The 72089-nt window shown below is 41.1% G+C and overlaps 1 long non-coding RNA gene across 2 annotated transcripts; it reads left to right on the forward strand.

The window, feature by feature from the left end:
- Positions 1-2913: 2913 nt before the first annotated feature.
- Positions 2914-19583, forward strand: LOC308190294. Of its 2 annotated transcripts, XR_013947048.1 has the most exons (4): positions 2914-3287; positions 3848-3982; positions 4803-4942; positions 16452-19583. It is a non-coding gene; the product is annotated as an uncharacterized lncRNA (long non-coding RNA). The 2 variants fall into 2 exon arrangements; XR_013947049.1 differs by lacking the exons at positions 2914-3287; positions 4803-4942 and having other exon boundaries at positions 3357-3982.
- Positions 19584-72089: the final 52506 nt, after the last annotated feature.

The following is a 72089-nucleotide window of genomic DNA, read 5'->3' on the forward strand; positions in this document are numbered from 1 at the left end:
GTGTAGTCAGAAGCAATGAAGTCCTGTCTTTTGAGATAAGATCTTCGAATTGAAGCAGTTCTCACAGAGATGCCTTTGGCAGTTTGTTTTTCTGGATTATTTCTTAATGTGAAGGACTGTGAAAAGACTAAAATCTTGTATTGTATTGGAAGGATCAGACTCTTGGTGCTATGAGAGCATGCTGGTGACTGAGTATTCATCCTTTTTCTCTCATCTCCAATTTTCTTTTTGTGATCCTAGCTGGGAGACAATCTTCCAGATTCTCAGCTGGTGGAAATTTATCCTCTGCTGCCTAGAGGCAAAGTAGTAGTCTCAGTTTTGGATGGTATGCAGAAAAAAATAAGTAAATGTGTTGGGAATACCTGAGGTAGGGTTGATCTTAAATTAAGGTAGGGGCATGATCAGATGATGTCTTGAGGTCCCTTTTTAATCTGTTTTTCTGTGATTCAGGGATGCTGGAGTGCAGGCAGGGAACTTTGTCTGTGGCTAGTCATACAACTTATACATTGACTGGTTCCTCCGAGTGTCAGATTAGATTTAACAGTGAAATTTAATTAAGAAGTAACTGTTCAACTAAAGTAATAGAACGTTTCCATTACAATCCCCCCCTCTCTCTGTAGGGCTTTCACTTGGTTGATTTCTTTCTTATTTTTTTTTTCTTTATCTTTTTTTCGGGGGGCTTAGATGGGGAAGTCATCCTTTTTCCTGTCCCAGAACTTCAGCGAGTCATTAAAGTTCCTCAGTCTTGCTTCACTGAAGTGAAGGCTATTTAAAGTGTTTAATGATCTTCAACACCTCTTTGGTGGCAGGATGGCCTGCAGGTGACGTTCTACCACATCTGAGAGGGTCTGTGGAAGAGCCTGGATGGCCAGCTCTGGCTGGAGGCTGAACCAGTCTATTAAAAACTGTTTACAGTATCCCAGATGGTGCCTGGTCTGGATCTAGTGATCTAAGCAGTGTAAAATCTTCTGGTTTCACTTTTCCAGGATGTAATTAATTCATGTATCAGAAAGCGGGTGAAAGAATTGAAGTAGAAAATGAAATAAACTGCAGGTGTCACAGGAAACAGGACTTAGTAAGCCAACTAGTTAAAATCTTATCTTCCAATAAATGGAAATTAATAAATGCTCATTAATTCCAGAGCAGCCAAGGAAAGAAGGATTTGTGTGCTTTGCTCTGCCAGAAGGAATGAGACAAATGGAGTCCCTGGCCATATGAGCCTACAAAGAGACAAATGGCCTGTTCTGTAGAAGCATGGTCAGGAAGGGAACTGACCACAACAGTCGCGTAATTACAGATTAGACATTGCTTTCTGTCACCTCTAAATCAAATTCTCTACTTGTCTAGAACAGGTCTGGTTCATTTCTTTTCTTAAATAATGGCCATTCGTACCAGGAGCAGGATTCACCTTTCAAAATGTAGGCATTTAGTATTTTTTGAGATACTTTGTGCTATTCAGTATATCCATGCAGAGCTTGAAGACTGGACACTGGATTTAAGGGAGACCCCTGCCTGTCTGGAGAGGAGGCCTGGCAGGTCCCTTGAGGCACTGCAGTTGTAGTAATCTCTGTTTAAAGTGCTGAATCCCTCTGGTACTGGTATATTGGTCCTCCAGTGAGATGGCAGCTGTTTGTAGCAGAGTGGTCTAGATGATCAGAGTTACAGAAGAAGCCAGTACTGTATCCCATTATTATAAACACGTAGTCACAGAAAATTTTGAATTGTATTGGCAGCCCAATCCTATTGTCTGAACTCAAGCCATTTAGGGCAGCAAAGAAAGGAAAACAAAAAATGCTACGCATCATTGGAGAAGCAGCCCTGCCAAAGAACTGCATCCACAGGGATCATGGCAGAAAGAGAGACCCAAAGCAACATCTTCCACGTGGCAGTAGCTTGATTCAATGGGTAACGTTAAATGAAAGGGATGCATTTCATCGGTCTCCTGTTGATGTCAATCTCATGTATTGAGATGAAAAGTTGACCTTTCTAAACTGAAATGTTTTCCTCCAGGAAAGTTTAAATATTTTGACTTTATTCCAGTTTGAGAGGAAAACAAACATTGAAATATCAGTCTTCTTGTGCAAGAGCAATGTCATTGCCCCATGTGCTGTACAGTGCATTTATTACTTTGTTCATTGCATCTGATTTATTTTTTTTTTCCAGTGGAAAGTTTTAATTGGAAATGATTGAGGTTGGTTTTGAAGACTGGCACAAGGCTGAACATACTTCTCTGGGATTTTTTCTCTTCCCCTCCTCCTTTTCCAAGTAAAGTGATAAATTGAATCATGTATAGATTCCACAAGCACGTATCTAGACTTCATGTGCACATGAGCATGCATTTGTATGCAGTCATGCACATGCAGTGGCAAGAAGATAATGAAGACAAACAAAGCATCCTCTGTGCCAAACAGTGGTAGTAGGGAAAAGGGAATAGTGAATAACCTAATAACACCATGCCAGAAATGTGAGAGAAAAATATCTAAAAAGGGAAAAGGGAAAGCTGATTGCTGCATGTGCAACTCTCAGAGAGAAACAGATCGTTAGTTGAGAAGTAGGAGACTTGCTGGAGTACGGTAAATAACATAATAATCATCCAACATGACAACAATATTCATCTTCTTAATTTCAGCCATTTAAAGATACATTTCTAGGATATCTCAGATGCTTATCTTTGCATGGGATTGAAAGCCAATATAGTCTTCTTTCTTGAATGACTCTAGAGGGAACATAGAGGTTTACTTTAAACTAGACAACTCAATTTCACATGGCTAAAGTTAGGTGAAATTAATCCCTTTTTTTTCCTATCCATCCCCTGCTACTGCTCAGGCTCCAGTTGAAGACACTGTATACTCATTAACTCCAAGAGAGTTTCTAGTGAGCTAATAAAGGAAGGAATTTATGATTTCAGAAAAAGGATAAACATCAAGATCCTTGCTCCCAACAAATAGCCTTGGAAAAGAAAAAAAAAAACAAACCAAAACGAAACAAAAAAAACAGAAAGCAGGCTGTGGGGGGGATGCTACATAGACAGAAGTCTTGAAATAGAAAGTTGGTCCAACATTTCTGTGAGATGTCAGCAGTTTTTAACTGAGCTTTGCCTGGAGATATTCAACTGGTTGGAACTAATCCATTTCCAGAAGAGGTGAATCAGTGTCTAGCAATTCACTAAGACAGTTGCCCATGTGCTGTTTGCTGAAAATCTGCATTTCATTGCCTTCATGAGGGTAGAGTCCACCGGCACGCACAAGTGCATCCAAGGAGGCAGCCTCAAGGTCTCGTTTGAGCTGGTGAGTACAGGAACTGCGGCTGTCAAGCAGAACATCTCAGCCAGACCATAAACCTTTGTGGGTGTGAGATGAGACACTGGGAGTGGGTGAGGGGTGGGGAAGAAAAAGTGCTGTGCAAACTAGGGAAGAGTTTTGTCACTGAGTAAGTGTAAATTGGCCCTGGTTATGCTCCAGCTGCAATAAGAAAGATGGTCTCTGCCCATCCCAGGGGAGTGAATCCCAAATGAACTTTTTCAGGAATAGTGGTTTTAGTTATAGTCAGAGACTGCAGAGATTTGCCACCAACCTACTGAATGAGTTTGGCAGCAGTTTACTGAAGTCTTTGCCTGCAGAAAGGGATAATGCATTTATCTTCCTAGGACACAAAAGATAGCCAAGATATTAAGACCCTTGTTTAGGATTTGAATGACATTAAACCCCAAACCTAAGAAAACCCCTTTCTGTGAGACTTCCTGTAGGACAGCTATTACAGGTGAGATTCAGCTTGCATGTTAAGACAGCTGAAATTAGAGATGAGATTCAGACAGACATCTAAAAGTGAAGGTATTGGCCTTGCATAGGGTAATTTCTTCACATGGAATCAACCACAAGTGGAAACCTTTTGAAAAGACTCTGATCAGGTCTGAGACAGCCGCAGCATTCCCGAAAGTGGAAAAGAAGACATTATGTTGGTTAACAGCATTAAAGGCAACAAGGTGAGTAGTCTTTTTGGACTTCATTCACTGATGTAGTGCTACTCAAACACTTAGATTAGGCTACGTAACCTATGGTTACATGCCTGACATATGTCCAGTCGAAGTGAATGTTCTGGGCTACCTCTAGGGTCAGTGGAGAGAGGCAGGCATTTCCAGAAGGTGACTTGGTGAGGCACCATTCTTTGGAGAAACCTTTGAGGTAGTCTGCATCATCTGCAGAGAGGAAAAACTTATGTTTTAGACAACCAATGTTCAGTTCAATGAATCCCATGTGTCACTTCCCATGAAGTCTGTTTTGTTTTATAAACCACTTTTAATTTACTCTAATTTTAGCCCAGTTTCTTAAAGCTATGACTACGTATTAGAAAACCCTATTAAAAACAAACAAACAAGCAAAGCCCCACTATTCTGTAATGTTTGTGTTGAACATCCCAGCATAATGCCTATTTTGTCCTTTGTTACCCAGTGAGTTAATGTGGACATCATCCATCCTCCTCAAAGCTGAGGCTGTTATGTGATAGTGGACAATGAGGCCTTTATTTTCTCAAAACTCATCAGAGAGGGTTTCTAGTTCTGCAGACTCTGGGTAGATTATGGTTCCTAAATACCTAGCATGGCATTCTCTATAGCCTACCTGAGAGGAACACCTCTATTCATGTCATAAATGTGACTCATTATTTAAAGAGGAAACTCACTGGCAGGATTGATTAAGGCATGCATGCTATCCTGACACCAGTCTTAACCTACTCTTTATATAAATAAGTTTATCTCCTGTTGCTGTGTGATTTTAGAGGAATCTCCATGACTTCTAATTTTCTAGGGATGGGCCGCTTTGTGACGAGGGCACTGGTCTTCATTCAGAAAATGCTCTGCTTTCACTGCTGAATGTCATATTTGGATTGACTACTTGGGTACCCAAAGTAGTTGTGCCAACCATTTCTTTCGCCTTGCCTGAATAAGGTACGGGTACAACAGGCTGGGTAATATAGACTGGCCAGATCATTGATTCCTTGACCTTAGATTTCACAATATTTGTAACACATTTGTTTTATAGGGCTTTACAGACTTCTCTTGTAGTAAGCAGGATTTAAATCACTTAAATTTAATCATTTCTGACTGTCATCTAGTCTTAACCAGTTTTGTAGGTATTGTAACAGGGATTTGTTCACCACAGAGACCTACCCTACTCTGTGCTGAACTGCTCTCTAGAGAAGCTGATCTCTCGTCGCGGACTCTAGAGGGAGCCTGGATGACTGCTTTAGAGTAGATATGCAATTTCTAGATAGCTAAAATAAAGTGATACAAATCCTGGCATGTCTGTTTTCTATCTAGCAGTTGGTATTGCATTTCACTATCTCAGCAAAATGCAGCATTCAGTCTTGGAAGCTGTGCACTTCTAGTTGTATTTTATTTACTCTGGTGAGATGCTGCTATAAAACAGTAGGTACCATAAGCGAAATCCAATGATAATGGGGACCTTTATACACTGATGAAAGACTTCTACGGCCATTACTTTGCTGATGAATACAAGAAATTATGGAAGCCATAGTAAATATTGCTGTTTTGCAGTAGTAAGGAAATTTCCTTAGATCATTAATGAATGCAATAAAAATATGTATTAATCATATTTAGTTCTATCCTTCCACATTAGAATAATCAAGGTGATTATGGTTATTTTATAATATTATACTTAATTTTACTCCAGATCTGTTTTGCCCCTGTCCTTGTCTATCTGTTGGTCAGGGCTCTCAGTCGCTGTGTCAGTAACTTTTGAACCTGTTGCTCAATTTTAAATAAATTTAACAGAAGGATGAAAGTTCTGTAAATACCAAGTTACTGCAAGCTTTGCTGAAATACTTTGCTCTGTGGAGAGGAAAAATTCCAGAAAAGAGCCACCCCCAGGGAGAGGTTGCAGAGTGAAATCCTCACCAAAGAAACAGTAAGGATGGAACTGCAGGAAACAAAAGGTTGTATGTTCTGATGTCCACAGAATGGCTTTTCTTTTCATTCTCTTTTGTTTAAAGAAGAAATTGTTTGTCTACATCTGTCCCAGAGTTGAATAAAATTCATTTATTTTGTAGGATGAGTAAACTGTAATTATGCCATTGCATTATGGTCTGCTGAGTGTGAGTGGACAAATCCCAGTTTAGAAACATGTTATTAAAAACAAACAAACAAACAAAATTAAAGAACCCCCAAATCCCATTCCTGTAGTAAAATTTGCTTATACACATTTTTAGTATTTTTTGTTAGTGGTCACCAACTTTCGCAATGTTGATTTCAGCAACACAAGGTCACACAGAGGGAAGTTATGAGTAAATGTTTTTGGAAGACTCTTGAGAAAACTTAAATGTAGAAGGATTCCCTGACAAGGAGATTTTTATAAGAGGGAAGAGAAGGAATGGGAAGGGAAGGGAAAGGCAAAAGAAAGAGGTAAAAGGGGAAGAAACAGTTTTCTGGACTATATCCAAATTTCTTGACACTGATCTCTATTTACTTATTTATTTATTATTTTGCTTTCTTGAAGCTTACATAGGAAATAAAAACAGTAGGGGCTGGGAAGAAACTGTATGATATGACCAGGTTTGCTGTTGACACCCTGCTAGTAAATTCATTCAGACTAAAGAAAGCTCTAACAAAGCTGAGAACTATGTTACAACAGCACCTCACCGAGAACAATGTGTTTTTCTCAACACTGCAGTTATAGTAAGATTTATGGCCCCTACTCCAAGAGTTTAGCTTCTTAGCAAATGAGTCAGGCAAAAAAATGTCTTGCTCACAGATGGTGAGCAGAGTCATGGAGAAATTAAGTGACTTGATGGGGGCCATAAAAACAGACTGTTATAGAGCTGGGAAGTGATCCCAAACCCCTTAAATCCTTGCCTGATGACTTAGAATAAGGTTGTCAATGAATTTTAGCTCTATGCAAGTAGGGTGTTGAGTTTAAGTCAGTTATCTGGATTCCTTTTTTTTTTTTTTCTTTTTTTCTTTTTTTCTTTTTTCTTTTTTCCCTACATCAAAGAGCGAACAGCTCCAGATGTTTTGTTTCACCCAGCACAGTTGTCTGCCTTCAGGTGGGACTATCAGGCTTGGACTGATGCTTCTTTGGCTCCTATTTGCAGATTAAAAAGATTTGAGCAGTATGCCACACACAAAAAGGAAGCCATGTTTGCCTTAGAATGACTTCTTGCCACGGTACAATCTCTTTTTACATGTCATTCACTATATAAGCACTGTTGGACAGCCAAATCACTCATCCAAGCACTGTGGACAGCCTATTGCAGCTGAATTATTAGTGCCTTAATAGACATAATCTCAGTTTACTTAAAGTCCCTATATGCTAAGCATTCATACAATCATTTAAGTTGGAAAAGACCCAAAACATCATCAAGTCGAACCATCACATAACATGACAAATTCCACCACTAAACCATATCCCTAAGGACCACATCCACACATCTCTTGGATACCTTCATGGATGGCAGCTCTACCGCATTCCTGGGCAGCCTGTTCCAATGTCAAACCACTCTTGCCATGAAGAAATGCTTTCTGCAATAGTTTTTGAAGTCAGTATTGGCTGCCTTTGTTACCAGCAGAGATGAACTCACAATTACACTTCCCTCTAAGCCCTTCTGTTCCAACTTTTTGGCCAAGCCATCACACTTGTGCAGATTGTGTTGAACCAGGATGGAAAGCTGATACAGAATAAAAGTAATTACATTTTCTTGGGCTTATTTTAACACAAGAGGTTTTCTGAAGCAGTGTATATGTTGGTCTCAGAAATGCGGGTGGCATTACTTGCCACATGCAAGTGGCATGGTATGGAGTGTCAGGAATGAGCAGGCAGGTGAGCAGAAGGAGGGTGAGACCACCTCTTTGGCAGTGGTGTAATTTATGTTTCAACAGAATGGGAAGCCCAAGAAATACATCTTTGCTGGTAGAATCTAAGTGTTTTTCAACCTACAGAGAAAGTGCTTGTGTTGCACAAACAAGTACAAGTATTTGTGTAATGTTCAGTGGAAAATTTCAACCAAAGAACAAAGAATCTGCATTACACTGAAGAACTGATTTTTGTGTGTTTGCCTGGACTTCTCATCTTCCTCACCATGAACATCAAGTCACCAGGCAAAGAAAACCTTCCATTCCATGCCCTCTGAAAGACCAAAGCAGTGGGAGCTGCAGGACTTGGTAACACTTGTATAAAGTCATAATTATTCTCTAATTTGATTATTTATGTGTCAATTGTTTGAGGGCAGGGAGAAGCACAGGAGTCACCACTGCATGATTGGAAGGTAAATACAAGGTAAATACAAGGTTGAGGGAGAGGTTAACTTGGGGATTATTTTTTTCTCTGCTAAATGACTTTCTTTAGAATTTTTATAGGCTTTAGGCAAATGATTTATCTAATTTTGGCTGCAGACAAGGTGAGCATCTAGCCATGCAAGTTTCTTCAACAGCTACTAGATATATTAGACTGCATTTCATCCCCAGCATCTTATGCACTTACTTTAATATGGGGAAATTTGCCCTCTGAAAGTGCTGACATCCTTCTTCATTGCTGGAGGTTGTAATTCTGTTGGAACATATTTAACTTTTTGATGACTACTGGTAAGGAAATGCACTGAGTCTAACTGGAATGGGGTTATTTTTCTTTATACCAGCCTGTATGGTGCTGTGTTTTAGATTTGTGACCAAAACAATGCTGATAACACACTAAAATAGCTAAAATATTGCTAGTGTTTGCACATCATCAAGGCCTTGTTTGTTCTGAACTCTGACCCCTGCCAGTACATAGACTGGGAGTGTGCAAGAAGCTGGGAGGGGACACAACCAGGCAGATGACCCAAACTAACCAAAAAGTTATTCCATGCCATCTTGCTCAGCAACAAAACAGAGAGGAGGGAGGGTTAGAGAGGTTAGCCATCATTTTGCTTGCGAACTGGCTGGCCGTCAATCTACCCATGGGAGGTAATGAGTTACAACCTTTGCATTGCTTGTTTTATTTTGTTTTCTTTCTTTTTCCACTTGTTCATTTATTTAAAAAAATATTTAACTGGATCCCCAATTTTTCTTGCATTTACTCTTTTACTTTTCTCTCATCCCATTAGGGTGGAGGGAGGGGGCAAAGTGAGTGACCAGCTGTTGTGCTTAACTGGCTTCTGGGGTTAACCCACAACAGGGAGATAAACTGGTTGTCAACATCCAAGTTACTTCATAGGTAAAACAGGCATTTCAGAGAATGAAACAAAGCTGCTTTCTTAAGGACTTGTGTTTGAACATTCCTCCAAATCTTCCATGACACTTACATTAGGAAGGAGTTAGTCAGTGGTGGGTTAGTCCAAATTATTTCCATGCTGAATGGCTTGCCTGTACGAGCTGGTGAGGCAGTACCTACGAACTGATCATCTAGACGTTTCACTACTAAACATATGCATAATGAATGAATTCAACCCATACATCTTGCTGTGGGCACTGATTGATACATTTTTCTCTGCTCAGCTACTGATTGTCATGAACTGTGAAGAACCTCAGTATTTCTGAGACTCCCAGCCCCCTTTCAATTGAAATTGGCAGGAAATTTCCAACATTATTAAGGAAAGAACCTGCCAACAAATGAGAAACAAACTAAAAGACATAAACTTTATTTTTTTCCAGGAAATTAGTTTAATAATGAAGTCCATTATTTTAAAAGAAGGAGAAGAATGGAAGGGAAGGGAAGGGAAGGGAAGGGAAGGGAAGGGAAGGGAAGGGAAGGGAAGGGAAGGGAAGGGAAGGGAAGGGAAGGGAAGGGAAGGGAAGGGAAGGGAAGGGAAGGGAAGGGAAGGGAAGGGAAGGGAAGGGAAGGGAAGGGAAGGGAAGGGAAGGGAAGGGAAGGGAAGGGAAGGGAAGGGAAGGGAAGGGAAGGGAAGGGAAGGGAAGGGAAGGGAAGGGAAGAAGAAGAGCCTGGAGTGTATTCCAAACCAGTTTTATCTTATCTGGAGATTTACCTTAAACATAAATGAATGCTTACTGCCTGTATAAGGCAGATATAAAATTGTTTAGGTGATATAATTTAACATTTATAATTTAACATTTAACATTTATCAACAGATTATCCTTAGAACTGCTAAGGTCACTAAGCTGATATTTGTTTTTTATTTATTTTATTTTTTTTCCTGTAGTGTAGTATTGATGTGATGATGTTCATATCAAAATATGAACATATGAACATTTTTGGACTGAGCAAGCTTTCTGTAAGTCTCATTTTTTTGCAGATAGAAGGCTATACAAATATTTGAATTATGTGTTTGAAATTATCCCAGCACAACATTTCGCAAAATGAACAAAGGACCAAAGACTTTAGCTGAAATAAAAGTGATTTGGATTCAAGACCAGGAAAGGTTTCTAACAAAAAGATAATGAAATGACAAAACTGATCATCTGGAGAGGAGTACATAGCTTCTGTCCCTGGAGGCTTTTAGTAATAGAGAGATAGAAACAGTGGGAATGGTTTAACAGACTTGGCCTTCATTTAGTGATGACCATGAGATCTCTGAGGGTCCCTTCTAACCTAATTTTCTAGGAAATAGGATTTGATACCTTACGGGGGAAAAAAAAAGTCCTGTCTAACATAAGCTGATAATCTGAGCAAACAAAATGTGTTGTTGGATACATAGCTCCAGAGTCTCTTGACAGGCTTTTTGCATAACGATGTTAAGAAGAATAAAATAATAGTGATTTTCAGTCTTTTGGAAATGATGTAGAAGATCTTCTATGGATGCTTTAGAATTTTCTTTCCTTTAGATGGATCCTATTTTGTTATTATCAGAGATATTTTCTCAAGCTGAGACTTAAGGGGTCTTCACATAGCAGCAGACACCAAATTTCAGTCACCAGAACTGTGCTCCGGGAGTGAGAGTGTTGAGTCAGCTAGTCCAATCGGCCTCCCCTTGTGGACAAGAAAGAAACCTCAGAAAATGACATGTGTTTAAAAACTCAGCCGAGACTGTTAAAAAGAGATGAAAGCAGAGAGCAGTTTTAGCCACTAGAAAGGGCACTGCATACCAAAGAGCAGGCCTGGTTTAGACCTTCAAACATGATTCTCCTTTGAAGTTCAACTTTATGAAAAAGTCATTAGCAGAACTGTAGAGATGAGGAGATAGCATGTGACTTTATTGCAGCAACCCTTGTCCCTTTTCACCCCACTCCCATATCACCGTAGGGTAACCCTGGGGAAGCCAAACACTGAAAGCTGATAAAAAAAGAAACTGTTTTTCCATCCACCTTAGTTCATTGAGTTCGAAGGAAGGAGAGCACACAGACGTGTGTCTTGGTTTGGATTATAATGAACCTTCACCTGTGAGGACATTTCAAAATATATGGGCTTGCACTTCAGGTAAAATTAAATTTGCAGTGAAATCACCACTGGTTTAGCGAAAAGACATCAACTGTCCTGTTTCTGTGAATAAGCCACCCTTCTAGGCAGCTAAGGGGTTCTGTTTTCTGGGAGACATACCAGAGCTCCTCAAATCCAAGGACTGTTGCCCCTTCTCTGAAGTAAATGTTGTGGGAGGCTGCCTGAACCATTAGATACATGGTCACTTGAACTTCAAGTGGTCCTTTACCATACATCAACTGAATTGAGTTTGGTGGTGTCCATGCTCTTTCCATGTGCCAAATTAATAGCATCATAAAATCATAGAATCATGTAATCATAGAATGGCTTGGGTTTGAAGAGATCTTAAAGATCATCTTGTTCCAACCCTTCTACCATAGGCAGGGATGCCACCCACTAGATAAGGTTGCCCAAAGCCCCATCCAACCTCCAGGGACAGGGCATCCACAACTTCTCTGGGCAACCTCTTCCAGTGCCTCACTACCTTTACAGTGAAGAATTTCTTCCCAATATCTAATCTAAATCTATCCTTTTTTTAATTTTAAGACCATTCCCCCTTGTCCTAGTATTATCTACCCGAGTAAAGAGTCCTTCTCCATCTTTTTTACAAGCCCTCTTTAAGTATTGAAAAGCTGCAATGAGGTCACCCTAGAGCCTTCTCTTCTCCAGGCTGACCATCCCCAGCTCTCTCAGCCTTTCTGCTCCAGCCCTCTGAGCATCTTCTGGACTCCCACATCTTTCTTTTGCTGGGGGCTCCAGACCTGGACGCAGCAGTCCAGGTGGGGCCTCAAGAGGGCAGAGTAGGGGGGGACAGTCACCTCCATTGACCTGCTTCCCACTCCTGTTGGTGCAGCCCCGGATGCAGTTGCCCTTCTAGGCTGCAAGCATGCACTGCTGGCTCATGTTGAGCCTTTTGTCCACCAGAACCCTCAAGTCTCTCTCCTCAGGGATGCTCTCAATGAGTTCTTCTTCCAGTCTGTACTCTTCTGGGATTGCAATTCAATACAAGTTAGAGGAGAGCAGAGCAGAGCAGAGCACAGTAAAGTAGAGTAGAGTAGAGTAGAGTAGAGTAGAGTAGAGTAGAGTAGAGTAGAATACAATAGTTCAGTTGGAAATGACCTACAAAGATCTTCAAGTCCAACTGTCAAGTTAGAATAGCATGTACTAAAACTACTATTTTCATCCTCTGTCATCCAGGGGAGCTGAGAAAGCATGCCTAAATGGTTGCTACCACCAGTAGCATCAGCATGAAATTCACCTCAACTTGTGAGTCTGTGATAGTTTGTGGGTCTGTGAGACACATTTTGTGTCTGACATTAAATGGCAAATTCTATTGAGATGAGTTGAAGGACAGGGTTGTACAAGACGTTTCGGAGTATGACTTCTGATTGCATTCACTAAGAATCACTCCCACTGCTGTCCTGAGTATTACATAGCAAGCTTGTAGAATAATCAGTGCACTGCCATAGTGACCTGCAAGCTTTTCTTAAGCTTGTGCTTTCCACCAGTACTGGCAATTTTTTTTTGTCTTTTTTATTTTTTAATTTTATTATTATTATTTGTTTGATTTTTTTCCAGCTCCTTGCTGTCTTATTGTAACTTGTCTTAGCCGTAAAGCAAAGAACCATATATGCAGGTTGCAATTTCAGGCAATATTACAAATAGTTGTTTGACTGATATGATCATCAGCATGTGTTTCTGTCTGGCCAGCATCTGCAGTGTTGTGACTATTGCCCGGGCTGCCTTAGCTGCAAAGCTGTTACAATATTATGACAAGCAGTTTCCAAATCCCGGGGTACTTGTGAAATGCTAGGAAGTTTATGGCCCACAGCGTCGTCTTCCCTGCTGAGCAGGATGGAAAAGAAAGAGCTCACTTGCCTTATCAGAAATGAATGAATGGATGGTCTGTTATTAGCTACAGGTCCCAAAGGAAAGAAGCAGTTAACAGTCAGCAAACTCCTACCACGAATATGGTAATGGCTAATGCCCCAGGGATTTTTTTTTTTCTTCTCTTTAAATGGAGGTTAATCATGCAGAACTGAAATACTTTCCTCCGTGCTCCTACTCTGATTGTACAGACAAGGGTGAAAAAAACAAAGGTTCAGTGGAACTCCATTTAAGGCGATTGAGGCAATCTCCTTAAAAACTTTTTAAAATACAGTTCTTTTCTATTTTCTTTTCATTTGGAAAGAACTCTGTCTTGATCACCTGAGCCCTGAGGCAGGAGGCTTTGCAATATCTGTGGGACCCTACAGGAGGGATGAGCAGGTTGCACGGGGCTTAGCTCCAGGCCCCCTTTGGAGGAGGACAGCAACCATTGCAAGGGACCTTTGGGTCTCAAAATGTGCAGATTTACCAAGGTAGCTGGGAAAGACAATCACATCCTTCTTCCTTTACCTTTGGAATGAGGATGAACAGTTCTGTGTGTGAGCTAAAGGATGGGTGAGTGCAATACCTGCCAGTCAGGGGGGCAGAGGAGAGTTTGGAGGGTGGGATGGAGGTGATGAGGACTGAGGACACAAGGTCACCTTATCCCTGCTCTCCAATCCTTGCTCCATGATGGCTGTTAGCCCTGCTTTCTGCTTGACTTAAGAGCATTATCCTCCCTGCTTAAAGTCCCTACTGGATCAACACTTGCTTTGAACTTCTTTCTCAAAGATGCATCAGAGTGCCAAGCTCTTTGCCATTCACAAACACCAAGGAAAACTTCCCCAGCGTTATTATATTTTAATGGAAAATTCAGCCTGTTAGAGAAGCTGCTTTCAGTCCCTTTGGCCCGAAATGTAGAGGTCAACTGCTGGAGCTGAACTGTGATCTGTTAGTTGTAATAAGCAGTTTCTCTGCTGGCAGATACGCCTTGCACAATGTCAAGCACATTGTGGGCTCATAAAGCATGCACTCTGACCAACTGTGATCATAAAATCTTGGCACATTTGGGAAGGCTATGTATCATGTTTTATTTTTTTAATTAGCATCCATTGGCATCCCCCTTACCCCCTCATCCTTCGCTCCTCCCGGCCCTAACAAACCCCAAAACATCAGGATTGCAGCAACATAACCCTTCTATTGGAAAACTTCTCTAAAATGTACGCCAACACCCTTGAGGCAAAAAATCCAGAAAGTCAAAGAAGAAAATGTTTATCTCATCATTTTGGCATCACAGAAAGGGAAACTTCCTTTGTCGTGTTCGCTAGTGAGTAAAGACCATCTGGAGGGCTTGTGTTATTTCAAATCTAAACAACTCCTCCTCTGTTACACTAATTGCATTAATTGAAGGATAATTGTAAAAATAAGCTGTAGAAAGAAAGCATGGAGTGAAATTCACCTCAGAAGTGTTTTCCAGTCTTTCTAGTAGCAGTGAGGGCAGGCTGTGCAAGAACAAGGACTCTGGCTCAGCTGGAATTTGCTGGATGTCTTCTTCAATGGGCTGCTCTCTGTTCACACACCCATTCTGCGAAGCCTGAGCTTAGCAAGCTCCATCCAGACTTCACCAGATGCTCCCCTACTCATCCTGCTGCCCTATTGCCCTTTTGTTAGGGGACCCCTTTTGTCATGGACTACCAAGAAGACATGAATAATAAAGAAAATTTATTCCGATTGTCATTCCATGCAGTGTTTTTACCTTGTTAAAGGAAACAAGCAGTTATTTTTAGTTCAGTTACAATGATTCTAACACAGTCAAAATTACCTATTTTCTCCTAATTCTTGTTAATAATACAACTACAGTTATATTATTATACACCAACTTTCTACTATTTATCCCTTTCTTGTGCTTCTCTTTTCCATGTACCATTACAGCAAACGATCGGCTCGCCAAGGTGTTCACCTGAAGAGTGCAATGTTGTCTGTGTGTTTCTTCCCCCCTAGGCATAGTTCACTAAGGATTGGTTTTCATATATTTCAAGACGTTTACTGATAATACATTTTTCTGATTGTCTTAAAAATATTCATAGAATGATTCATTCCTTCGTTCTTCCATGTATATGGAATGGTTTCTTTTAGGCTGAAGGCACACAGATCTGCAAAAGTAAGCAAACTTTAAGTTAAAAAACACCTTAAAATAGATGATTTACTAATACAAACCCTAAACCACAGGGTAGTCAATGAACACCTGGCCAGTAGGTAATTTTCCCATTGTGGCTAGGACAAATTAGACAAGGGTCATCAGAATTTAAACCAAGTTGCAAACACAGCAAAAGTTTCTTAAATTATTTTGCAAATACAAGTGAAACAAAGACAAAAATACGCTAAAATCCAGAGAAATCCAGACAAAGCTTGAGAAGTCCAGAGTAATATACTCTCTTGTCTTTGACTGCAGCTAAATATTGCATATTCTGGAGTTTTCCTTCAAGAAGATCATTTTTTTTTTCCCAAGAATGAAATGATCTTTGAAAGGAGATCCAGTAGCAGAACCATCTGCTTAACTAGAGTCATTTGGAAATGCTCCACTGACTTCAATGAAGTTCTTTCTGCTAGTGCAAGCTGGCAGTCTGTGGAGGTTTTATCAACAGCTCCTATATTATAAAGACCTTTTTATTCTGGTTCTAATTCTAGTTTTCATAAACATAAAATTGGAGTCAGTAGACTGATCACAGTGCATGCGTACTCCAGAATAATGTCTCAGAAGAGACACCAGCTAGAAATTGCATGTAGCTACTGAATCAAGATGACAGGGTTTTGCTGAGTTTTTGTCAGCAGAGAATTGTAGCAGGCTCATTCGTATGAGACGGCAAGATACAGCTACTTTCCCATTGCTTTCAGTGAGAGCTAAACATGCTCAGTACCCTGCAAAATTAGACCATGCGAATCTTGCATTTATTTTCTCCTGGTAGGATTTGCTCAGCACATCGTGTTTCAGTCCTAGCACCATGCCTTGGCTATTCCAGGATAATCTAGGATTTGCTTCATCAACCGTTTTCATTCCTGCTCTGGTGACCAGACTGTGTGTGCTGTTCTTTCTATACTGGTAAGGTTGGAATTGAAATATTGGAGAATTACAGACAACTTGTTGCTGTATAAGCTTAAAGGAATTACTTTGCCTGTAAAAAGCAAGAATGACAATGAATTCAACCTAATGGGAATTTATTTTTTTAGGGCCAGATTACTCAGAGGAGAAGATGGAGAAAGAAATGAAGGAGAGATGGAAAAGGGACTGAAGGGGATCTTTGTGCAGATCCTGAGCTCATCTGAAAACACAGCAAAGACCTAAGTGCATCAATGAAATCTAAGCTTCCTGTGAAAGACAACTGGATCTCCTGGGCAGCTAGAAGAGAAAAGTAAACAGTCTGTGGAAAATTGGGACTCCAAATACTCCGGTGTACGGGGAACCTCACTGGTTTTAGTATTTCATTGAGTATTTGGCTCCCTGGAGGATCACAGCTGATGTCAACTCCATTGAGCAGATTTTTTTTTTTTTTCTGGGGAAGGCAGCAAGAAGTTTGGACAGGTAACTCAGGACAGGTAATCTCAAAGAGGCACATTTGTCAATGAGATTTGAGGATATTAAGCTGCAAGGAGAGAAAAATTTGATTTAAATTACTCAGCAAAAGGAAAAAAAGAGTCAAACTCTCCATAAGATTGGGCTTTGGAAACTGATATTTAAAGACAGGTGCAAAGAAACTTTTAGTTTTCTCTTCTGAATGTTGAGCAAATCCAGATCATTCAGTGACTCTCTGATCATGTAATTTTCTTTCTCCTTTGTACACAAGTTCCTTGAACTGCATGACGTGAAACTAAACATGACAATTCAGCTGAGATGTGAGGTAGTTCTTGCCAGCCCAAGGCAGTGTTGCCCTGTGTACCAGAAGAAAAATACCATGAACTCTCTTAAGGCTGAAGCTAGAACAGAAGCTAGAACAGAAGCCATCCAGTGATGTGAAAGTTTTCTTTCTGAAATAGTCAAACTGGCACTGAACTCATGATCCTGCACAATTCCTGGCATCTTCCAGAAGAAACACAAGAAACCTCTACTCTAGCCAAAGCCATTGAATACGTAAAAATATTTTGAATATCCATCTGCTGCAATAATAAGGCTTGTATACATCATGCAACATTGGTTTTGCCTTATATAGCTTGCTGCCAATGTGAATAAAGAAATATTCTCAACATTTGGTAGCAGCCAAGCTATTACAGGAACAAGGAACATGAATGGAACTGAAATGAGGTAATGTCACTTCTAATGATCCTGTGGTAGACAGATTGCAACACAAGACATTTCAAAAAGAGAAAACAGGAAAGATTAGATCCTGAGCTGAATATTTCTGCAGTAGGAAACCTTACTTTTTAAAGTAGTGCCTTACAAAGCAGGGTGGCTGGTCACATTTGAAAATGACTAGTAAATAAAGGCTGAATACAGTATTAAGAGACACTGTAGTTAGAGTGGTTCAAAACTTAATGTTTTGATTTCAAGGCAAAATAAGAAACTAAAACCAAAACAGATCTGGTTCAGATGAAACAAAGATTAATTTTTTTTATTTTTATTTTTGTCGTAAATGAAGACCCTGAAAATACTCTTTCACATTAATTAGAAATGTTTAGTTGGACTGAAATGAATGCAAAGTTCACTTCAGAGTTTGCCATGGTTAGATTGGATGTTTAACTTCTAGCTTGCTCAAGGGAAGGTATAATGAATCCCAAGTTTACTGGCACTGGACAAAGAAGTAAGGTGTGTTTTTCAAGCTCAGTGCAATCAAATTTTACTGCTGTAGATATTCATAACAGTAGGTGTGGTTGCAACCTGATTTAAAGAAGGGGGTGAATATATAACCATACTGTCCTGTCCTGATCACATAGCACTGGAAAGGGCACCTAGGATTCCTGTAGTTCCATCTCTGAAAATCTTTGCAGAAATATGGGTATATCCACCAGAGAGGCTGCTGCATTTAAGGTGTGTTGGACCTGGTCTACACATGGATCTTCATGCAACCAGTACCAACGGTCCCGCAGAACATAGGATGAACATCCAGCCAATGTTGCTGAGTATTCAGAAGCCATAAGCAAATGTACTTGTCTGGAATAAGCAAAGTGTGGCACAGAGAAGTAGAATGGAAGTGGATTAGACCCCTCTAAAAAGACCCTCTCTTGGCAAAATCTGACCTGGAGAAGCACTGCCAATTCCAGACACCTTAATAAGGAATGTGACATATTCATTGCTACAGTATTTTATTTTACATTTGGCTTTTCCCAGATGAACTACAGTTCAGTTCTCTTTCACAGCTAAAGTTTAACTATTCTTGCAGTAAAGCAGCTTTTAAAAAATCTTGTTGGAAGGGGTAGGGGGTGGTGGAAAGTAGTTTAAAAATTAATAGAGGTACTTTTTTTCTTAATTGAACTATAAATGCTATTTTAATGGGCATCCTGTAATGTGAAAACCTAGACAGGAATTCATCTAGAATACTGAGAACCAGCCACAGTATCACAAAATGGTCCATTCTCAGAATAAATATAAAATGCAACTCATATTTCCTGTGGGTGGTGGTTTCATAATTCACAGAACTACCAACAGTTTTGCCTTCCTCCAGTTTCTCAATACTTTGGACAACTTTTCAAATGTATTAGTGAGAAGAGAATCTTTCAAGCAAAACATTCCCAGTAGTAAGTTTTCCACTTGGCTCAGTTATTCCAGCATGACCCCATCCCTTCACATGATCTGGTGCTATAGTTTCTTTTGTTATTGTTTCTGTTTATTTTGTTTCTTTCTTTATTTTTTCCACTCACATATTCATAAAGCATAGCATAGATCAGGTAAATCACACCTAGAAGAGCTGGTTTCCCACCACTGACAATAAAAAGAGTATCAATGATCCATGATCACGATGCATGAATCTGGAGCTGAATCCCAGTGTTGCTTTCTAAAGTGAGGTGTGGTGAACCTTAGCTATTAATTTGGACAAAATGAATTCTGACATTTATTTAGTTTTTGCCTCACGGCTTCTCTGATCTAACATGAGCCATATAAGCTCTCTGTAGTATACAGCCACATCAGAGGTTCTTATCCCTCAAGACCACCTTTATGATGCATTCCAGGTTCTCTTGCAGAGAGATGCAACAAAGTCCTTTAATGCATCAGGTTTTTCTCCCTTTTTTGGGCATATTTCTAGTCCTGGACAATAGAGACAGGGTAAAGCAGATAAGGATGGGAATAATCAATAGAGAACTGGAAGCATGCTGTTCTCAAGTTTTTTGTATGTCTGGAAAAATTTAAATTCATAATAAAAGCTATATAAATTAGTGCTGAGACTGCACTAATATCACAAATTGGTTTTCTCAAGAGTCCTCTGTTACAGGCTGATGTGCAGGTAGCATAGGTGGGTAGATAAATGGATTTATGCGCACACTCTTTCAATTCTATCAGTAAAAACATGGTCAAAATGGGAACAGAGAAGACATTCTCAAAGCCAGTTACATGTCCAGCTCCACTAGAACAGAGGAGATAGCCTTGTTATTTCGATGACATCTTGAAAGCTTCAAATATCTCAGAAAATTCTGACCTGTGTCTTTCTCTTGACTGTGTCTGCACAGGTAGATAAGACTGATCAAAGACAGGGGCACAAAGAGATCCAGAGACGTGACAAGGATTTACATCTGGGTCTGCTGGGCTGGAGGCTGGGCTCTTCTGCACCCTCCTCTGCAGGGATCAAGAATGTACTTAAAGTCAGATAAATAACTCTCCATTTATGTTAGTAAAATAAGATGTGAAGCAGCTGGCAGAAATTGACCAAAATTTATTTTTCCTGATGATTAAATACAAGAATTACTTAACCAGATTCAGATAACGTGGCTGTTATTTCTGATGTATAGATCTCCATAAGTCTTATCCAAACAAAGTGCTGAGGCTATCTCTCTCCCAGATGTCATTCGAAAGCTCTCAAACCCCTGTTTTAGATGTAGGAAGTTATTCATTGGTTACTTTGTGACTCAATATCACCTAGGCTGGAACAAAACTGCACCAGTCACTCAAAATTGCCTTCTGACTTCCAACCTAAGTTTATGCTGGGTCAATCTTTAACCTCTCTTCCTGTGCCAATAATGACTTTCAGCATAAATGAATAACTTCTTTCCTGGTGGGAGTTCTCTCCTGTATTTGTATTCCCACTCAATGTTCACTTTGCTGGGCTAAGCACGATGTGTTAGCACACCCTTGTTTTGTTCTTGTGTCCTTGTCTCCAAGTAGCGCACTCAGTTTGCATACTATTTTTGCTCTGGGGTGGCTAATCAGTTATTTGGCTGGGTCACTGCACCCTGAGATTCAAACCATGCCCCTTGGTATGGAAACAATAGGGCATTCATTCATGTGCACTCAAAGATAATATATTCATAGCTTTAATCACCCCTGACAAAACAAACCACCCCTGCCCACAGCCATCCCAGGAGCTTTTCCATGCTGCTATTTTTGTACCTGTTCATCTTTCCTGAGTGTGGGTTGATAGGGCTGGGAAAGTAGGTAGGGCAGGAGGTTCATAGCTAGAACTGTCCAAGTAGCTCTTCACCCTGCTCTGGCTGCAGAAACTTCCCTAAAAGTCAGTGCAGGGAGAAAATGTTTCTAGAGAGGATTCATCCTGTCCCAATATAGGTGTTTAAGACAGATCAGGTGAATTGATTCATAAAGCGATGCTTCTTTCGGCACTGATGCTAAGGGGTGGCTACAAAGTTCAGACTTTGAAAGACCAGGTCTGGTGGGGCTTTGAGCAACCCAATGTGGGGAGGTGTCTGTGCCCATAGCAGGTGGGGTGGAACCAGATGATCTTTAAGGTAGGTCCCCTCCAACTCAAATGATTCTATGATTCTGTGATCCTATGATTCTATGTAAGGTATATGAACAGTGATTAGCTCAAGTGTAACTATCAGTTTAAAATAAATATATACATTTACTCAGAAAAATCATTTCTGAAATCTCATCAACAACAAGGAAAATAGCTGAAGATGAGGGACAGATCACATTTCACTGCTCTGTTAAATCCACTACATCTACAGTGTGATTCCTTTCAGTTACGTTCCTGGAGCAACCCTGCAGAACATCTACTCTGGTTTCCCTGGGCTGTGCTCCACCAACGCGTCCTGATCAGCCCATGGCATTGCAGAATAGGAGCAAGGCTATTCCATGTCAAAGAAAGAAAGGAAACGAGAGTCTCCTTTACTAAGACTGCATGCTGAAAGTGATCCCATGAAAAGATAACCCCTAATCCCTACAGCTGCCCAGAGCTAAAAGTCATTTCTTACTGTTCTAGCTCTATTCTCAGGGGATAAAAGCTATCCTTTTCAATTGAAGAGACATCTTAGACTAAGCAGATTTAGTCTGAAATGACTTCTCACACACAGGAAGGAATGTTTTTTCCTTCACAAGTTCAAGTATGCCAGGAAAGCTGGGAAAGAAATTGCATCACTCCTGATTGTGCTGTGCTTGTACAGAGAGAGCAGCAGAGACCTGGATTTTCCTAGGCTGTCCATGCAGGACATGGGACTGTTGCAGCCCAGGAGGCCTTATTAGGTAATGTATCACTTATAGACTCACACAACCACAAATGATCCTCTGCTACCCGCATAGTTTAGGAAAACTACAGGAAATATTTGCTCAACTGAATTGCTTTGTTCTGGTAGGATGTATGGATTCGTATTTATCTTGCCTAACTTTATATTATTTCAAACGAGAAATATACACTTCTTTTCCTCTGCCCTATTAGTCTCTGACTTTAGGATGAGATGGATACCTTAGTATCTGCTGGCTATATTCGTCCATCTCCATTGACTATGAAAGCAGCTTGCCCTAACTAGTTCAGATGAAAACATCTCATTTTCTCAAGTGAATCTTACCTGAGAATGAACAGAATGACTGAAGAGCGGGTGGGTGATTAGGAATCCTCTAAGTTACATTTATTTCATGGGGAAGACTGGGGGGAAAATAGGAAATTCCTTAAGAGGGGATAAAGGATATAATGGTTTTATAGCATCAGTAAAAGAAGAAGAGAACAAAGGCGGAACAGTTCGGAGGGACATGGGATATTTTTCCAGAAGTCTTGGCCAAAAAGAGATGGTTGAGAAAGACAGGACAGTTACCATTAGCTGCTTTTTGTACCTTGCTGTATCAGTATTTTTCATCTTGAATCCTTGATCTGGTTACGGTCAGAATTACACTTTTGTCTGGGTTTTCACTTATGTGGTTGTATATCAAGTAGTGTTGACATCAACTGTCTATCAGAACTGTACTGAGGCTGCACAGTCCTGCTGCACCAACCTTGTAAAAATTTGGCTCAAAGCCAACCAAATCCCCAACACCAAAGGCTACAAAGTTCACAGTTTCTGGTATTTGTATTTATTTCAGTGGTTTGAGTGAATCCTACAGGATAATCAGGGCAGTACTGTGAATGATCATGCCGACTACAGTGCATGCACACAAAGATCTGTTTACCTAAGTTGGATATCCAGGCATTACATATTTAATTTAAAGTTCATCACCTTGGTTTCCTTCATAATGAAAGAAGGGAAATAGGCATCTTCAGAAGCGGATTAACTTGATTTGTTTTAGATAACTCTCTTAAGACTGGACAAATTTTCTTTTAGATTTTTGAGCTTAAGAGAGATTAATCCTTCTTTAATCATTTAATCTAAATGAAACATTTAGGCTCCCCTGGCAGAAAAGAGGAGAAGATCAGGAAGGAGATTCATGTTATTTTAAGAGTGAGGGTTAAGGCAGGTGGGATAAAACTACTGAAGCAAATGTTTTCTTTTCCCACTGTTTTAGAAAGAGACCAGCTAACAAGGCAGGGTAAATGTTTATATGGCTAAGATTAGATGGAAGGATTGTTTCCCAGCTTGTCTGTACTCTCTGGCTAGGATGCCATACTATCTCTCTCAAAATGGTGCATGAAGGTGCCTGTCATTGAACTATTCCTGGTGTGCACGTGACAGCCCCTTAAAGCAATGTGAGATGAAAACACTGCACACACACAGAGAAGACTGTTGTCCTTAGGTAAATCAATTCCGATTTTTTTTTTTCTCCTGGAGTACAAGACAATCCTTCTGTACTTCACCTGAAGAAAATGGGCTGAAGTGCTCTAAATAATTCCAATAAGTCCTTCCCTCTTGCTTCTTTAGTCTTATAAGTAAGTGCCTAACAGATACATGTATCCAGGCTGATGATGAACATAATTAAATGAAGGACTGAGCTATGAGTATAAATATGTTTTTCCAGAAGCACCTGAGAAAAATGGAGGGTGAGTCAGATGCCCAATATACCAGCAATATACCACCCTGCAAATATTTCCTGTGATATAGACTTGCATACTGAAGCAAACAGTGCTCAAAGGCTTTATTCAGTCTGCCCTAACAGCCATTCTCCTGGGTCCTTAACCATGACTCTATAACCTGTGGAGGGACTTTGTCCAGTACCATAGTCTTCTACGTTTGGACCCTAATTTGCCCCACCAGTGACATAGTGGTCCCTATCTAATAGATCTAATAGATAATTGGGAAGTGCTCTGAATTGCTTCCTGCTCTCTCAATATTTTGCTGCTTGTGATTACAACCAGATTGACAAACGGAAAAACTGAGATGCTTTCTAGCTCTTAGCCACTTTCAACTAATATATAAAATGTCCCAGGACCCTGAAAACAACTGCAACATGGTGACATCGGTCTTGCAAGTAGGCTGTCTTCCCTCCAGTTGGGGTAACTTATCTGTACATGTACATTCAAAAGTATGCTGGGAACAGCTCTTAGCCCATACCATCTTCCCAGGACTGCATAAGCTGGGCATTTTTTCCAAAAGGCAGTTTGGGAGCAGAAATTCCTTTTGGGGAGAGTAACAGAATTTAAGAATACTCACACTGAGCACTTTCTGCCAGTTGGCCTCTGTGCATGGTCGATGCACATTTAACTTGCTCTCCATAGACAGAGCCAGTGCGTGCAGAGCTCTGCAGGGAGCTGAGCCACTTCTCCACCCAGAGGCTGTTTACTGGTGGTTCCTGGAAAAACTGATTGGACATATTCTTTGTTTGTGTGAGGCAGTATCTTCTGATGATTCCCACCGAGGTGCTCAGAGAGAAGCCATTGTCTAAATAAAAATAAAAATGGTGGCAAGGTGCCCTTCCATACAAAGGAAGGAAAACACAACTTTGGCTTAACAGTGAATCCCACCGTGATTTCATCCATGACTGACAGCTGAGGCAGGCATGGTTTGCAACTTGAAATGGCTATCTGAGTGTAAAGGCATGAGCCAGTTCGTGGAACTGAAAGAAAAATGAGAGATGGGATATTGCTGTGGGATGGAGCAGCAAGCCAGAGTGCTAGGGCAGCACATGCAGCAGCAGCTTCCCACAGTAACTTTTGGTACAAGGCTGTTTTCCATTTGCTAACTGAAACTATCTTGTTTAGACAACACTGACCTTCAGGCTGCTAACAGCTGGTGGCTTCGTGGCTTCCAGGAGGGAAAAGCTTGGAAGTCCATGTCCTTTCGGATTTACTAAAAAAGTCATGATGGAAAAGAGGTATTGGAGGCAGGGAGACTGTTTGGGATGTGGTCTTCTGATGTGAGAGTGTGCTTCTTACTAAAGAAAAAAATGATCCCATCTTCTCTTTGTTTCTTAACCAAGTGCTCTCACTTCTCTTGTACCTTAAGCACTCTGTGCAATGCTGTGCAATGCTGTGCAGTGAGACGGACCAAAGTAGTCGACTAGTTTTCATCCAGAATAATTTCCCTGTCTGGTATTGTCCTACAGATGGCACAAGAACTGGAGAGAAGGCCACTCCTTTTGGCAGCTGAGTGCACTTCAAATTTTTGTGAGACTGCAACCTTAGAATAATGGAATAAATGGCTTTCTGTTTACAAAAATAGATGGATTCCAAGAGCCTGGGCCAAAGGGTAAGATCTCAGCAAGAGTGCTTTGAAGATTGAAGGCAAAAGGCAGCCAATGGGCTCAGAGTGGAGAGACCTCCCCAGAAAAGACAGGAAGAAAGTTTGCAGTATTTCAGATGTGTAATTGAATGCTATGGAAAGCAAATTCAGAAATGGGATAAAAAGGGATTAGAGAAACTATTGGAACACAAATCCAGTGGCTTAGAAAGTCCTAAGCTACTGACCTCCCCAAAATGATAGGGAATGACAGCCATGGGAAACACAGCTCCAGCCTTGTCTTGTTTCTTCTACACTTTCTTCACTGTTTGCTATTGAAGGACACTGAACACAATCACTTGCCTGGAATGGATTTTCTTCATCACAGTTTGCAGATCTGCAACAAACAGTTGGATAGAGAAACAACCATGCATTGTGCCCAGTCCATTCTGACTGATGTAAACTTTGCACTTCTAAACACAGGATTTGGGTCAATGGGATCGTTCTGCAAATATATTGAAGCTGTTTGAAATCACAGTCTGCTTGCATGCCCCTTCTCTGTAATGAGTGAATGCTAACCAACCTATTCTCCTGTCAAAACCAAATGAGACCATGTTTATCAGGTCATGTTTTCTGCACCTGAAGCAAAGATCAGGCAATTTGCATGCAGGTATTCAGGTTATACAGAACTCAGCAATGAGTCCCTGCTTGAATATGAATATTTCTGGATTTTCTCCATCCACCAAACATCACTACGAAAGGAATGGAGAAGAAAGCAGTACTGTGGGAGAGCTGTTGCTCTTTTGCAGCCCTCAGTATTCTCAGCTTGTATTTTCTGTCTGCAGGTCATATAATAGTCACAGATGATAAGTATTGCATTGATTTGTCTTTGCATTGAGTATCATCAGAAAAAGACAAAGTATTAGAAGTTCACTGAGTTTGCTTCCTTTCTGGGCACTGAAGAAATAATAAAAAAAAGATGCTACTGTGGTGGGAGACTCCATTTAAAGTTAACCTGAGGTCAAGCTGTGTCTTGCTGGATCTGAAATTGTAAACATGTGTAGCTTAAAACAAGAGACTTTTTCAAGTTTGTACTTGCTTCCTGTGGATACTAGGAACAGAGGTTATGAGAGTGACAGGAGCAGTGTAAAAAGTCAACGTAAGTTATTTCTTTTTGTACTCAAACTGGGTTCAAAACCAGGAGATATGCTGGTCCTGTGGGTATACCAGCTCAATCATGCTTATTCATCCTCAACAAGTTTGGTAGAGAAAGTCCCTGCATCTCTGCACCACTAGCTGTGGTCCAAAGAGATTTCCTCACCTATCTTTATTGGTATTTGTATGCCCATCTTATTCAGCAGAAAAAAATCTATTTCAGCAAAGCATTTGCCTGATTTCACATCGGTGCTTAAATATCACCAACTTTCATTGGACTTCTGCATGAATGTCTTAACTGAACTGGTTCTTCTTAGGTTGTTATCCCAAAGAGTGAAGACATGATCCATGTACTCCAAACTGGCATCATTTCAGCCTTTTCTGAATTGAAGTCAGCATGGGTGCAACAACACGCTCATGAATTTACATGTTCTGAAACAGAGAACACTTACAGGCTAAGTGTTTGAGTCTAACTTCTCTACATATATTTGCCCTCAGTTGCTCCATAGCTCAAGCAGTAGGAGGGCCTGTTCACAGTTTCAAAGACCATAAATTCAGTCCAAATGGCAGTTGTGGTTGTATGGATGTGGTCATGGTTCACTACACAGCTATGTCTTAGCCATGATGAAGGATAAAGCTTGGCAGAGGGTCAGATAAATATGCCCAAACAGCTCAGCAATACCATTGATCAGAGCGTTCACTTCGTACCAGTCATTTAAGGCCTCCAAAGAATTGTTCCAGGAGCTCAGGAAGGAAAACACTCCGCTGTCTCCACTAGTTGCCTTGAATGTGGCTCTTACACACACCATGGACTCCTGCACTGGCAGAACAAACAAAGTTGTGTTTACTTAGCTCCAGCCTCCTCACTGCCTGGGATGATTCATGTGATTTCAAGTTCACTTGCAACAACTTTCATTTTTCATGTTCTGAGAGCCGTGTCGAATAATTTTATTTATTTATTTATTGTTTTTGGTGTACGCTTGTTTATCTTTAATCTATGAAGGATATTTGTAGAGTATTGAAGCTCTGGAAATCCTTGACCATCTTGACCTCATTTCTGTCATCCTGAACTCTCTTGGTTGCTCTTCATTATATGATATCAAGAGAAGAAAGAAAACAGACTTCATTTTACCTTTGTGAGGTTATGACTAAGGAGTGTTTGATAAGGTGAGGGAGTTTCAGTGAGAAAGTAGTAACCAAAAACATGAAATGAGGGGTATGTTCATACCATCACAAAAGGAAGACTTAGAACATCACGAGAGATTACCAGCATCCTCTGAGGTCTTTTAACAGGTCGTATATTTATGTGTGGTCCTAGCACAATGGATAGCCATGAAAAGTGGTAACTTATGAAAACATCTTATTGCTGATAATGTTCAGAGTTCATATAAATGCTCAACCTAGACAAGTACCAAACATTTTCCATTGCAGCTGTTAGAAGGAGAACACTATTTAGCTATTCAGATTTTAAGCACCAGACTTAAATCCACGGCAGACATAAAGAAATCACAATTCAGCATGAAGCTACATTGTGTGGCTGAAGGAAATGCATGAGAGAAAGCCTCCCTTCACTAAAAGTGCGGCAGGGACAACTATTTCTTTTCAAAGGTTAAGAACTAATAATTCTTCAGTGTTCTGACAGAATCAGACAGAAGTCTGCATAAGTTCTTCTGCCTAGCATTTCCCTGTCTGGCTCTAGGTCTTCAGAGGTGTGTCGTCAATGGGACAGACTGAGTCACACACTTAGGAGGAATTTAGGTCACTGGCTTTCTTAGCCTTGTACTTCAGTCTGTGATATTAAAACATCTAATACAGAAGTCCAAATATGAAATCACTTAGAGTGAACTCTTGAAAACATTGGCTGCAGCAGTGCCTTTCTTTAGATTATTTTTACACTCACTGTGTGCTGCCTGAACTCTCATGGCTCAGAGGCTAATGCTAATGCAGGCAGCAGAGAAACACACTTCAGTTCTCATCTGGAGAGGCACTTGCAGGGTAGCTGAATGCATTCTTTTGACATACAGCACAAATGGCACAAACTGCCATCTGTGATGAGTTAGAGCATCATCAAATATCCTTTTCCCAGTATATTGCAAAATTATCTTCTAGGGAATCATTCCACAACACCAGCCCATCTCCTCTAGTTACTCCTCCTCTACATTCTTCCAGTCCTGCCAGGTTCTGCCTGAAGGGATGGCTGAAGAAGGAAATATATTCACTCTACCAGTGTATTACTGGTATATTACATTATATATTTAATTAGATTATCTGTAAGGTCCTTTTCAACCCAAACCATTGCAGCAATTTGACTTGCTGTGATTCGTTCTGCCTTTTGGTACTAGTGGTAATTGCAGCAGAAATGGTGCATCGACACCATCTGGGAGTGGTGCAATTGACTACCAACTACCAGCCCCCCATGGGGTTTTTGTATGTTTGGTGTGCGATGTCTACGCAGGTATGCTTTCTAGAGTTTGCTAATCCAAAATCACATCTGGGCCACTGTATTGGCAATGGTGTTATCTGCATAATTTAATGTAAAGCTAGAATGGATACAGTCCCTTTAGCTATAAGTACGTTTTTTCTGTTAATCCTTGCCCTTTTCAGACACATATTGCTGCAGCCCTTCTCTAGTTAGATTCTCTTTTAAGAGCACTTTGTAAAGTTTAGGTCTTAGAAAGCAACCTCTGTGCTTATTTCTGCCCTTGTCTGTTCCTCATCCAATGTGCAAATATATTGTTATTGAAAAACATTATTTGTGCTATGATTTTTGTTTTCAGATAGCACATCTGCATAAGTGAAATATGATTTGTACTCCACTTCTGCTACCTGCTGTGCAGAAGCAAAAGGAAATATTGGCTACAAAACCCAAGTGTTTTCTTAAAGAGAAAAGAATGCTTGTGATGGAACTGAAAATACTATGTCAGATAAAACGTATTTGGAGAAAAAAAAGGAAACAAACAAACTAATCAATGTTAATGGATAAAGAGGGGAAGAATGTTTCACTCAGAGAGGTATTATTCTGTGATCCTGGAAACTGCATAAGATATTGCTATAAGATATTATAAGATATTGCTGCTCAGCTGAGTCAGCACAACTGACTGCATGCACTTCCTTAATCTAGTCACTGGAAGTGTAACTCCTTACTTCAAATCCCTCTTATGTTGGCATTTTACTCTTCCTACGAGACTTTCACAGGTAACTTGCGTGATCACATCTTATTCTCTAGGCAGAACTGATGAGGAAGATGCAAACAAGCAGTCTCTGCTCTCAGGAAAGGGAAAGCTCCACTGGGCTGTGGGATAGAAACGCCTGCAGGAAGCATGAGAGCACGTGCTGGAATTGTCTGACCATCCACTCAGAGAATCCAGCTCCACCTCCTTGATATGAAAATCACTCCCTGTGCACACTCAGTCCCTGTGGAGTGGGATTCAGACTGCCTATCTGTAGTGGCATAAAAATTAGGTGTGCATTTGCAGCTAGCTGTCCAACCTCTCAAAAGAGACTGGCAGCTCTAGGTAGTCCTTCATCTTCCTTTGAGTCACTTATACAGAGTTCATGGATCACCATCAGGGTGTGACTATCTCCTTGTTCTGTTTGTAAAGCACTTTTGCAAAGTGTAGGCTGAAAATTGCACAGAAGGCTTAAATCCATGGAACCACTGGATCAACTCATCCTAACCTTGCTTCAGCTAGGGCCAGAGTTTCTTCAAATTAGTCCTGCCCTGATTTCAGTAACAGCCTTGTGAATACTTTGCAGAACAACATCTGACTTTGGGTTGAAAGATCAACAGAGCGAGTATTTTTGATAAAAGGAAAAGATTAAGCTCTTTCACTTCCTCAAACTGCAAAATATTTTCTAACAGTTTCCACAGTCATATTGAAGAATTTTGTCTTTTCTATATCACTAAGCATAGTTTTACTGCTTCTGGCAGCAACTTTTTATTTATTTATTTATTTTTGTTTCAGATTTACTTTAAAAGGTCTTTCAAATAAGCCTCAAACAGCCATCCTCCAGGTCCTTAAACTCTATTATTTACCTCTGTGCAACTCAAAATCTCCCACTTCTATTCTTTGTTTTTCTATTTTTTCATTTATTTCATATTGATTTTCCAATTCTATTTTTTTCTGCTTTTACTTTGCCATCTGTCCTTGTGAAATCACAATTTTTTAGATATCTAATAAAAACTCCCAGAGTTGATTTACATTTTTCACTTGCTTTTCTTCCTCTGAATCAATTTTACTCATTATTCTTCTCAGGCTGGGAACAAGAAGCCTTTCAGAAGTAACAGAGGCATAAATAATGGATTAAAACACTTCTATTTTCCTGTAGGGACTGTTATCAGGTTATGGTCACTGACCCTTCAGAAACTACCAAATTCCAGTTATGTGAACAAAACATCTTTATTAGGTAATTAAACAGCCTGTGTTTCATCTGTGACCTTTTCATGCTACAAGGTGACCAGAAGAAACTTTAATTCCCATCTACCATTAAGGACCATATAGAGTAGCTGATACATTCAATACGTTTAGGTTCTATTGCATTATAAAAAAAAATGACATCAGTTCTTTGTGTGTGCATCTGGCTATTTGTTGTGGGATGTGGTTGTCCACACAAAGGCAACCTGTGCCCCACACTTATATGCCCAAGGTATGTCCATATACTGAAGGTATATGAGAAACCTACAGAAGGCTGGAAGATGTGACCAAGGTACTGCAGAAGATCTGTAGGAAAGCCACCAGACAACAAGGGACGTTGACAGCTAGGATCAATTCAATTGATCCTGGTAACTGCCTGTAAGCACAGACTTTTATTCGGGGAAAACCATCCCTATGCTTACCAAGGGAAGAATTGCACAGAGCCCTTCTCGCTTACAAGTCAATGGGCTGAAGGCTCTAGTCTGTCTTTCAAAATTTGTTCATATCTCCAAATAGTTTTTCTTGACATCCTATGGGATAAAGTTGCCTCCTGAATGGGAGATGCTCAGTGACTAGATTTGGTCTCAGTGTGTCTCTTCTCTCTTCAGATTTCTTTCATCACATTGGTTTTGTTTGCTTTGGGAAAATTGCAGAACTGCTTATCCAAAACCCACAAAAGTCAGCAGGAGTCTTTGAACAGGCTTTGATGAGGTTTGGATTAATCAAGTGAGACATAATAATAGACTGACAGATTCAGCTTTGGCATTAATCATTTTGGTTGAAATGACCGGCTGACTTTTGTTGTAATGTATGTCTGTTTCTTTTAAATATTTCTGCTTAACTATTCAGAATTGAATAAACAGCTCTTGGAAGGGAACAAAGGACGACAAACTATTTATCACTTTTTACTGCAAGTAGCTCTTTGCATTGCATTGGCACCCGGTGGTTTTGTTGAGTCAGGTTCTGCACAAGCATGGGCTCAGAATCACAACCTCTGATGAATTCCCAAACAGAGAGTGTAGCATCACTCTCAGTCCCCAGCTGGGGACTTGAAACACGGAGGGATTAAGTCACTATTCTCCAAGTAGATGCTGGTTTAAGTCTTTGAAACAAGGTTTGATAAAAATATGGTAACTGAAACAGTCAGTGAGAGAGTCTGAGATTCCCTTTCTCCAAAACAGCATTTCTGGGACATTGGTGACTCACCTATGGTGTGAAAGCTGGACCTTTCTGGACACTTCTGGACATGAAGAGAGCATGTACTCGTTGAGTAGCATCTCCTAGACCAAAAAACAGCATGGGGTCGGCAGTGAACAATCAATCATGTAAACATGCTTAGACATACTGTCCATGACATTGAGATGCCACATTATCATGTTTGCAAGCTCCCTGGCACTTTCATTAAGGGTGTCATAGTAACAGCTGATGATAAGTTTTCAAGCAGAGTCTGTTGGTATCCCCCAGGTTGGTTTGGTGTCCAAAACACGGCCTTTGTTTCATCTTTCCCCTGAAGGTCATTCTAGCTCTGACCAGCTGGAAGGTCTGGGGAGCCCTGTCTGGGAGGAACTCTCTAGGCTGAAACAAGACAAAGCAGGTGCTGAAGTGAACCTGGAGCAGATTCCTAAAGACAATTCAAAACTTATTTCAAGGGAAAGCTGAGTGTCTGAATGTTTCTGTTTAGCTTTTACATCTAGCTTGACTGTTTGTGGCTTTCAAATGATAAACCTGTAGAAAATTTGAGACGATGCTGCTAGTTCTGAAGGCTTTGTCAGTACTTTGAGCAGTAAAGAAGAACAACACTGGCATCAAGAACTGACAGGTTGCATCCTAGCTACTATACTTGTGTGAAATCCACGTAGCAATACTTGTTTCTTGACATAGATGAATGAATGTGCAAGCAAATTAAAAAAAGATACTGACAATGGGAGATATTGCTTTCATGTCTTCATTCCCAATGCAAGATTTTTCCACACTACATGTTCTTTACTGATAGTCTTGAGTTTATCTGATCTATTTGTCAAAGGCTAGAATAAGAACACATAATAATTGTAATTCTAGTGTGTAGAATGAGAGACTCTCACTGTTCACTTCATTAATGACAGTCACTGAACCACTGGTGGATGGTCTCAATGCAATTTCCTAAACACCAACATTTTTTGGTGTGTGACACTTCCTATTGAATCTAAGACCTCCATGTGGGACTGGCAGATATGACACAGTATGTGTGAGAGAGCCTCATCTCCTTTCAGAGCACCAGCTGGAAGTTGGGTGGAATATCTTGGGGCATCTCCAGTATCAGTGGGTACCGCAGATTAAGCAACTTCATCAGTCAATAGAGCTGGTATGATCTTGTCTTAAGCTCCTTAAGCAGATATCTAAATCAAGGACTTGTCTGACTTTTCTGTGGTGATCATAAAGTAAAGAGAGGAGATGCAATCAATTCTGATTGTATGCCCACAGTAGGGTGCGGAATCTTCTGTTTGCTCCTGGGGGGCCCTGTGCACCTCAAAATGCGTGACTTCCCCACTGTCATTGCTGTAATATTCACAATAATCAAATGGGCCCTTTCACAGTGATTGCAACTGAACTGTGGTGGTAACTGACTTTATCATTTCTTGGGGGTGTCATGAGGCCAAAATACAAAGAAGCACTGTCATTATCAGAAGGTATTTGCCTTCCTTGCTCTGTCTCTTTACAAGGAATAACAATGCCAGAGTTCATTTGTAGCAAGATGAATGGCTTCAAAGGGTTCCCAATAAAAAAAACCACAGCCTTGTGTGGGGTTGCTGCATATTTTAGTGGGAGGTCTGGAAGAAATATTATCCCCTCATTTTAGACTGCCAAGCGTGAATAACTGTCATACTCTGAAGATTTTAGATAGAGCTATCTTTGGCATTTCTCTTTTGGTCAGTAGACCTACAGCTATTATGCAATTTCCCTCTGTTGTAGGTTTACTTTGCTTCTAATGGAAACAGAGTTTTTCTAGAGCGTACATAAGGGAGCAGCTAGTTTCTCATACACAGTATTCTCTTGGTAGAGGAAGACTGTTCCTAATGAGAGTAGAAAGTGCAATGAATTTTCTAACTTGACAACATTACACTGGGACATACCCATTCAATGAGTCCAGCATGGTTTGTTCCAAACATCTCAAGGCTGATAAACTTCTGATGAAACTTTAGAACGCAGAAGGCAGCAAAACAAAGGATATTGTCCCAAAACTCTTCTTATCCTAGCTAGCATGAAGTCTATGTATGACATTTAGAAAGTACTAAAGCAATGGAAGCTTCTGTGTCAGGACACGGATTTGAAGCCAAAGTTCTTCCTCCCACATTAGTCCTACAAGAAAGGGCTTCCATGAGTTCCAACATCGGATTTGCCTTCCAAGCATTGAAAAAGGTGTTAAAAAGAGGTGAGCATTTTACCATGAACTTTTTTGTGTGATGGTGTGTTACTAACTTAGGCTATTACTATCATAGAGGGAAAAGTGACTAAGGCTACGGAATGAAAGATTTAATATGTGTTCTTATTTTAATCTAAACATGTGCTTTGTCTGAGCTATCTACACGTTTCAACATTTTGCATCAAAGTCTTGAAGGGTAGTTTAAAACAAGCACAAAAACCTAAACGACCACAAAACAAAACAACAACACAGAGTCCTGTTTTCTTCTTTCATCCAGTTTCCTCCCCTCCAGCCACAGCATGAATCCAAATTGATTTATCGCGTCATTGATTTCATAGCACAAGATGAGAAGTTTTCATGTGTCTGACATCTGAAAAACAACCTCCACCCACTGCAGTGGGACCCAACAGTCCAGCCACTGATGTGGTGAGGATAACAGAGAAAAGGGAGTCAAGGACTTCAGATATTGTGGTATTTTTTAATGAGGACAGGATTCCTTTTCTAAATCAAATCCGCGCACACTTTTGAACCTCAGACTACTTTTGTTCTGCACTCAGGTCAATGGGTGCTCTGTGTTGAGCTTGAAGGGATGAGGATCTATGCATAATGTGCACTTGCAGCCCAGAAAGCCAACCATATTCTGGGCTGCATCAAAAGAAGTGTAGCTAGCAGGTTAAGGGAGTTGATCCCCCCCTCTATTCCGTCCTTGTGAGACCCAACATGGGGTGCTGCATCTGGCTCTGGGGCCCCCAGCACAAGAGAGACAGGGACCTGTGGAAGTGGGTCCAGAGGACGCCCTGAGGATGCTCAGAGGGCTGGAGCATGTCTTCTGCAGAGAAAGGCTGAGGGAGTTAGGGCTCAGCCTGGAGAAGTCTGTGGGTAGACTTTACAGAGGCCTTCCAATACCTAATGGAGCCTACAAAAAAGCTGGAGGTGGACTTTTTACAAGGACATGTGGTGATAGGAAAAGAGGTAACAGTTTTAAATGGAAAGAGGGTAGATTTAGATTAGATATAAAGAAGCAATTCTTTACAATGAGAGTGGTGGGGCACTGGCACAGGTTACCAAGAGGAGCTGTGGGTGCCACATCCCTGGCAGTGCGCAAGGCCAGACTGGATGGGGCTGGAGGCAGCCTGAGCTGGGGGCAGGGGGCCCTGGGCATGGCAGGGGGTGTGGAATTAGATGATCTTTAAGGTCCTTTCCCATCCAAACCACTCAATGATTCAATGATTCTGTGATTGTATAAATCACTTTTCCTGCCTTTTCTAACTGTGGCTATTTCTGTTTCCACAGTCAAGACCCAAAACTGCTCTCAAGCCCTGGTCTCCTGACTTTCCATATTGAATTTCTGCAAACAGAGTCTCAGTCCCAGCTAGAAAGTGCCCTTCAGAGAACTAAGGATTTCCTTGCACCTGAGTATGACCAGTTTATTAGGATATCATTAAATATAAGCACAAAAGCTGCCTGTGAGCCTGTTGGGTGATGGAAAATTGGGCAAGGTGTTGAATGCACTATGTTTGAACCTGCTCCAGCAGTCTAATAAAATCCTAAATGGCCTGAGGAAGGTGACTAGAGAACCATTACTCACTGTCTTGCACCACCAGCACTTCAGAAATCAAATAAAATTGCTTGGTAATGGATTTAGAAGAAGCTAAAGAAGACCATTTTTCACATGAAGCACAGCAAAGTTATGAAACTTCTTGTTGAAGACAGTGTGGATGCTAGAAGTTTAAAGGGGTTCAAGAGGTTGGAAAATCCATGAAAGTTACTACTTGCAGCCCAGAAAGCCAACTGCATCCTGGGCTGCATCAACAGAGGAGTGGGCAGCATGAGAGGGAGGTGATTGTGCCCCTCCTGGAGTGCTGCATTCTGCTCTGGGACCCTTGAACAAGAAGGACCTGGAAGTATTAGAGTGAGTCCAGAGGAAGGGCATGGGGACGATCAGAGGGCTGGAGCACCTCTCTTATGAAGAAAGGCTGAGAGAGCTGGGGGATGTTCAGCATGGAGAAGAGAAGGCTCTGGGGAGACCTCTTTGCAGCTTTTCAATACTTAAAGGGGGCATATGAAAAAGATGGAGAGCAACTTTTTGTTAGGGCAGGCGATGACAGGGAAAGGGAGAATGGCTATAAACTAAAAGAGGGGAGGTTTAGATTGGAAGTTAATAGGAAATTCTTTCCTCAGAGGGTGGTGAGGCACTGGCACAGGCTGCCCAGAGAAGCTGCGGATGCCCCATCCCTGGAGGTGTTCAAGGCCAGGTTGGATGGGGCTTTGCGCAACCTGATCTAGTGGGTGGCATCCCTCCCTATGGCAGGGGAGTTGGAATCAGATGATCTTTAAGGTCCCATCTAACCCAGGCCATTCTATGATTCTGTGAGGTAAAAATCATGCAGGGCTGTTAAATACAAAGGCACCACATCCAGATTAGGAAGCCGCTGAGCTGCGGCCTTTCATCATGTGCTCATCTTTCTTCTACAGTTTCCTGTAGGCATCTGTTTCTGGCCACTGCCAGAGATATCATGAATTTTCTGTTTAGGAGTTTCAGGCTGAGTTACATTATGTGGTTTGACTAGAAACGCTACATCCCCCTTAATGTTTCTAAAGCAGGTTTTTGTATTTAGTCATCTGCAGTCCATTTCATGTGGTCAGAGAGCATTTAAAACATGTAACTCAGTTTTGTACCTGTTCAAGCTGCCACCAGTTTTAAAACTGTGGATGTACTCAAACATATTTCTTATCATTTTTCTTGACTACATTGATGACAATGTGATGGCCACATTCACAGCCTGTCTGGGTTGTTCCACCTTGCTGCAAACACCTTGTGCTAGGATCCCTCCGACCTAATGTTAGATTAAGTAGATGTCTCCATTTGAGCAAGTTATACTTGCCTTTCTTATATTGTCAATGGAGAAGAGTGTAGCCTTTGATAGAGAACTTCATCTGATGTAGTCATCTAGAGGGGGATTCAGTTGCTGATAGAGAGGAATCTCTCTCTGTCTGAGATCCCTGTGGGATCCAAGGCATCTACACTACGTTGGCAGGTGGAAGACAGGATTTGAGGAGATTGATATCCTTTGGGAGAAGACAGATGAGGCCAGGCAAGTTCTCCCTCAATGCCAGAAACATCACTGGACACCTCTTGATCAGACGAATCATTCCTCATGGGGACTATTCCTGCCCCAGAATATCTGTAGGTAACTACACGGAGTTAGGTGGGAAGAAACTTGCCTGGTCTGTATTAGACTTTAGATTTTACACTTGTGCCATGTGCCATGACCCATGTAATTGACTCTGGCCTCACATGGCAGCAACACAGACCCTCCGCTGCCTCGTGATCCCTCACTTGACTCTACGTGTCAGCACAGCGTGATGCATGGTCAGCTCTGAGAGGAGGCTCAGGTGTAAGTTTAGCTGGGGCAAAGTCTTAACAGGAAACCATATAAGAAAAATAAAGTTACCCCTCAAATGCACCCTGATGAAAGTTACCCTTATGCCTTTGTCACACATCATTTGTAGACAGGGATGAAAGTTGCATGGTGCAGAGGAAATGTCACTTCTTAACTTAGGACCTGAACATATAAACTGTGGAAGCTGAAAGATTTGTCCTGGGACTGACTCTCATTAACTTCCAGACCTAAGCTATACATTTGGCAGAGCCAAGTCTTAAACCTTGCTCTTGTGAGTTCTTGTCTCAGTTCTAGGATATGAGGAAATGGCCCTGCAGAGACATGGGTAGGATGCTTTTACTTTGTCATCCCTGCCATTCTGCTTCTATAAGAGCAATTCATTTGCAAAGCAATATTTTAATCCTCATATGTATGAGTACTGCTATAGAGCTTGGATTGTGTGAGACCAGAAGTTGTCTTCCTGTCAGGGAAATAAAACCGACTTCCACCAAGACCTGTGGAGATTTTCACCTGCATCAAACTTACAATTAGAAGGAGCCTCCTGGCTCACTGAGTTCAGAGATTATAGTATAGCCTGTAATTTAATATTCCCTGGGAATTTATCAAGCCTTATCTCACATCAAGATGGATTTTTTTTTTCTCTTTTATGTGGCATGAACAAGACTTGTGTAAAATATAGCTTCTTATTTTATTTATTTATTTATTTATTTATTCCTGATGTTCAGATTTTTAGCTGAACTGGATATTTGTTATGAAGTGGACTATATGACAATGGCTGACAGCAGATACTGGAATGACTGGCCCAAGCAGCTGATCACAGTAGCTGGTGTGTTCTTTCTTCTGTTTAGCAAACTGTCATTAGCACACAGGAGAAATAGAAAGGCATTCTTATGGGAGACTCTTGTGCAGTTGGAGGGGAAAAGAAGAAAAACCCCAAATGAGGGAGAGATGTCACAGAAGCAGATGTTATCCTCTTTAGAAGTAATTTTACACTATACTACTTTTTTTGAAAAGTATATACTGTATTTGAAAATATAGCAGCACTAAAACCAAAGCCTAATAGGATGCAAAACTGCTGATGTTTTGCCTTTCTTCCCCACCTTCACCTTTCCATTTATCACTTCCTCCTTTGTTTCTGTCTCCAAAATACCTAAGTCAATGCAGGTCTGTTATGTAAGGGAGCAATGGATGGGATTAATCAAAAGCCTGATATTTTGAGGGCTTCTTTTAAAATAGGATCCTGGTAAGGTCAACAGATATTGTACCTGCATTCCAAATAAGAAAGGGAGTATGCAGGGGTAGCTGAGTTAGTTGACTGTATATTCTTTTTCTTTTTCTTTTTGTTTTTCTTTTTGTTTTTTTTTTTTTTTTTTTACTGTTTTTTCTCTGAGAATATCTACAGGGGGAAAAAAAGACATTTAAAAGAATTTTGAGAAAGAGGAGGAGATATGGACTCCCATACAGAAAGTGCTCCCAAATGAATCCCATGGAAGGTACTTGCTTTCAAAATTAGCCTTGATTTTCTTTCTGTCCCAGTGTTGCTGGCCAGGTTTACCAGGAGATGCTCCCAGCCAAAGCTGAATTTCAATGGCAGCCCAAGGTCTACCTCAAAAGCAAAGAAGGGATTTGAGACCTATTGATTCAGACTCTTTGTGTAAATCAGCAGAATCTTTTGGAAGAGATAGGTGTTTAGGTGGTATCTATCAGTGCAATCTTTCTGAGGTCAGTGGAGGTAAATTGATTTAGTTTAGCTGAGAATATGGCCCAAGATATAGTTTAAGTGTTATAGGAAACAGAGACAGCTTCAAAACTGTGTTGCAGGATTGATGAAACCCAAAAGATTAAAGAAAAAGGGAAAAAAAAAAAAAGGCATCGGCCACTCTAAGAGGTGGTTGTTAATAGCTGTCCAGAGAGGGTTTATTCCTCTTAGAATTAAATAGCTCATGTTTTTGGAAAATTTTCTGTGTAAAAGATATGGCCCACCTCTCTTTCTGATGGAAGAGAAGAGCAATATTGTGGTGGTTTTACCGTGTTAGGCAGCTGAACACCACAACCGCTCTCTCACTCCCCCTCCTTAGAAGAGGAGGGGAAGAAGTAAAGGAAAGAACAACTCACGGGATGAGATAAGGATAATTTAATTAAAGGGAAAAAATAATTATTAAGGAAAGATTATTATTAATTGAACAGTTTAACTAAAGGGAAGAAAGGGAAAGGGGAAAAGGGAGGGGGAAAGGGAAAACAAAACAAAACAAGTAAAGGCTATGTGGAAGTGCAGAGGAAAGAAATTACCCTCTACTTCCCACAAGTGAGCAATGCTTGACCACGTCCTTGAAGCAGGGCCTCAATGCACGTAGCCGGTGTTTGGGAGGACAGACGTTTTCGCAACGAGAGCCCACCCCTCCCCTCTTCTTCCTTTTTCCACCTTTTATTGCTGAGTGTGACATCATATGGTATGGAATATCCCTTTGGTTGATTTAGGTCAGCTGCCGTGGTGATGTTTCTTTCTCACTTTTTTTCCCACCCCATAGGAGGGTTAGAGAGAGTCCTGATGCTGTGCCAGCACTGCTCAGCAGCAGACACAACACTGCTGTGATACCAGTGCTGTTCTAGCTACAAGTGCAGAGCACAGCACTGTATGGGCTGCTGCAGGGAAACTTAACATCCCAGCCAGACTCAGTACAAATATAAGAACTGCTGTGTGAAATGGTTAGAGACTGAATCTATCCCCAATTTTTGGCAAACGGAGAAGCCAGTTCATGGAGCTTGGATGCAACACAGCTGTGCCCAGAACTGCTAGGTCCTGGGCCGGTGAAGAAGTCTATAGGACTTCTTTGAGAGTACCCCTCTGAAAATTGTTAAGTCTGCTGTCTACTTCTGTACATCAGGTCTTGGCTATTTTTCAGTGTGACAAGACCATGAAACAGCCAGAAAAGCCTGTATTTTGGCTAATAGTTTGGAAGAATTCAAGGAGCTTCAAAACAGAACATAATGTAAGCTATACAGAGAAAAAAAAGTCTATCCCTTGCTTTTTAACTACTTAAAAGTTGGGTATGACCCATCTTTTTTTAAGATATTTCCTCACAGAACTATTTCCATTTTCATTCTCTGCTGAAAATTGGCTCAATCTTTAAGTGTCTGAAAATCTTTCAAGATCCATCTGGAGGGTTTAAATAACCTAGAATCCCTTCCAACCAATCTCTTGTGACCAGAAAGATCTTAACATTTGACGCAGGTATTCCCAAAGCTGAAGCAGACTGTTAAAATAACCTCTCTTGTTTACACTTTGGGGTCATTTTCCATTTCATGTGTGATCTTGCAAGAGTTAACAGTGTGTTCATTGCTAATAAGTCTAATGCATCATCTTTTATTCTACGCAGCATGCTGCTTTTGCAGGTAGAAATTCTGTTCTCAGACATGCATTTATCTGAGTTATTCCAAAACAAAGCCAAAATGTCTGGCAGAGGTCACCTTGACTGGTCTAAGCTTTACCTCTTCCACATTGCACAGCACGAGCTTTGCCTAATGGAAACGGCCCTTCCAGCTGGATTGTGCCAGACTCTGTTAAAGGAACAATTCCCTGCATTTGCCTGTTCCAGTCTGACATAACAGTAACTGACATTTCAAATTAATATGATTTGGGATTGAAGCTTCTTATGACAATACCATTAACCAAGGAAACTAGCAACAGTCAGCACTCAAGTTAATTCCTGAGGTGCAATGGGCTGCCACATAAACCTGTGTCCCCTTTTGTGACACCTCCAATGGCACTGCTACCACTCCGACCTGGTGAGAGTGAGCACTTTATGTACCAGCTTCTAGGACTCAAAAACATTAATGTTCATTTGAATTATTATTATTAAAGATTATAGACCTGGACTTAGTTAAGCAGAAATAAAGAGTAGGAGTATTCATTGTTAGCAAAAGCAAAGAAACAGACATAAAGAAGAAAAGTCTTGCTAGCAATCTCACTACATTTTTCCCTTAATGCAATCTCCTTTTCCAAACAAGAGAATGAAATCCAAAAGTTAAAGGAATTGTGTCCAGGAGAATGACAATGTACTATTACTGCAACTTTTTTCTTTTTGTTAATGCTACAAAACATTTTCATATTTATTTGCACTTAACAGGATGTTAGAATATCTTTCTGTATTGCCTAACCATCAATTTATTGACATTTCTACAACTCTTCTATACATAATATCATTAAGTCCACACCTTTCGTGATTGTCATGTTTAACCTGAAATCTCATCAGCCTTTTATGTCAAGTTAATCTAAGCCCATTTCCATCTCATCACAAATTCAACACCATCCATTGCTAGAGCACCCAGAGCTGCCTGTGAACCCACTCCCATACAACATGTTAATACAGCAAAAAGGGTTCATTGGTGTTTACTTCTATCCTGAGTCAAAAACAAATCAATCCTATTCTATTTCATAAGCTAAAAGACTTTCCATCCAGTTTATATTCTGACCACGATTCTTTCCTACTTTTACCATTGCAAAAGCATATGGCCAACAAAGGTTGTCCCATGGGACATTAGAGGCTCTGAGAAGCAGTGACAGATCCTAGGACTTCAAATACATGGAAAAGTATTTGTACATCTCCATAAAACTTATGAGTCTGACATCACTTTCTAAGACCACAATTTTTTTCATATTCTGTTGAACAAATATCTACGGATGTCATGCTTCTGTAGAGACATTCCGTAGTTTAGCGGTGATAAATGCAGATCAGGGTTTTGTTTTGCATTAAGCATAAAAATGGAAGCATTTTCTCAGAGAGATTCCTTTCCTCTAAAAAATTGATTTTTTTTCCTTTATCGATATTTATTTAATTTTTTTTGGGGGGGTGGGGAGGGAGTTATTAATAAGCACAAGGTTTTAGCTTCCTTTTTCTCTCTCTCTTTATTTTTTCTCTGTTCCTTCCTTCCTTCCTTCCTTCCTTCCTTCCTTCCTTCCTTCCTTCCTTCCTTCCTTCCTTCCTTCCTTCCTTCCTTCCTTCCTTTTCCTTCATTCCTACCTTTCCTTCTTTTCCTTCTTTATCTTTTCAAGACAAGAAACAATGATTGTATCTTCATTGTTGATTGTTCTGTTTTTGTTTTGATTCCCCAAAGCCATCAAACTCCTTTTCTAGACTCTGCCCTTAGGTAATGAGAACCCTTCAAAAAGCATCAATCATCCAATAGAATTCTATAGTGTGCTGGGAAATTCTTTATTCTCAGAAAAGAAAAAAAAAACTTAAATTCTTACTTAATTCATTCAATCCTTTTGAACTTCTACTAATTATCCTTTGAGATGGGATCCAGAGCTTAACAGATTATTAAGTGCTATTCCCCAAGTATTGTTCTCCAATTTATAATTTTCTCCAAATTATAACGTTTTGTAATTTATAATTTTAATGACTTAATCATTTACCTTATGCACTCCTCTTACAGATTTTAACTCAACATTGAAAGACACCAAATTTTATCCATTGAGCTTCAATTGCATGAGCCCTTTGCCTTCTTTTAACAGTAGCACCACTGTTTCTGGCACTTTTGTAGCTCCTGTCAGTCTGTTCATCTAAAAAGCCCCATCTATTTCCACTCTGCCACAATGCTGTGTGTTGTACCTACAAAGTTTTTTATAGCACGGTTCTTCCCCTGAGCACATTTTACTTTTGGCACTTTGTAGTTCGGTTATCACTTAGAGCCAAGGAAGCTGACAGTGCTCTGGTACTTTCCTTGCCAGAGTTTTGAGAGAAAATAAGAGCTTTTGTACAACATAATGGAGTAGTTGATTCCAACTGACTCATACTAAACTGAGGTAAGGACTGCACCACACACAGATGATCTAAAAATAATGAGCATGAGAATCTCCAGCAAATCAGTCATGCAATTTCCACTGTCAGTTCCTGGGGCTTCAAAACATTGGCCTGGAGGATGTAATAATGCTCCAGGCTCATTACAAATCATTTATAAGGTCAGACTTCAAATGGAGAAGCTCTCCCATACCAGTGTCACCTCTCAGAGTGGTTGCTGATTACGCAGACACAGGCGCAAGCAATGTTGGGTTTTTGGACCAAAGATCTCAATCACAGCACTGCCATAGAGAGCTGTTGGTCCACCTTTTCCTGCCTCACCCCAGCTGCAGTGAAGAGGCCTGGCCTGGCTGTGCATTTTGGCACACGTTAGACTTTCCCAACACATCCGGTAGGAGTCTGGGCTTACCTTTCCCCCATTTCAAGCCTACCTCACTCAAGACTTTCAGACAGATCTCCCTGCTGTGGTCATGGAACACCTGGTACATGCTGCTGTTAGTGTAGATGATAGCTGAAAACTCCCTCGTATGTTCCTTGAATCCTTCTGGCCAGGTGAAGACCCCAGTTCAGACCTAATGTACCCTACATGATCTGAAATCTGGCATCATTCCTGTTCCCCTGACATTCCCTCGATCCTCCTGCAAGAGACAGAATATGTAAGGGAGTGAAGGAGACTCTCTGCCTCTTGGGGGGTTTCATCCCTGTTGCTTTTCAGGGCAGGAATTCAGCAGGCAACTGTACAGCCTCTGTATCCACCCACAGTGAGATAAGATCCATTTTCTCCATTCAAAGAAGTCTTTGAAATAACACCATCAGTCTTTCAAGTTCCCTGCCCTTCTGTTGCTCAATTTCTCTCTAACAGAAGTAAGATCAGGGCTCTGTAATTTGTCCAGAAATCTGCCTTCAGGTTCCTATCTGCGTTGTTTTAATGGATTGCTGAGTTTTTGATTTATTATCCTAAATGTCTAGCCAATATAAATGTTTCCTTTCCTCAAAGCCAGCAAAGATTTGTAATATGCCTACAAATAATACTCCAATCTGACCACATCAATAAGATGGCAGTAAATTACACAGAGCACACACGATCCACTCATTGGTATATGTTGTTGCATATAATTCTATGTTACTTGTGTAACTCATAATCTGGTTTTTATGTCAGCCTGAAAATGGCCGTATCATTGAAACACTTCTTTCCCTTTTGATGATGAACGCCAACCCTTTCTATTCCTTTTATAATTTCTCCTATTGATGCACCAGAAGTGTTATGTCATTTGATAGCTAAAGGATGTTATCATCAGGAACATGAAATCTCCTTCTGAGGACAGCATATTCAACATCTCCAAAAGGTTATCTCTGCAGTGCTCAGTTCTGCATCTGGCTCACATCCTGAGTACTATTTTTATGGAAAAGTTTACAGGAATCTCTTGCTCCTTAATGGCTCTTTAATGTTTTCTGCAGGAGCTGATCTTCTCACAGTGTGCGAGGCATGCCACAGAGAAATCCAGACAAACTTATTTTGGGAAGAAGGAGGTGATACTTTTCAGTGCTCTTAATGACCTTTATTTCAAGGCTGAATTAACAGATAGTGAATGGGATTAACCAAATTGGTTAATCCTAGGTACCTTCAAATCCTGGATCCTGGAGTTGGGTGATTATATAACCACTTTATCTCTCTGCTTTGCCTTCCGTTTGCTTCCATTTTCTTTTAAACTTTTATTAAAAATAAACTCTGTCTTAGCTAAAAGAGATTTTTTAAGCTCTCAAGGATATAAAGAAAAGGCCTGAAAATGTGTCACCAGCAGACTTACAGCTCAAAAATGTTTGCTAACCCCCTCCTTCCCCCCCCCCCCCCAAAAAAAAAAAAAAAAAGCCATTTTTTGCACACAGGGATCCAGAATGTCTGGTCTCCAGCATGTTTCAAGGTTGGTTGATTCTTTTCACTGGATCTTACAGGAAGCTACATGTGAGATTCTACCTTATAAAGCACCAGAGGGTCCTCCAGGGCTGGGACTGGATTCCTCCAACCAAGAAGACCAATTTGTCTTAGCTGTAAACTTCATAAATCTTCTTTCAGGTGACCCCACTGGTCATTAATAAAGTTGGAGCTCTTGTCATGGCCTTTCTTTAGGTGAAATAAGTTGCCAAGTTTCTTGTCTGTGTGTGAATGACGATTTTCATTAAACCCTGTATAAACCTGTGGGAGTTTATCTCAGCTTTAGCTGCCATTGGCACAAGGGGGGAGAGTTGTGAAGGAATGCAGCAAGGAGACAGAGACATGTTTCCATATGCATTCACCTGCATGAAGTCATGGTCAAAGCACATACCCTCATGTCCTTAGGAGGCTGAAAATAAACCTAGCAAGGCTGTGGGTTCACACCACTTGAAATCAGCCCCTGAAAGGCCAGGGACCCAGTCTGATGTCCTCTGGCTGGGCACAACTGGCTGTAACCATTGAAAGGCTTCTCCTGTGTATGCCAGCAGGTATCCATTTCATTCAGCAGGGCCCTCAATGCTTCTACAGGAGGGAGCAGATGAGCTGTTCTAAGCACATGAATATTGATTCCAGTTTTGCACCTTGGACTCTTCTCCATTTATTATCTTTTCTCATACAGGGGTCTTCTCCAGCCACGAAGGGAATCCCACCCACAGGCAGACTGTGGAGTCAGGCATTTCAACGAGCAGGCCACCAGGCAGCTTTTCTCCCAGAGCTCACTGCAAGGCTGACAGATCAGGAGGGTGTTGCAGCAGGAATGGATTTAGATCCCTTTTTTTGTTGCAAGAAAAGGGCTAGCCTTTGTCCTGGATGGCATGCCTGTGATTTGGAGGAAAAAGGAAGGATAATGGTGAAACAACCCAGAGGTGTCTGTGCAAGCTCTGGAACTTTTCAATTCCAACCAGACAGGGGAGGATTAAACAATGAAGAGTGGAAAACAGGCAACCATTGCTTTCCATTTCTTCAGACCTTGCCTAAAGCAGATGGATCAATATATGAACAAAGGTGCAATCATTTATTACCGATGTGGCACAAACATCTTTTCAATGAGCAGATCTCCTAAGGTGAGGTTCTCTGTAGGACAAAACATGGGGTGAACATGTCTGGGGAGCTGGGTGTATGTTCAGAATGTAAGGCCATGTCTCTGGGGCTTTTAGGGTCTTTGCAAAGTCAGACTGAAGATGTGTGGAAGGCCAGATGACAAGCTGTGGGTAAAGCCGACCGTGCAATGCCATAGTCTTTGTCCACTCCACTACTTCAGGCACTGGCTCCTGCAGATCAAAGTGGAATTGGAAACATATGGTCATGGAGTGGAAAAGAAATTGTGGTGCTGCCCTGCAAATGCGTGATGTTCCAGACTACAGAAGCAGTTAAAGAGGAGCTCAGAGTTTCGTGTTGGACACGTGATGTGACTCATAACATTTAAGAAGTTTGTTCATGTGAATATGACCTCCATGGAGTAATTTAAGGTGGGAAGTACAAGCTAACTCCTATGGGGAATGGGGTTCCACCCATGACCTGGTGAGTGCCTCAGGGTTGTCTCTGAGGCATGTTTTCCCCTAGAAACCCATTATAGGTCTCAGTCCTATTTTTGGGCCGGAAGAAACTCGTTCCCCACATCTGGTCCATTAGCTTAGGACCTGTGTGTGTCCTTTCTGGAGCTTCTCTTGCTTTCAGCTATGCTGAAGATGAACCCAAGTGTCTCCCAGAGGAAGCTTTTGCTTTCAGTGCCCAGGCCTCCATCATTCCTTTGGTTCCAACTGGTGACAAAGGTAAATGACTCATGGGGTTGACAGTTCTTTATAGAAAACAGATTTTCTACAAGAAGTGACTCAGACTGTCCGCCTCAGTAGTGAACAATGGGGCCAGTTACCCAGCTGAGCCTCACAAAGCAAACAGTGCTGAAACCAGAACCTAGTGTCCTGTCCCATGTTGGCAGAAATATTACAGTGGTAGCTCCACTGGAGTTAAAGGGAAAATTGTCAAGGGCCTGATTTTAAGGGGAGTAGTTAAACTCATTTATGGTGTACAGATATGGTCTGGAGCAAGGTGTAAATTGATAAAGCTTCCTGTAAGGTGGTGAGATTGGACATAGTGATTTTCTGTCTACATTATCAGACTTCTGTTATTTGTTGCAAAACTAAATAAAATACGGACTGCTTTAGTGACCTCCAAGTACTATAACAGCCTCATTTTGTGGACTCAGACATCTAATCTGGATTCTCAGTGAAGGGTTCAGCTCTGCTCCTCTTGCTGGATGGACCTCTGCTCTTAGTGTAGAACCCCTTTTATCAATGAGACTACTTGTACCCTGTATGGGTAGATAGCACTGAGGTCCTGCAGTTTCTTCTTTTATGTTCTGATATCATCCTTCTGTGGAAAGTGCTGTGTGGTATCCATCTAGAAGTGTTTCGGTAGAGGACAGCTTGGCAACTGGTAGTTTCCTGGGATCTAGCTGATCTTTAGGGGTGGGCAATGGCTCTCTTACTTCTGTTTCCCCTTATTCTGCATTTGCACAATCCAAAGTAGACTATAATTTTAATAATTATAAGAACTTTAAATCTATGTGGGGCACTGCAATGCTGGTTTTAGAAGCTGAGAATTTGAGGGTTTGAATTTTCAAAAATCTTCCCCCACAAATGTCTGCTTTTACTGCTCTTAATTAGAAGGAGCAGCAGTTTGCCATGCTGCAAAACAAACAAACAAACAAAAAAAACACCCAATCAAGCAAACAAAAAAAGCCAAAAAACTCACACCTACACTTCAGTTCCTTGCTCTGTGCCTGCAATTGCTGTAATGGCAGAGATACAACCCTGGCCTTTTGGGAGCGTGGTTTTATGTGCGTGCTAGAAAATGCAAGTCTTGTGTTAGGGCTGTTGCACTGGAATCCAAGTCTCCCTAAACAGCCATTGAAGAGTCTGGAAGCTGACATTCAGGTATTCTTCTCTGCTTTTCTGCTGTGTTGGTTAAACCTCAATCATGTCTACTGAGAAGGCTGTGCCTCGGGGGGGGATAGCTACTTCTGTTTGTCAGGCGATCCATGAAGTGCTGTGCTGAGTCTGAAAGCGGCTGCCTCCATCATCACAGGGGAAGGTTTCTTGTACTGCTATGTCCGTAATGTCCATGAAAATCAGCAGTGTCACTTCCATCAGTTGTGGTAGACCAGACTTACACTAGGTGCCCCTGGACCAGAAGCAGTAAAATAATACCGATGTTATTGTTTGTTGGTTTTTGTTTGTGTGTTTTCCTGAAACCTCTCTTCTTTTCATCCTGAGTTTAGAATAGTGAGTAAGCGAGAAATTACATTCTTTTTAGGCTTCCCCCCCAAAAAAGACATCCCTTCCTTTGGCACCATGATAATTTTCATCCCACCAATTTTCTCACATATGCCAGTTACCTCTCAGCCTTAGGGGAGGCAGAACTGAAATCACGGTGTAGTCTCCCATAATTCAGGTTTTTAACTTCTGTACCATCATTAACCTAGTTCACCCTAGGTTTTGAAAAAGTTAGCCATCTCCTGCAAATTCTGGTGCTGCTGTTGTTACTGGTATCTCATGCAGAGCAGGGTACTGATCTGTATTAGGTGGAGTATCAGCACCTCTGGTACTGTATGATATGGTTGGTTATTTACTAAATGCTTCAGAGGATGTTTTCAGTCCCATCTCATAAGGGACCTCAGCTCAGTTTTGTTCAGCCAAACAGATCAATTTGTGATTCAACACTCAGATTTCTCTCTTGGTGAAAAAACAGCATGCAGTAAGAAAATCCCTTACATAATCAATCAGTAAGCTTGATATGATCTATTTTTTCCTAGGGATAGATTTTTGTTTTCCTTAAAATTAGTTCTTTTGCATGAATCATATCTTATGACAGACCATTAGAAAGTACACTTCTATCCTCTGTCTAGCCCGCATCCCCTCTTACCCACACATCAGTTCTTCCATTTCCAACCCAAATGTCAGTTTGTCACACTTTGAGGTTTTCAGGTACACACAGTTAATTACATCAGATACCTTCAGATCTTCTGTCTCATCGACAGATGCTTAGTGTGTGTTAGACAGTTAGGTCATGGCATTTTGATGTTGACTACTGTTGAACTCACAATTTTCAAACTCTTTCAAACTTATGTAGACTTCTATGAAGAGCTTTACCTTGGCTCAAGGAGATTGTGGACAGTAAAGAACATTGCTCATCTTTTTTGTTCCTCCAGACATTCTGTTTGAACAAGAGAAGCTAGCCAGATGAGAAAGGTACCTTCAAGGTCTTGAGACATGAAATACTTCTTGTACTTCATCTTGTACAACAAGCCATTGAGGAGACAGCAGGGAGTGGTTATGGGACCATTAAGATTTGCTGATGCAGATAGCTCACAATTCTGAGTTGGTCCAGCGAAGGGACTTTCTCTAGCCCCATCTCATCATTCAAGTTCTCCTAGGGTAAATGAAGGGTAATAGATGTGTTACGGAGGTCATTTGTCTCACTGACTTTAAACAACAGTCTTGGGATGAATTGTTTCTTGGACTAAAATGGACACAGAGATGTATAGTTTATACCAGGTGACAAGATGCAGACGACTAAAATCAGGGAAGAGACCCTTTGGAATGTGGAGTGTTAGGAATAACTGATCTGCCAAGGAATATTTTTTTTACCTGGGTTCGACTGGCTTATTGGACAATTTCTGACCTCATTCACAGACCAGACAATCACTTCCAAGTTAGTGGAGATGCCTGGGATAGGAGGGTGAAATTTAGCTGAATGTTTCTTGTCATTCCAAGGATAAGGACAAACATCTCCCTGGATGTCCCCAGAAGTCACATCTTTTTTTCTACCAGGAACATGTCTTTGGAAGAAATTATATATTTTGTATATTTTCCTAGTGGTGTTACTGCAAACTGGCTATCTTTATAATGTTTGGTGTGCACACACCTGAATTCTCCACCTGTCTCAGCCTTCTCATCAACTTAAAGCAAAACGTGTCATCTCCTTTTCTTCTTCCTCATTTATTATTTTATTTTATTTTATTTTATTTTATTTTATTTTATTTTATTTTATTTTATTTTATTTTATTTTATTTTATTTTATTTTATTTTATTTTATTTTATTTTATTTTATGTTATGTTATGTTATGTTATGTTATGTTATGTTATTTTATGTTATGTTTTTTATTTTATTTTATTTTATTTTATTTTATTTTATTTTATTTTATTTTATTTTATTTTATTTTATTTTATTTTATTTTATTTTATTTTATTTTATTTTATTTTATTTTATTTTATTTATTTTATTTTATTTTATATTTATTTTATTTTATTTTACATTATTTCATTTTATTTTACATTATATCATTTTATCTTATTTTTCATGTCTATTTAGACTGCAGGCTCTTTAGGACTGTGTGTTTTTTTCCTGAGAGGTATCAAGCTACCTGTTACAGGGGTCACATCCATTTCTCTTCAGTGATAACAGGGAAAGCAGAGTCTGGCAGTCCTGGATAGAAATGGTGGGACCTAACTTTAGCTATCCAAACATTAAGAGTCCAGTATCAGGTATTCACTGGTACTCCTGATGTAGCCAAAAGGAACAGATGGTCTTCCTAAAGTGATGCTTCCACCTGGCCTAGCCACCGCAGCAGCATCCTCTGGATGTGTCTGCTCCCTGCCACTGGTGGGTAGATGTTATGGCCTGTGGTCTCGCTGTGCTGACATCACGTGAAACTGTCTCACCAGCTGAACAATCTATTTCTCTCTTGCACTTAGATGCCATAGGAGACAAATTGAATGTGTCGAGCAGATGACCAGAATGTGGTCCTCACAGCTTGCATGTTGCATGGCAAAATGGGTTCTAGTCTTTACTGGACCAAAACTTTCTCAATAGTGAGAATACAAATATTAATGTGCTTATTGTCGCAGTTTCTTGAAGTCAGCAAACTCAGATGTCTGGAAACAGACTGGGACCCTGCATGGGCTATTTATTACTTTAATGTCCATGGTTGGAAGCAATGAGCCTTATGGAAAGGAAAAAAATGCTGTGGGTCATTTCCTCACTCCCTCTTCTTACCCCTTTCTCCTTCTCACACTGTTGCTGGACAGTATTTAAACAAGTGCAAGCCTATGGATAAGGCTGAGGAAGGGTGAGCTTGGGAAAAGACAGTTCCTGTAACTACCTTTGGGTTCTTCCATTCCAAAGACCAGCTGTTGGGGCTTTGCTATGCTCTGTCGCTAGCACACTTGATGGCCGCATGAAATAAACTGCCAGCTAAGGCCTTTAGGAGGTTGTAACTGCAGTAGAGGGGATGGCTTTTGGCTTGCAGGGAACTCTGTGGTCTGGCGGAGGAATCAAAGAGGGTGGTAATAGCCAGGTCTAGCTATCTGGGATTGCTGGGTAATGCGAAATGCCATTATTCATTTTGTGAGCTGAAAATGGCCTTTATTTACATTTCCACTTAGCTAGGTAGTTTCCTCATGACTCCAAGAATTCGAGATGCGGATGTGTTATTAAGACATTTAAAACATCCCCATGCTTAACAAAAACATCTGATGGGCTTGGAAGCCTCAGGATATATTTTTTTTAATTTCTCTTCCCCCTTTTTTAATAAAGAGCAAAAACAAGTAAAAGTCTAAAGCTCTTGCACAACAGCAAAGTATCTAAGAAAGGATTTTCTTCTAAGGGGCTTGTCAGCAGCCTGTACACATATTTTTATTGTTATTTTTTTAAGGCAATATATTAAGCTTTGGATTTTAAGGGTCATCCTGCCGGGAGGAAGCCACAACTACAACACTTGGTGATATACACATCTGCAGGGCAAACAGAAAGGACCTAGGGTGGCTTTTGTTGGTGGGGTTGGTTGACCTCCAGGAACTGGATCCCTGTGTTGTTGTGTTTGTTTTTTTTTGTTGTCGAAGGCTGTTTTGGAGTTGGGATGACAGAGAAGAAGAAAAGAGAGCAATAGATCTGGAGAAAATGGGGTTTTGAATGCAGCTCCCTCCAACCAGGCCAATGAGCATCTCCTCTGGTGATCCTATGCAGCCCAGGAATGATGTGTGGGTCCACACCACCACCACTGGTTTCTACACCAGCAATCAATTTCAACCACTTCAGGCTGCTCCTCGGGTTCCCAGAGCTTCATTGTCCAGAACCTACAAGCTGCTTCTGTTAGGTTCTTTCCCGAGCTGCAGGTTTTTATGGATCCTGCCCAAAAGTGAGACAAAAATGAGACCAAGGAGACCTTGCTAAGGCCTCCCCAGCCTCACTGCACCCACGGCGAACAGATGCTGCACCTTCTTTTCTGGCATTTGCTTTCTTGGCACTTTGGGCAAGTCCTTCTGTATCTCCTTAGAGAACTAGATAGAGAAGTGTAGCAGCTCCTCAGAGGCTGCAAAATCATAAATTTTAGCTGTTTCTACCAATGTTCCTCCCCATGTAGGTGTTTAACTTCCTTCTGTGATACCTCTGCACACACCAACTGCTGCCTGGTCTCTGTTGCTCGAGTCTCTACAGCATTCAGGGAACGAGGTCTCCACAAAACTTGAATGAAAGCCCCAACAGTTCCCAAAACCAAAGGATTGAGTTGCTGCAGAACGGGTCCAAAATAGAAGGCAAACCAGAAAAACAAAACAAAATCTAAGCCTGAAACATTAAAAGGAAACAACAGCTACCAAAAAATGCAGCCAGCAGCACAAAAAGGAAGCCATGCTGTGCCCTTACCGACTCCTACTCTGTAATTAAGTGAAAATGCTGAAGGTTTGGTATTTTTAAAACTCTTCTCTGGTTTCTTTGGGGGTTGGGGGGGAGGAAAAAAAAATCTTTGTGTTCTTTTCCCAAGTAAACAGCAGAAGTTCAGGGGATTAATTCTCCCAGCTGAGCCAGAGATGAAGGATGCTTTTCCTCTGTAATTTTTTTCTGTTATTTTTTTTCCCCTTGGTGACTTGTATTTTTGCCACCGGGTTGCACAGCTTCTTGCAGGCCAGAAACTCCATGTGGCACACCAAAAGCTTTTTATCTAGAGATAAAAGCTTGGTGTGTTGCATGAGAAACCTCTCAAATTTAAGTGGAGAGGAGGAAAAGGTTGTTCTTTAATCATTTCAGGGCTTCTGGTCCTGAGGCACTGCCTGTGCTGAGCAATTTTCCTATTCAATTGGATAAGGGTAAAGGAAAAAAAAATTTCTCCATCTCTCTTTTCTCTCTCCCTCTCTCTCTCTCTCTCTCTCTCTCTCTTTATTTATTTATTTTTCTGGAGAGAGTTAAGAACAACAAATTAACTTTTCCTCAGGAAAATGGGAGGGGAATGGCAATTTGTTTTGTTTGTCAAAAACTCAAACACCAAAAATACTTTCACCAAGAACCAAATGTTTGTGGAGCCTGAGGGACGCTGGAGCTCATATGTTTCTATTCTCCATGGGCTGGGCTCACAGGACAGGCAGCATTTCCCGTGATGCCCGACAGCCAAACGTGAATGAAGGCATCTGGATCCTGGGAAATGTAGTTTAGCTTTGGGACTGCTCATTGAGGCGGCCAAGACAAATTTTCCACTGCCAGGAGTGACTGTGTCAGCCTTCCTCTACAAAGATGTGTTGATACTTGGCCTCAGTACTACATTTTATTTATTTTTTCATAAATTAAATGTAGTCATTACTATGATAATGAGTTGCTGCAGTTATTCTTTTAATACATGTATACATACAGACTACTCTTAATTACTCAAAATGTAAGCATGAGCAGAAACTTGATTCTCTACAGAAAATGAGAGAAATGTTTTGAGGCTATGGAATAGACTATCTCTGAATCTACATCCAAAGTCTTTTGTGAGCCACTGTTGTGCATCTATGATTTCACTGAAAAGCCCTAAGAAGGACTTAGCTGAGCAGAGGGATGGAAGATGGCCAGGAACGGAGAAAACACAAGGAAGCCACAGGCTGGCTCAACTCCTTTTTCCGTGACTGGAGATTTGATGCTCAGCAGTTGCATGCAAACTAATAGCTTGTCTGCATTCCCAGCCTTGACTCTTTTTTGGACTAGTTCGCATGGGCTTCAGCCATTTCAGTTTCAGGATGAGCAACCTGTAGTACCAAGAGATGCTCTGAGGTCCTACACAATTACTCTGATGTTTGGGCTGGAAGATCTTGAAGGTCTTTTCCAACCTAGATGTTTCTACGATTGTATGAATGAGAATATCAGCTGGAGTCCCACAGAGCTGTGAGAAGGGGCAGATCATTGGCTCCTCCTGCCCTAAGAAGGAAGGAAATATGCCTCTGAAGGCCATGGGGCTTCCTGGTCTTTGCATGACCTTGCTGTACCGGACACTGTGAAGGAGAACAGCAGGAGAAACTGCACATATGGGTCACTGCTTCCTTTACATGAACTTTCTCTTTCAGGTTGTTCACAAATATATCTTTGATGATTTCCCTGATCACCAAGGACGTCTGCACAGAGCTGTCAGATACTATATAGTATCTTCTGGAACTGCAGCATGGAGATTGGGATAACACCCTCAAAACAGACAGAGACTGGGAAGGGAATCAGAGACATGAAGTTGCTTGCATAGGGGGTCACCCAGAAAGACACTAGCAGAGAGGGGAAGTCCTGGGGATTTTCCTTTTGACCTGGTATATCTCTAAAGAAACATTCTGGATTTATACAGATGTCAGCAAGATAAGAATCCAGCTTCAAAGGATCAGCATCTTGCTCCTCTGAGTCGTATTTTCCTTTAAAAAAGATTTTTTTTTCTTTTTATTTTTCCTTTTATTTATTTTTTCTTTTATTTTCTTTCAACAGTTGTGTCAATAGATCAAAATGTCTAAATGTCTGTTTCTGATGAACCCAATACCTGCTAGAAGATATCAAGAAATGAAAAGCGGAACCAGGGAAACATTACCTACATTTTGCAAGGTGTAACAATATCACCTCAGTATACTGCAGAAGAATAAAAGCAGGACTTCAATGTACAAATACCTGAGCTTTCTCCAAGCAAACATCAGAGACAACAGATAAAAAAGAAAGCAGGATGCAGTACAAGATTTGGCTTCGGTGTGACTGAAATGTTATATATCCAAATAACTTAAACCAGATTAGCTTACGTGGGCCAAAGACTCATTAAGATCATAAGCAATGATCTATGTTTGTTTGTTTTTCTTTAAAACTGGAGGAAACAGCATGTTTATTTCAAAGCAGCTTATGTCCTTTGTGATACTAGTAACTTAAATATCTATTGGAATCCACTGTTTCAGAGCATGAGAGATATAAAGTGGCGTTGATTAGAAGGAAGAGATTTAAATTGTCAGCTTTGGGAAAGTGTCAGAAATGTCAGAAAAAAAATGAAGATGATTTTTCAAATAGCTGTATAATTGAATGAAAAGTGGAAATTTCCTTCTATAAAATATATATAAAAAGCATAATTTTATAATTCAAAATTGCAATCATTTTTTACCAATCCCTTTTTCAAAAATTGACTCTGCTTTTATTCCCATAGGAAGGAAATCATCATAAATCTATGTGTGTATCTGTAGACAAATAAGGGTGCATATGTGTATAGACAGATAAATAGAGATGATGTGTGTGTGAGAGGACCAACATATGTACTTAGGTACACAAAAATATATATATATGTATATGTGTGTATATATATATATATGTTCATCCACGTATGTGACTGTGTATGCAGAGTTTTACTCTGAATTCTAGCCTCATTCACATCCTGATGAGGAATGATATAAACTATATATTGTAAGACCACGCATACTATAAGGACCAAGTTAAATCAGTACAGCATCAACTGAGCAAATATGGTGTAGGTACTTTAGCTACGATTTTACACACACAAGTAAATAGGTATATACATCAATCTGTACATGCTCCCTTACATCTGCTTATTTAAATACAGAGGCATTATTGTGCTTGTAAATACACAGCACATTATTATGCACGTTGAGATACTCCCCTATGGCTACAGGCCTCTGTGGACCCACAGGACTGGACCAAATCCTCAGCCCGGTGTCCAGGCTCAGACACGGGCCAACATCACATTTCACATGAAGCTGGGTGAAGTTCTGCGATAGTGGGAGTGAGACAGCCTGAGCCCTGAATGAAACCTCTCCCAGGCCTGTTAACAAGTACCAAAATAAGGTATTGAAGAGGCCTTCTGCCCTCTACCATCATCAGCATCCTATGGAGAGGTGCCATTCTCCTCTCAGACAACTGTGGCTCCAGAAGTATCATTCTGGAAGGGCTGAGAAAGGCATTTAGGTAACGGGATGAACCAGATCAGACCTTTTTAAGAAGAGGACTTTGCTTTATTTACTGGGCCTTGGAAATGTAAGAGAGGTCAGGCTTCTTGTTGAAATCCAGTGGGAAATAACTCATGTTCCAAAGTGCAACTTGCACTTGCGGAAGCCACTGCTTTCCCATATCTCTGTATCTCCTTTAGCAGGACTGAGCACACACACACACAGCCCATCTGCTTCAGCTCTGCAGAGTTGGCACAGCTGCACCCTTATCTTCTGCATCAGCATCCCAGACCTTTTATTGCTGACAAAAGAGAAATATTTATGCAAGGAGCCTGTGGGAACACAGCATTCTCTCTGGCACGTTCTCCCAGGCCTTGTTTTTGGTCACAAATAAATAACAGCACGGACAGCTTATCCGTATCGTGTAGGCAATGGCTAAAAACACATAACTATCTGGATCAAGCAGGTCAGCCCCTTGGCTGCTAGTCATCGCTGACACAGCAAAATGGAGAATCTATTCCAATAAACTTGTTGTGGACCCAAACCCCAGCCCCCAGCTGTGGGTCCTGGTGCTGGGCAAATGATGGGAACGATGCATTGCTTAGCAGCTGACATTAATTGGTGTAGCAACATTAAGGGGCATTATGTTATTTTAGATTGACTGTGACTGCAGTCTGGTCAATACAGATTTTATTTTTCTTTTCAACCTGACCCAGTATCCCTAAGGCTTATATTTCAATCACCACTTTACGCTGCTTTATAAGAACTGATTTCTAGAAAGTTCTGACAAATCTTTTCTTAAAAATTGAAAGCCTTTCAAGCATTGCCAGTCTGAATATGAAAAAGAAAAAATAACCAATCATTTTGGAAAATGTGCCTGAAGTCTTTTTTCCTGTCCTATCAATGGGTGGGTTGTGGTTTCTGAAAATCTATTTCTTATGCAGAGTTAATTCTATAGAGTCATTGCAGCCTCTTGAAATCTGACTCCTGCTGCTGCTGTGGTTGTTAAATAAACCCGGAAGCATTCTTGCTTTCCCTATTGCATGAGCTTATGCATTTGTCCTCAGTGAACACTTGGGGATGAAGATTTATGTCTGGAGGTAAGGAATAATCATAGACTCTGGTGTCTGTGGAGGGCATCACTTGAGCACACACTCCAGTGTCCTTTCCAAATATCTAGAAACAGTAGGTGAGTTTCATAGTGTTAACTTGATAATTTCTAATATTATATATATATTTAGGTTTTTTTTTTTTTTTTTTCTGGTCTTTGTAGCAGAGGCATTTATACTAAGGAAGCCCTTACTATCTGAATATTAAAGGGAGCTTAGATCTGTAAAGAATTTGACATTGGGATCATCACAGCTTGCTTTTCTTATGGCACATTTGAACATGATATGTCTATACCATGAATGCATATTTACACGAACCATATGGAAGGGTCTGAGTTCTGGAACTGGTTCAGAGATGCTTTTTACTGACTTCACAGTCAGTTGCACAGCTCCAGGGGCAATATATCCAACTGGTACAGCATGGCATCAATATGACCTCCAGTCTTCCAGGCCCGGGCTTGCTAGCTTACCTGGTCCCAGGGTGTGAGGAGTGGGTCTATGCTAGCCTGCTGACCTCTGCATTGCACTGTCTGCACATGGTATAGGTACAGAAAAGTCCTAATGACATAATACAGGAATTGATAAATCCAGTGGGGATCTTTCCATTAATTTTAGTAGTTCAACTGTGGGGCCATAGGGTGGAGCATCACTAAATATCCCTAGAAGCACTGGTATTTCACCTTATTCTGCACTGTTTGTAAGGAGAATTCAGGGGGTAGGGGTTATTCATACATATATACACACACATATTTATTTATTTTTCCTGATTGATACTGACTTATGTAAATCAAATGTTTTAGTGATCCTGTAATACTTGCTCCAGGCTTTCCATGGGTAGGGAGCAGGTCAGAATTTTTCTGTTTCAGATGGAATTTCAGATGAAAACAGAGACACATTGTTGGTCACTAGCTGGTTATCAAGAAAACACTGTACAGTTTGAAGGCATAAGATGAACTCTCTATCCACCTTTTGTAGCCTTTGTGAGTGTTTCAACAAAACTACATTCATTATCTGGGCTTAAATCTCCTCTGCTGCAAAGTTTCATTCAGTGGAGATGATCCAGCATTCATTAGAAGAGAGGTTGAACATGGCTGCAGAGTATTTTCTGTTATCTCCCTTTGTTTGTTTGTCAGTTAATGTAGGAAAGAAGTGGTTTCTTGAGCTCTGCCTTCATTTTTCTTTCTGTCCCAACAGGGTGATTTCGACCACTCAGGGAAAAAAACTTGAAGCCCTGTGTGTTTCATATTGGTGTGTTGAGGTGTTTTCCTTGCATCCGGTGGATAGCAATGGCAATAATCCCAGAGCAAAGCAGCTGTACTACCCCCTTTGCACTGTATTATAAACTTAAACATTTAGTGAAGGACTACAAAATATTTTATTTGAAATACCTCTCCCTATCCTGAAAACACCTTTGTCTTTACCTTCAGACTCATTAGGTAATCTGTGTTTACTTGATTCAGGCCAACTATTAACACAAACTCTTAATAGGTGTAGAATTGGATGGCTGGGCAAGAATACAGTAAGCATATTTTCTTTAGACTTCATCCTCAGCCTCATTAATGATTGAGAAATCTCCATGAATTCATCCTTGTCCAAAGTCTAGGAACAGTGGAGCAGAACGAGGAAGGAAAGGGTCTGGCAACAGTCTGGTCACTGAGACATCAACAGCTGCTGATGTGCTGAGCTGTGTTGTCTCATTGGTTTACTGCTTTCTCTTAGATGTCAGCCATGTGCTCGTCAGGATAAGGACTGCCATCCTGTGCTGTGTCCTGCATGGGATTCAGGTCTTGCTGTCTGCAAAACTTCATTAGGGATTTCATTAGGGAGGTGGAAGTGGTTTCAAAACACGACAATATACACATGTGAACCTCTAGCGCTGTCCGTTTAGCTTTTACAAGAGCCAGCAGTACTTTGATCCTGGAGGATCACACCTTAAAATGTATTAAAGCCAGAATGAAGAGGAAATTCTCTCCTGAATAATTTATGAAGCTTCTCTGTATTCCTTCCATGTATGAAAATCACCTTTCTGATGATTAAAAACAATCACCTTGTTCTATAGTTATTTTGCTTGAAGCAGGAATATGTAATCAAACATAAGTGGCTCAGTATTAAAGTGTAAGGCAGGAAACATTAGCCTCCAGTGGCAGTCAGATAGCAAAAGTAAAAATGCAACTCAATTTCCAGTCTGGATTACCAGATAGCAATCAGTGTTAAGGCTTTAATAAAACACAAGCAAATATTGATGTAGCGAAATAGGGGATAAGCTTTGCACATAACAAGCCTTCATTATTCTACAGTAAAAACACTAACTCAGAGATTACAGATGAAATTGTTTCCATCTGGAGAAACAGTATAGTGACTGCATCTCTCTGTCTTCTCTGCTTGATACAGGCATAAAATCTCTGTAAAGACTCTAAGAATTCTTTCATAGAATCATAGAACCATTAAGGTTGGAAAAGACCTTCAAGCTCATCTGGTCCAACCATCCCCTACAACCAATGTCACCAGTAACCCATGTCCCTAAGCACCACGTCCAACCTTTCCTTGAATACCCCCAGGGACGGTGACGCCACCAGCTCCCTGGGCAACCCGTCCCAATGCCTGACTGCTCTTTCTGAGAAGAAATGTCTCCTCATTTCCAACCTGAACCTCCCCTGGCACAACTTGAGGCCGTTACCTATAGTCCTGTCACTAGTTACCTGTGAGAAGAGGCCGACCCCCGGCTCCCCACACCTTCCTTTCAGGTAGTTGTAGAGAGCAATGAGGTCTTACCTGAGCCTCCTCTTCTCCAGACCAAACAACCCCAGTTCCCTCAGCTGCTCCTCACAGGACTTGTGTTCCAGGCCCTTCACCAGCTTCGTAGCCCTTTTCTGGACACGCTCCAGGGCCTCGATGTCCTTCTTGTAGTGAGGGGCCCAAAGCTGAACACAGCACTCAAGGTGCAGCCTCACCAGAGCAGAGTACAGGGGGATGATCAACTCCCTGGTCCTGCTGGATGCACTACTCCTGACACAAGCCAGGATGCTGTTGGCCTTCTTGGCCACCTGGGCAGACTGCCTGCTCATGTTCGGGCGAGCATCAATCAGCACCCCCAGATCCTTTTCCTCTACACAGCTTTCCAGCTGCTCTGCCCCAAGCCTGTAGTGTTGCATGGGGTTGTTGTGGCCAAAGTGCAGGACCTGGCACTTAGCCTTGTTGAACCTCATTCCATTGGCCTCTGCCCATTGATCCATCCTGTCCAGGGCCCTCTGCAGGGCCTTCCTACCCTCCATCAGATCAACACTTCCCCCCAACTTGATGTCATCTGCAAACTTACTGAGGGTGCACTCAATTCCCTCATCCAAGTTATCAATAAAGATATTAAAGAGGATGGGCCCCAACACTGACCCATGGGGAACACCTCTGGTGACTGGTCACCAGCTGGATTTCACTCTGTTCACCACCACACTCTGGGCCCAGCCATCCAGACAGTTTTAACCCAGGGAAGAGTGTAGATTTGATGCACAGACAAAAATCAGGATGCCAAAATAGTAGTAATTGAGTCCTAATAGACCCTGTCTTAGGTTGAATGTCAGGAACAGTCAGTAAGTTTACATGTTGACTCTGTGATTGGCACCTAGTGCGAATTTGGACACAATTCTTCCCTAAATTCTATTTCTTTTGACAACATCATGGATGGCACTGGTCTGGGATCTTTGATCAACTGAGGTCTGAGCCAAGGGAAATCACTATGCTAGACATAGGTCCAATTGCTGCGCAAAAGAAAGCTTGCCTAAATCCAGTTTTAATGGATTATTGAACTTCTGGTGTTGCTCAAAGTCTGGTTATGCTGACTTCTGAGCTGGTATTTTGTGCCTGGTCATGTAAAACAATCAACTTCTTTCTCTTGTGCAAGAAATTCTTGTGGAGTTTAATTAGCAAGCTGCCTGGAATGAGTTTCAAGTGTGCTGGTATGTGCTGTCAAAGTTACTGAAGCTTCCAGGATTTGTAACATATCTTCTTGTTACACCACAACTAGTGAAAGAGTCATAGGCAGGGCTGCTCTATATTTACAAATATGTGCAGTAAAATGGATTTCTGAAGGACAGATTTGAGCTTTCTGGGAAAATATCTTCAAATCCCATCAGAGTAGCACAACTGGGCAGAAGAGAAGGATGGAACAGCCAGGGAAAATGAGACTTAAAGTAGGCCTATCTGGCTGGCTGTAAATAATCATAACAAAAATTGTGAGTAAAGAAGGTATTCCATTCTAACATTTCAACACTTGCAAAAATATTTTTGAGGGTAGGGGGAGTGTGTGTGGAGGGGAGTGGCTTGTTATCACTGCATGGTTTTGCACTGAACTGATGCTGTCATTTTTACATGACTAAAATACAGAAGGCAGGAGCAAGAACTATCTCAAGGAGCTAGGGTTGTTCCTTCCAGTCACTGAAACCAGTGACCTCAGTTTGTACCTTTGTGGGCTCCTGCACAGCTTTAAGGAAAGAGTAAAAATACCTATATCACTCCAGAGAAGCTGCTTTTGTTGACCATGCTAAAATGCCATCTTCCATTTCTTTGCAGCCTGTTTAAATGTGATTGACATCCATGATACTGTCAGTAGACTGCTGAGATAGAAGCTTTTCTTCACAAAAAGATCTAGTGAGCCGTAAGGGAAACAAAAGAAATCAACACCTCACACAGATCTGGACAGAGGACTTTCCATGATCAACTACCACAGATTAAGGAGTTGCTCATCGTCATCAGACCTACAGGAACCCAATGTTTTTTCATTTAGAGTGATTCACTTGTTTCTCTGAGTGTTCACATTCTCTTTCTCTGTTTCTCTGTATAATATAGAGTGGAAAACAGGTAGGCATCTTGTTTCTTTGTCCCAGACCAAAGGGCCAGGACCAATTTCCACCATCTCCAACACCTGCTCCAGTTTTTTCACATTTAAGTTGAAAGGGGTTATTTCACACTTATGATAGTAAGACTGACTGTAGCCCTTTGTCTATAATCTCTTGAGGGGCGAAGTGAGTTCAGAATGTGCAGAATCCTGTGTGATTGCAGGAATACATGGGAAGGCAATGAGCATCACAGCTTCAGTCAGCTCTGTGGATCTGTGATGGTCCCTTCTTGTCTCACCTGGAAGACACATAAAAGCTAAAGAAAGAGCCTTTGGCATGGTAGAGCTTCCCTTCTGGTTTGCCTAAGTATATATTATGTTTCCTTGGGAAAGACAGGGCGGTCAAGATAGGTCCTCAACTGACAGTGCTGTGCACCCTATGCTACGTCTCTGGCAGAGGCTGGCTGTGTGCACTCAACCCCAGTTAGTTTTAAGCCACCTCCAGGAAGGGAGTTTTGATTTGTTCGTTATTTTTCTTGAAACTCTGAGTTCTTCTGCATGGCAGTCAGGCTGCAGTATTCGTTTTCAGACACATGGCTCTCATTTCACTGCTGCATCTGACCACAGTAATTCTGTGTTGATGATTTTTTTATTCTTATTTTTTATCCCTGATCTAGGCTCTCCATTTCTTTCATCCATTCTCTGGTCTTCTCCTTTTTGTTTTCGTTTGAATTGAGTGTCACTTACGACATCTGGATCCCCACAATATAGTCGCAGGCCAAAATAAACCCTTGACTCGTGGCTTGTGTTCACTTAAATGACAAGCTCTTAGGACCAGTGGTTGCATTTTGCTCTGCGTTTGTCCAGCAGTTTGCGTGGTGGAAACCTGGTTAATCCTCAGGAGTATATGTGATATTACAAAACAAAGGATGGCTCACAGTTATGCAGTGAAGATGAAATATCACAGTGAAGAATTACATCCACAATATTACCAGTTCATGTAGTATGTCCTTATTGATGCTGCTCACCTCTGCACCACATGGTGTTTGAGACCTTGCCCCTGTGTTTAGGGTTATGACTGGCATGTTCCCTACTGAGGCTGCTCATTAAAACTTGGGCAGTTTAGCTGAATTACCTTAGCCAGATGAGGACCTGTGGAAATGGTTCATTTCAAATAGCTTTCAGAGCAAGAGCTGACTTCAGTCATCAAAGTCATCATCAGTCTCCACGTGCTTCCTCTAGAGCTGATGGAAAATGTCCCATTCAGCTAGCTGGGAGAACTTATTACTAAATGCTGAAGTTTACATCTGTTGTAATGGGAGCTACCAAGCTCCCATTATAGTCCTGGAGTCTTGATCTCTGTTTCTCTTGCCTTAAACTGGACATTTACAAAAGATCAGAGTATCTATGATGCAAAAATGCCCATTTCTCTACTGTCTATGAAAGAGCCTGGGTTTTCTGACTCAGATGGAGATATTGATTGTGAATGGGGATGAAATCAAACTCAGAGTGATTTACTCTCAAACTTTTCCTATCGAGGACAGAAGGGCACTTTAAAGTAGAGAGAACAGATCTCTGCTAGGCACTTGCTTAAGGAGATGAACTGCACTCTTGGCTGGCTTGAGTAGACCTCCGCTGGCTATAAGGAGCAATAGGATAACTCAGCAAAGTGGAGATACCCAAGATAATCCCATTCGTGACCACAAACTGTTTCACCCAGCTCAGATAACCCTTCTCCTCCTACTTATTGCTGCTTCATTAGCTCAACCATGTATGTGAACCCCTCTAAACCATGTCAATGCAAACTCCATCAAGTCTCACATTCAGCTTTACTTTAAACTGGGCTGGGTATATGCTAGGCAGTGGAGTAGGATCCTTTAATATAAGACAGCTGTGTGGCAGTACCTTGCATCTGAGAGAAGAATAGGGAACAGCTGGGAATGATACTGCAGCCACATGCTCCTGCTAGATCCAGAAAAGTACAGCTCTGCCTCTAATCACATTTGAAAGCACTGCTAGGATCACCTTAATTAGATTCTTATTAGGCTTCTGTTCTTCCAGTTGAGACCTTATTGCATTAAACTAAATTGCTGCCAGCCAGGTTTCAGTTAGCTTGAGAACAATTACACACTGTTCCATACCAGTTTCAATTCGCTGTTTTCTAAACACGCCAAAATTACAGTCTGGACCTTGAACTCAGCTCCATAGCTTGGAATCGGAATATGTAAATTTAAATTCAAATATATGAGTAAGAGCAGAGCTTGCTATGACCCCAAGACTAGAAATAGAAGGTAGAGAAACTTCTGAGACTCTGAGGACATATGAGTCCTTTCAAACTTATCTGACTGGAGATAAAGAGATGTGCAAAAGAGGGGCAGCAGCAAACTGGTGGCTCATGTGGGCTACCTGGGAGTTGTGGAAGAAGTTTCCTGGCCAGCCTCACTCTCTGCTGCTCAGGACACACAATGCAACTTGACTTTTCTTCTTCACCATGTACTTTTTATTGGCAACACCAGAACCAAATTGTCATTACAACAAAACATGGGTGCAAATGTGGGTTCCCTCCTTAAAGAAAAGAGAGAAAATCTTTCCAGGTAGGGCTTAGGTTTGTCACAATGGATAAGGCTCCCTTCAACTCCCTTCAGCCACCAACAATCTCTCAGATATTCATTTTACACTTTCTCTGTAGGTAAAACAAAGGAATAGACACTTTTGGGATGTGACTCACCTGACCAGTCCTAGAACATCCTAGATAATTTAGACTAAGATGAGCTGTTTTCAAGACTGCTAATACTCTCTATTGCTGTGATCTTCACTGACTACAGTAGAACCAGACAGAGACTAGCTTGGATGTAGAGCAGCATGTTTATATACCTGAAGGTAGATTTAATGAAAATGGAAGTCAAGGCAGTTGAAGCCTCCACCTGCATCCAGGAGTATTATCTAGAACATGACAATGAAGAAGAGATATATCCTTAGGGATTTAGGAGTGACCGAAGTGGGGAACACCAGGAAATAGAGTGACATTTTACATTTTGATTAACATGGCATAAGAGGAAGGGTAGATTATACTTTTGCTCCTCAAAGTGTATTTTTGAAGATACGCACCATACCTCTTATCTGTCAAAGAGGGTAAATATATAATGTTTATCTTCTCCCAAAACTAGGGTGATTTTGCAGCTAGAGGATCCATGCCTTTTTATAGCAATAATAATGAAGGAAATAAAGACATATAATCATAAACCTTAACAAAGGCCAAAGAAAACAACATTACTTCACGTTCCCTGCCATGGAAATGAGTTCTTTGAATGCAATTCAAACACAGCATATTGGCCATCCACCTCTGGCCAGTCACCTGTCTTCTCGCTCTGCTTTGCAGAAACAATATTGAGATTTTTTTTCATGCCAGTAAAATTAAAATAGCAAAGGAACAAATAAAAAAAAGAACAAATATGCAGGCTTAGGTTTTGAGACTTGGAGATTCTTTGGTTTGGTTTCTGTCTTTGCCTCAAAGAGTGATCAGCAAAGAGGGAAACACAGAAGGTGCAGGACCTGGGAGTGAGAGGTGAACAGATGCCCAATGATTGCCTGAAGTTCAATAAACAGCTCGTTAACAAGGTGCTAGAGAAGTTTGGTGGTCACAAAAGGGAAAACATTGTTAGATTGCTTAAAAAAAAAATCCCTATGCTAGTGTAAGTTTGTTTCTACTTTTACATCTCCATTATTTGTATTCATGTAGAAAGGAAAACAAGACACATGACAAATTTGAACTGTGTGGTTCTAAAACTGCCCAACACACATCCACCCCTGGATAATGCATATGTGCACACACTTACATGTGTGTTGTGTGCATAAAATGTCTACAAGGGGCAGTGGGCAGGTTTAGAGTAATTTTCTTTGGCAGTTTTATGTGAATGTAGAAGCAGTGCAGAGTTATAGAAATCCATTTCTGCATCCTCCCATACTCCCCTAAACCTTCTAAAATATTTTTTGTGCAATTCCAGCTAATTCTGACAAAACCAAAGAAATCTCAAGGGTATTAAGTTCTTAAAATGTTATGCAAATAAACAGAAAAAAGGCATGTTATGAGTGTGCTCATTGAGAGAAAATCTTACAGAATGATCCTGAGAAGTATTAGACCTCAGAGATGCTTCAGAGATACTTGTTCCATGCAGGGGGTTCTCTGTGTTAGCTGCATACACTGTGCATGGATGGGCTCCCTGAACTGCCATCAGGGATGTAAGTGCACAGGCACAGCCACAGATGAGTGAGATGAGATCTCAGGGGCAGAAGGGACAGATCTTACTAAATGTGAACCTCAATAAATTTATGCTTGATCACTGATATTAGTTTATCTTTTTCATGCCAGGTTTAATCAGCCTTTAGTTCCTGAGCAAAACAACGAGGTCTACAAGTCAAGGGGTGTCGAGAGAAGAGAACAAGCAAATGGGATACCTGTTCTGATAAAAAAACACATACGGGAACCTGAAACCTTTGTGCTCTGATGAGTGACCTTCCCCCAGAAGAAGAGGGGGTGAGATCAGCGCCTGACTGTGAAGGGCTGTTCAAATGGGAGACTGCAACAAGTGCAAATAACATTTTTCTAGGCTTAATAAAATCTTTTCATTATAAGATTAGCAATATGTAGTTGGAAAGGATGGGTAGGTATTCATCACAAACAGAGAGAGAAGGTTTCAAAGGAAGTCCAAGTAAAAGCCAGAATCACACAAGGTGGCAGTGCAGATTGTCAGCGGGGGCTTTTGGACATTAGCAAGAGGCTAAAAATAGTCCTGTTGAATCAAACAACAGGAGAAACTGGACACCCACCAATGATTCAGCTCCATTGACTTCGCTGGAGTTTTGGTTGTGTGACTCAGCTGAGTATAGTCTGTAGGACAATACAATGGTCAAATGATAATTATTCTCATGGATTAATGGTCATCAGTCATTGATCATCATTTGTTTCTATCCTGAGTGGATCTGGCTTTTCTGTTGTCATTCTTTGGATGCAATCATGTGGACAAGGCTGCAGGTGATCAGTACCTCAAAGACCACAGACTTCTTGTAAGGTGAGAACATCTGGATTGCCAGTCCCCAGAGTGAGCACCATCTGACTTCATGGCTTGGTTTGTCACCCAAGGGTGCCAGCAATAAGCTCCATAGCCCTCAGGTCAGGGGAGGAACCTTTCAGTCAGTTGTTTCTCAATCAAAACCCAATACTGGATATATTTTAAAGATGAAGACCAGATAAACAGACAAGCTAAATAATTTCAAATGCTGGGTTCCCCCTTTTCTCCTGCAGGTTTAGTGCATTTTATAGAGAACTTTCAAAAGTTTGTGGCTTAAACTTCTCCCTGCTGTGACGAGTTTATCTTAGCAGAAGAAAAAGGTCTGATCAGGCTGTAAGGTAAATGACAACTCCCTGCTCTTTTTCTCCTTTTCTCCCGGTGATACAGACATCGAGCTCAAATAGTGATGGTGGAGCTCATGGTATGGGTAGCTTCCTGCCAAGAAATTGACAGAATAGTCATTTCATGTAGGTAGGAAGACACATATTGTGTGGGAAATATTTTACTTCCTTCTAGTATTTGAATCTGCACTGTAAAATGTGCTACCTAGAATTTATCAAAACATTCTTTCTGGATGTACCAGGTTGCATTTAAATACTGGTGGTGGCTTTTCTGGGGAAGGAGTTCTGCTGGAACAAATGTGTAGACAACCCCTGTAACCTTGTGATGAGGATGCATTTGTGGGCAGAGACCAGGGTCCTTCTGCAGTCCACGGAGAGAAGCAGTGACATCTCCAGCTGTGGATGCATCAGTTTCTCAGCTGATCATACTGGAACTGCAGTTGAGAAGCTCTGGGTTTAGACCTTATACACCACTGCAAGATTCCCTGGCTCTATCAGGCTGCAATCAGGTTACAGTTGAGATCCGTGAAAAAGTCACTTTTCCCAGCTCATGGCCCTTACTCCTTCCAGCAGAGCTGTACATGTGGTCAGACCCTCACCCAGTCATGCCAAAATTATCTAGGTTAGCTTAGAAATTTTAGAAGAGTATTTTGCTATTTTTGCTGTGGTTTAAACCCAGACAATTTTGTCAGGAGTGCGTTTGGAAGCAATTAGTGCACAGTTATACCATCACATCTGAAGATGTGGTGACTTCTGGTGAGGAGAAGGAGGAAGGAGTTGTGGGCAGCTCAGAAAAAAACTAGTAATGATAACCTTGTAGGACAGATCAGAAGCAGCCTGAGCAGCAGATGTGGCCATAGGCCAAGTGGCGTAAATATATTGTGAGGCGCTCTGGAAAATCCTACACACCACATGTTTCAATGACCTTGGTTGCTGTAAAGATCATTTTCTTTAAGCTCAGCTCCCATGGGGGTCCCTAAAGGAAGGGTGTCAATGAATGAAGAGTCTTCCAGCCCTGTGAACCTCCTAGAAATTGAAAGGCTGAACAAGGTGTACGATAATGACAAGGTGTCTCACATGGATGGGACACTGATGAGGCCGTGAGCACTAAAAAGGCCTCTTGGAGGCAGTTCCAGGAGCTTCTCTGTTTCATACACGGCTCTTGAAAGTCATCTAAGACATCAAAGAAAGAATTAAAAAACTGTAGAGAAATCCTGAGGGTAGGAAACCACCACCTTCATTTCTTCTCAGATTTGTCCCAGCTTCTGAAATCAAGACCCAGGCATTACCTCAGGACTGTTTTCCTCAGATTCTCATTCCTGGGCTCTTAGGAGAAATCCCTGATTTGTTGAAAGGTAGATAGACGGATTGGATCAGCAGCACAAGCTTAGAGTTTGCTGACGAGATTGTGAAACCTCTAACAGCCCCAAGAGGCTAAGATGTTTATGCTCAACTTCTTCAACTGTAAGTTAACTTTTGGTTGCTTGCTCCTGGTTTTACTGCCAAAATACCATAATAATAATAATAAAGAGGCAAAACAACTTTTTCTCAGATTGCTTTCTGGCGACCAGTCCAATTTGCGTAAACCTTTTTGATTCCATGTCGTTTGTTGGTTCGGGGCCACACTTTGTGCTCAGAGAAGGAGCTGAGAGCTGAAAGCGCTTCTCCAGCAGTGTCCCCTGAACAGCTGAGGTGGAGACAGCCGCACTGCATAGCAGAAAGCTGAATTTATTAAGAAAGCAGTCTACTGAAAAGGAGGGAAATGTCATTTCAGTGAACTCTGATGCTCTGCCAGCAGGAGAAGATGTTAACAGCAGAAAGCACAGTCCTGGCCTTGGAGGCTTATGCACTCTTTTCCATCTGATAATAAACTACGAAAGAATGAAATGGAATTGATTGAAATTAAATAAAATAAAAATAGACTTCTGTGGGTGTTTCTGGAGGCACTCGCTCATATCAGTGGGATGCAGACATAAATGCTGTGAAGATGGATGAAGAGTTCGGTTTCAAACACAGAAATGGCAGGCATTCCCACTGGTAGCTGTGCTGCAAAGTCCTGAGAGATTGTCTCCTGGGGCTTGGGATCTGCTATCTTAGATGCAGGCAACTTTCTTTCTGTGGATAAAACACCGCCTCTGCCTACCACACTTTTAGTCAGGACATAAAGAACTAATGGAAGGAGCAATCAGGACTTGTTCAGTCTTGCAAAAGTACTCAACAGCTGCTGTTTTCCCTGTTTTATCAGTGTGCAATGACCTGGATTAAGCCTGTGTTCTGTATTCTCCTTTTACATTACAATAATTCTCTTCCCGGGGGCCTACACAGCCATTTGGGTGGCTTTACATGTTCTTCCAGGGTTATTCAGCTCTACATTTACAAAGGAAATATGGCAGGGGCTGATCCTCTAACACGGAGATCAATGGGCAGGATCTGGCCATGTCCATGACATTAGCCTCTCAGCCTCCAGGAGGGGCTGACCACATCCAAAGTGCTCACTGGGAATGGACAAAACCATCTCCCAAACGGTGCCCAGGAACATGTTAGGGGCCAGATTCATGCCTGGGTTTGCCCATACAGTTTGCATAGACAAATAAGGTCCAGCTCCTGGAACCACCCTTAGACCCTACTGAACTTAATAGTGTAGATATTTATTTCTTGCCACACTGCAGTCATGTTTGCTCAGAAGCTTCCCTTTGGAGCAAGTGCACTGGCTCTCCTGAGGCTTTACACCAGGGTCTCCTCCCTGAAGTCTGTAGGGTTTTGCTTTCTGCACTGTGGATGCAAACCAGACCCTAGCTGCCCTTGGGGGCCAAGTGTCCTGCTGTGTGGACCACAAACACAGAACGAGCAAATGAGCAAGGGAAAGAAAAGAGAAAGCGTTGAGGCTCCAGATGTACCAATCAACCTTGTCATTTATTCCTGTGGAAAGTTGTATTTCCAAGGTCATTTTACTCTTGCAGTTCTTCTATGTTTTTTGTTGTTGTTGTACCATTCACAGACAAAACAGAATAAGTTTAGTGAAAATGCATTTTAAGAAACATAATTAGAAAAAAAATAAAATCCAGTGAAAGAAAAGGCAAACAAATGTACATCACATAAAGTTAAAAAAAAAAAAAGAACACGAAATATATCTCTGGCATAATCACTAAAACTACAACAAAATGCTAACATTTTTACTGTTAGTAATAGTAGAAATGATTGCATTCTTATCAGAAAATGTTCTCCCTCAGTACTTTCAATCCACTAGATTGAAAGACTAGAACTGTCCTAGATAACTGTATTCCCTGCTATCGGAGTCCCATATGTCACCTTAAAATGTCAGGCTATCACATTTTTTTATGACTGACAAGCTTAGGAGGATGTTTAAGTCCTCCTGGTGTTGGGCTGGTGCAGAGTGACACATGGGGCTGGGGCAGAGCTCATGACCTGGCTTTGCTGACAGAGGGCAAAGCAAAGGCTGGGTTATGTATGTATGTGTGAGGTGTCTGTGGGATTGCAGACATGGCTGGGACCAGAACTAGGGAAGGGATATCAGGGTGCTGAACATATGGTGGGGTTGAAAAGAATGCGATAATATAAAGCTTCCATGTGATAAAACCGTTTTTTGTTTTGTTTTGTTTTGTTTTTTTTTTGGGGGGGTGAGGGTATGTTGCTTTTCCCTTTCCCTTTCCCTTTCCCTTTCCCTTTCCCTTTCCCTTTCCCTTTCCCTTTCCCTTTCCCTTTCCCTTTCCCTTTCCCTTTCCCTTTCCCTTTCCCTTTCCCTTTCCCTTTCCCTTTCCCTACCTTTTTTTTTTTTTTCTTCTTCTTTTTTTCTTTTTTTTTCTCGATGTTCAGCCAAAAAACAATATCCCTACCTGGTACTACAGAAGACCCCAAAAGTGAATTTGAGTTGAAACTACCTAAACATCTGAGTGCACTTTTTCATTTTCCTTAAATTAAAAAAATAAAAATAAAAAAAATAAAAAAAGGATCAACCATCAGCACTAAGGGTGTTCTAGGACATTTAGTAATATCATTCAGTTCTCTCCAACCAGGAAGGACATTCCCTCCTGTTGGCTCCAAGTCCATTTTCCAATTGCATGTTTAATTGCTACTCTAGAGGTCTCCAGGGAGTCCAGATAAGATCAGGTGAAACTGTTAGGTTCTTATTTTACAGAAATTTCCAGATCAAGAC

Source organism: Anser brachyrhynchus, assembly GCF_964034855.1.
Source record: "Anser brachyrhynchus genome assembly, chromosome: 2".
In the NCBI taxonomy this organism is placed as follows: domain Eukaryota; kingdom Metazoa; phylum Chordata; class Aves; order Anseriformes; family Anatidae; genus Anser; species Anser brachyrhynchus.